The following is a 70,907-nucleotide window of genomic DNA, read 5'->3' as shown; positions in this document are numbered from 1 at the left end:
TATTTGAATAAATTAATCCATCCTAGTGGGTCGATAGCGATAAGCGCTGATTGAGGGAAGTCGTCGACCACGCCGGCGGGGTCGGTATCGGGGTCGTGAAGTGTTTGGAGTCGCGAGCTGATTGGCTGAGTAGGCTGAAGCAATACAATCGATCGATAGTCCTATCGATAAGGAGACTAATTGTCAGCCATTTTTGATATCAAAAATCTTGATGACAATGTTCCTCAATGTCAAGGATTTTACTAAAATCGGTTGAGTACTTTTTGTGTTTATGAGACTACATACATACATACATAAACTCACGCCTATTTCCCACCGGGGTAAGCAGAGACTATAGAATTCCATTTGCTTCGATCCTGAGACACTTCTCTTGCTTCCTCCACATTCATCAATCGCTTCATACACGCACGCCGGTTCAGAGTAGATCGTATTGAACCTTTTCTAAAGACATCTCCAATTTGATCATCGTAAGTCCTTCTCGGTCTTCCTCTGCCAGCCCTACCATCAACTTTCGCTTTATATACCGCTTTTGCAATTCTACTCGTATTATCCTTCATCCGCTCAACGTGGCCAAACCAACCAACGTGTTTATGAGACTAACGCTCGGAAATTGGTTTTATTAAAGATAAGACCCATACAGTTCAATGACAGTCATCCGCTGAATAATAGGTACCTAATAATTCAATGTTTATACAAAATATCTCCATATTAGTCATTGTTTATAACAAAACTTTATCAATGGTGACTTAAAATTCGCATTGTATATTACGACAAAACAGGATAGTTTGCTGTTAATATGTTTTCCTTATAATATTTTAGTCTATATACGTCTCACTGCTGGGCGTATGCCTTGCGACAATTAACCGGAGAGGTATGCATCACACTAATCCACTAGGGGTGTGTGGTGGTGTAAACGTATTATAATAATAATATTGTTGAAAATACTCTTTCACATCATAAACATGCTTCAAAAATGTTGCGGATTAATGTTTTTTGACATCTGTAGACGCGAAGACGCAGATTTTTTACCTGATCTATTTAGGCATAGGCTAGGGTTTCCCAAACTATTAAGTTGCAGCCCACTGGTGGGTCGTAAATAGTGACGCGCTAAACTTATTTATTAAGAGCTTTATTACCTAACCTTTAAGCAGATAAGACCAGGGGATTAAAAGTCCACATCGAAGCAATTCATCTAATAAAGCAATATTGCTATTTGACATTTGCATACATTGTGCATTTATATTTAAATGCGCAAATGTAAAATTGCAATATTGCTTTTTCAGATGGATTTATCCTCTGGTCTTATCTCCCTAAGGATTAGGTAATAAAGCTCTTTCTTAGGTAATAAATAAGTTTTGCGCGTCACTGTTTACGAACCACCAGTGGGCTGCAACTCATCGTTTGGGAAACCCTAGTCTATGCCGAAATAGGTCACGTAAAAAATTCGCATTTGCGTCTGCGCGAAAGAACATTTTGAAGAAGAAAATTGGCTACTGTTCTTAGTATAAAAGACTTTTTACAACGGGAACATTCCCAAGGACGACACATTACTGAGTCTCGAGCGAATATGGAGTGGGACCATATTACCTATATGGACCATATATGGAGTGGGGAATATGGAGGTTGTTATTTGAAAAGTTAATCATATTAGTAGGTAGTTTTTCCTACAGTTTGGTCCCTAAGTCCCGAGTTTGTAAACTTGGTGGGTTGTAGCCCAGACAACTTTGGGAACCACTGACCTAGGCTATTTATGTTTTTATAAAAACTTCGTCATTCCACAAAAATTATGCCAAATCTGTAAATGTGCAATTATGACTAGTCATTTAAGCTTGTATATAACGTAGCTTAATGTTTGTGAAACGAATTATGGCCTCTATGTAAGATTTAGTATCTAACTGTAATTTAATATTGTTATTGTTGTTAAACATACATACATATATAAACAGCCTATATACGTCCCACTGCTGGGCACAGGTCTCCCCTCAATCAACTGGAGGGGGTATGGAGCATACTCCACCACGCTGCTTCACTGCGGGTTGGTGGAGGTGTTTTTACGGCTAATAGCCGGGACCGGCGGGTTGGGATTGTTGTTAAAATAGGTACAAAAATCTCGTTTTAATCGTGTGCCGCCTTGCCCCCGTGCGTGCAAGCGAGACAAATATACAGCGCGCGCTCCCTTACTCCTTAACGGCTTATGGCTTCTTAAAGAGACTAAAGTGAATCATCCCCCTCAGTATTCGTTACGATATCACTAACACCTGTATATAATGGTACTAATTCCCGTAGGCACCGGCCCCGATTCCTGCAGACACCTCCTAATTTTACTTTAAGTTATACCTGTCATTTTCTTATCCACCGAAAAGGAAAGGTACGGATGATTGACTGCTCTTAATTTTAGGAAGAATGAGTAAATGAATGAATAACCCGGGAGAATCAAAAAGGTATCTCCCTGGTATGCAAACTTGTCGATTACCCGTCCCTTTCATTTTCGGTGGATAAGAAAATGACAGAAATAACTTAAAATAAAATTAGATTGTGTTTACAGAAATTAGCACCACCATCTTATTTATTTTAAGTTATACCTGTCATTTTCTTATCCGCGGAAAAGGAAAGGGACGAGTAATCGACAGGCATAAAATTCATGGAACGCATGTCATTATAAAACAACCCTCTAAAAATTTTACACTGGTCAGCAATCTTCTTCTATCGTGTGGGTTGTGAGGTGGATTACCAACCCCATCAACCCTGGTGTCAGGATTATTATTGAGCCGCCAAAGGCCCCTGACGTGGCTCATGTAACGACTACTTACATACATCGGTAAAAAGTAGACTGGCCAATAACCAGACGGAATTAAGTAGACAGCGCACGTCAACGGATTGCATACTGGCAATATGCCTATGTAATTCGGTCCGGTTATTCATTCATTCGCTCATTCATTTTAAAATTGACAGCTGTCAATCATCCGTACCTTTCCTTTGCGGCGGATATGACAATGACAGGTACCTATAATTTATAATTTTGATTGTGGTTACAAGAATTAACACCAATATGTACTTTCAATAAACTTATTACTTATTTAGGCCCTATAAATTATTGTAGACAGATAGAACTAGATACTTATGTATATTATAAATAGAATTGCTTTTATGAGCTCGCTTTAAAAGTAGGTAGGTAAGTAAGATGAAAAATTATAAGTTAATATTCAAATAAGCAACATCTTAATTTTGTTTTATTATGAAATCGTTATCTTACTTAATGTTAAGTATAAATTGTACCCATAAGAATTTATTTAATGTTCTGAAAACTGTAAATAGGTAGGAATTCGCTTGTAGACATAATTTTAACAAAGCAATTTATTTTAATTTTAATACCTATCACATTTAAACTAAGTACTAGTATGTATAAGATAACTGCCAAAAATGTAACCAACATAATGCCAAAAATATTACAATAAATGTGATGTCCTAAATAATGTGTATTTATTTTTTATTAGAGGCACGAAAGCCATCCTTAGGCCGGGTTTCCACTGACGCGGAGATGGGCGGAGAAGAGCGGAGATGTGCGGATTTGACCAATCAAAGCTTAATCTTCAGGTTTGACATGTCCGGTTTAGTAACCACGTAATGTCAATTATCTACGATCCAAACATGAATTCATTCATAAAGTCGAATTACCATTATTACATAAACAGCCTATAGAAATACTGAACGCGATATTCTATGTCTGCGTGAACAGAGTAAGAAGCGAAAAGTTAGTTCATAATTATATTATATCCATGGGTAGGTAGGACGTTTTGTTGTGAAAACCCAAATACTTGTAATCTTACATAGGTACCTACGTATGTTACGTCACACTCCGGACACATCATAAAAAAACCTTGTTTTTTTTTTCGGAGCGAAGAGTTGCCGTTCTATACCTCTTTATTGAAGTAAGTTACCCACTTACCGTACAGTACCTACGTATGGTTAGTGGTCCAGTAGAATGGATCCTTCCAGACGATTTATGATAGGTTTGTAATAGTTTGTAGTTAGTAAACTAAAACTATGTACAAAAATGTAATAAATATTCAGAACGCCTGATCAAAAGATTAAAGCAAACATCACATTGCAACCCTTGCGACGAGTATTATTGTATTGAACTTTTACACAGTAAATTATTCACACAGACTGTTTCCTCAACCGCTGATCACGTGGTAAAGGTGATAAGTGTATGTAAAAGTATATTTTACAGAAAGTACCTACTTAGTAGGTAGGTAGATTAATAACATTCCCTAATACAAGTTTTCCACTTGTCCAGACCGTTTCAAATTCCACATTATTTACGACGCAACCTTGTGGAAAACATTAGTCACAGACACAGACCATACCTAAGTAGGAACCGGCCCAATGACATTACCTACCTGATGTATTTTATTATGTACCTAGCTACCTAAGCTCTACTGTGGGCAAATATGAGTAAGCAGATGCGACAAAACTAGTCCATTGAAAAGGCTCAGACTACAGGAAATGTGACATGTATCTATTTATAAAATTAAATAAGCCGATTCCTACTAGTGCTGATTCCGGTACACACAATCTAAGTTTATTTTAAGTTTTACCTGTCATTTTCTTATCCGCCGAAAAGGAAAGGGACGGGTAATCGACAGGAATCAAATTTATGCAACACACGTCGATTTTAGGCAGCAATTTTATACTTGGTCCTTCCAGCAATTTAAAAACCCCTCCCAAAATTTATATTGGTCAATAACCTGACAGAATTAAGTTGACAGCAAATGTCAAACGAGTTATTCTTTCATTTGAAATTTAACAGTATCCCTTTTCCCTTTCTTTCTTTTTCGGCAATTTCGGCGAATAGCGCAGTATTATTCCTAATTCTATGGCCGATCAAGATCTGCCTGGTTGGATCAAGATGTACGGTCATGAGTAGGTACTAATATGTATGCACTTTAAAAGCATGTCACATTAACTTTTTTGACAAATTAAACCGTAAGTCTCATTAAATATTAAATAACGTAGTGCGACAGGGTTCTAAAGTAGGTACATAATATTGCTCATGACTGTACTGGCATTTAAAGTTGGGCCAATCGATGAAACGGCGGGTACATACTAAGTTACTATGATACGGTTTTATTTATGGGATTTTATGGAACCCTATAATTAAAACGAAGGTATACAAAAAAATCTTTTAATCAGATTGCTTTTGTGTTGGCTTCAGTTGTCTTAACTACCTATCACATGAAGTAAATTCTAAAACTTGATATTAATTTTGTCTTCAAAATCTGTATCTGAGTATAAACTTTAATTATTCTTTTATCAGTTAACTTACTAACAGTACAAAGTCATAAAAACTTATCAGTAAATACTGTTTTCTTAATCTCTTGAACTATTAAATACATTTAATACGGAATGTTAAATTTAAAATAATAATTTTACATTTTATAGAGAGAACAGGACATTGAATAATATCTATTTGTATATGTAAATCACTTTTTGTAATAAACACAATTTCTTGTTTGACATTCATTATAGCACCATAATAATTATCACATAGAAAAATACATATCTAATTATATTTCCTATAAAAGTATTATTACAAAATTCTGGAATATTAAATTGACTCCTATATTAACACTTTCAAGGACAGAACGTCTAATGACATTCCGATTCTAAGGTGTCATACTATCTATTATGAACCATCAATGACCCATGGTCTCCACCCGTGAAAGGGTTAATTCAAGTCATAATAAGTTGTTCTCTTCTCTTTATCTCTTACCATTGAAATGACAGAAAGAAATAACATTATTAATATGGAAATTAGTAAATACAGGTTGGTCTCATCCATTTTTTACAGTGTCTAGGTGGCAAATGAGATCCTCAGTTATCTATAGATGGACTATAATGGATATTCTTTTCTAAATAATACATTACATAAGTTTGAGGCACTCCAAAATAAGAGATATATTATATAGTGAACTGTAACCGACCTGATATTGCAAGCAAGGCTTATTATTAATATACATTACATAAGTACTAATAAGAATCTGTATTAATTAACAATATCCCATTATAAGTGATCCAGAATTTGATTTTACGGTAGGTATGTCTATTACATGACCATACATAATGTAACTTCCTGCATACAAGGATTGTAGTTTTTCCTGTTTACAAACATTTTGTCTCAATCGCACATAACAGTTAGCAAAAATATTGACATTTGAGTATATTTTCAGATCTTTTAGTTTAAAAACAGTATAAAAAAATGAGAGGAAATAATGTCTGTTTCCTTACAGATACGTCACAAATCGCAATTTTCATGGTAGGTAACACAGTAGATATTATTGAGTATCTAATACAATGACGGTGATTCATATAGTCCTCCGAAAACAATAGAATTGGTCACTTTTTCAATAATCAAGTAACAAAATGGTCTGTTGCCTACAAAAGATACAATGCCAATACGGTTTGAGAACTCTGCTGCAGTTACTCCTGAAGCCGTGGTGCCTTCTTCGGTTACTTCAATCTCTGCTTTGTGGATGACTTTAGACACGTGCATAGGAGTCCTAGCCAGGAAAGGTAGTCTTGCAGCGTTCTCATCAAAGAGATCAACAATACCCATAGTATTTCTCAATACATTTGTCAGGTCTAAGTTAGATTCAATCTTAAACCGTGGCAAGAAGCAATCTACTTCGTCTTCTGCATATTCCTCTTTGGACACTCTTAATTCTTTAAAAACTGTATCTAAAGGTACTTTTGCAAAGTTTAAGAACATGTTTTCAAGTAGCACACCAGGATGAGGTAACATTATGAGCATTGAAAGACGATCTTCTTTCCCATAAGGTAACTCTATGACCCTAGCTTGTAATTCTTTGATGTTAGCGAAAGGATATGTAAAACGGTTGTACATCATGTTGACTTCACCAACTTGTTGTCCTGTGCCATTGTAGAACGGCATTTTTACTGTTGATGACGCATTGAACGGTACTTTCCATTGTCCTTTGAAGTACAAAGCACTTGTCAGGATCATTGCGGTGTCACCAAAGTAATTGCTGTCAACTAACTTTGGAATTCGCCCATGTGTGACCTTTGAAACTGCTTGGTTTATAGTATCTGCGGTTTTTACCCCGTCAGTGAAGTCTAATGGTACAACTTTGGTCTTATAAACAGACTCAGCTAAACTCTGAAAGTCAGTTTGGAGTAGTTTACGTTGATCCATGAAGATTGCATTTACTTTTGCGAGCTCCACAGTTGTTGTGTTCACTTGAAGATACTCATATATGGTCTGGAAACCCGTTCTGACCGCGGTCCTATGTTTACTTGATATTCTGAGTGCATTATTTATCTGTGCTACTGTATTGCCAGAGGCACCTTCAGATATCACAGCAAGAACTGTCCACACTGTTATTGGGGACAGTATTAGGTTGACACCTTTGTTTTGCTGTTTCGATGTGTGAAACAGGAGTTCAATGGAAAAATTTCCGATTCTTTCCGTGAGTCCGTTGTGTAGATTGGTTGGAATTCCCAGTTCTGGGGCGCTTTCAGTTGTATTCTTTTGCCCGTAAACAAATGAAGCACAAAATAACACTAATAATAACTCACGCATCTTGCTTAGCACTAATTTCAACTTTATCACACTTAAAACTTATTCTAAAGTAACCACAGGCGACATAAATTCGCGTTAGTTTCGTTCACGGCCGCGCGACTGAGTGACGAATACACGGATACATGAGGAAAACATCGACCGGTTTACTGGATGCTGTCGTACAACTATTTGCCTTATCACAGCCAATGTATTTGTATTTACATAATTACTATATGCGGCGGCGGCGGCGGGCAAAAAACTCAAACCAAATCCAGTTTTTGTTCGTAACTTCGCTATTCGCTAGCTTAGCTAGCCGTTGGTTAGTCAACTCTCAAGTACCAGCTTTTAAAAAACAATAAATTACTTATAGTTTCAATTACATTGCTACTTTGTTTTGAATATACTATAGTATTTGCATACTCTCTACGCAATAATCGCTAAATTACCGTCTAACAATAAATATCGTCTTATGTAAACGGTCCCTGACTAATGTCAATTTGACAATTATGACATTTCTTTTTTTTATTATTAATTGCGGCACTGGCAAATATAACTATTCAGTTCGAGCAGGGTTTCAAACCCGTGACACTACACTACGATGTAAGTCACGCGTTTTCCGAACAGAGCTATCACAGAATTTTATATTACATGGTTCATAAATTCTATCAGTAGTCAATTCTATTCTTTTTGGGGACCATTTTAAATGTAAGGATGTAAATACTTACTTTTTTATTAAGAAGTAGGTTCGCTTTTGACCAAAAAGAGTATTTCTGTAAGTACCTTGAATCATATAACCTTCATGAACTACCATCAATCGTAATCATCCAGACGTAATTAATTATTGTCAAAATAACTATAAAAACATTGCTGAAGAGAGGACTTTTCCACCATGGGCATGTTAATGGGTTGTGGTGTTTGTTGTTCGTGTTTAAGCATTTGGGCTATTATACAATTGGTAGGTGAATTTGCAGTAAAAAATATTATGATATTCTGCCTCTGTTCTTCTCACTATCCGGCAAAAGCTTTCCCCTAGCGAAGGGTGGAAGGGACCGATCGCTACCTGTGAGCCTTCGCCCACATATAACCGCGGTGCAAACGCGATACTGTCGCTCTTCTGTTGCGATGCAAACGCGATTCGGTAAAGCGGTTCTCCACTCACGCGCCACCTTCCTCAGCTCCCTCCACGCTACTCAGCACGGAGCCGCGGAGGAGCACGAAACAAAGCCAATGCTGCTCCATTCCGTCTAAAGATTGTCTTTCAACAAACGTCATGCCAAACAGACTTCTTATTTATTCTTTATTAAGTATGTACCTAATTCATGTTGGAGGGTACCTAATGACCCCAAAGCGTAGAGGCACTCAAACATATCACCCCTAAAGAAATACTACACTATAAGATAGGGTAGGGTAGGATTTAGAGGAGGTGATCACAACATAGTCGCAGTTGTGGCGGACCTAACTAGTAACCAGCTAGTTTCGCCCACATGCAACGGATGGCGCCATTATTCTATAATGCAGTCCTGAAACGCGCTGTCGAATTTTACACGCAGTAGGTAGATACATGAAAAAAAGCCTGCATAACCCTCAGCTTCAAAAAAAAGAAAGGTTATTCATTTGTTACAGAGTTTAATGGGTTACTTCTACCATATAGAAACGGCCATTTTGATTGAAGATGTACACGCGCATAAAGAAGATTACAATACTTACGACGAGTATATAAAGGCGACAAGAAATAATTATTATGAGGTAAGTAGGTATTTAAAGCGGGATGCGGGCAGCTGAGGATCGGTCATTGTGGCGAGTTTTGGGGGAGGCCTGCTATGACCAGCAGTGGACGATTTCCGGCTAATGATGATGATGAAGTAAGTTAAAATGTAACTGAGCTGCGCCTTCAGTGTGAACTGAATATGAAAGCTGCGAAACGGTTGGGTAGATCATTAAACACGCAAAAACATCAAGAATCTGGTATTTTGGCAAATATAAATTTCCCCTCTTGCCTTCTGCCCCGCAGTATTCTGTCTCAAGCGAGTGGGATAGCGCCCAGAGTAGTCTATTTCAAAGCCGTACTAGGACTGCCCTCTGCCTCTGAATAGTACTGACTGTTACTGCTGCCCTCTGTCAGGTTCCAGGTTATAATCTCCTTCCGTCATGCATTGCCGTCTTGATAGCGCCCTGTAACCGTTGAGGTCTGGGTCCCTATCCAAACTCGACTACCATGTCATTCCGGCCTACTGAAGTAAGAGGCGCCCACCCCCTAGACAAGGACGCGCCGAACAGGAGTTGCCCCAGTGGAGGGCAGAGGAGATGTCTGTGTTCCCCCTGGGGCCGGGTTAATGGTCTTGTATGAATCTACGTAAATCAAAGACAAATTCTAATTATATTATTATAGATACTTACCTACCCAGTAATAAAATAAAAATATTTGATGACAGAACTCAATAAACTGCTGGATCGCTGCCGTTGCGTACGCCGTCACTTTGATCATATCTTGCGTATGTATAATGTCTGCCAGGAAGTCTGCTAAAAAGAGACAGAAGCTAGAGGAAGACGACGAATACGTGTGCACTCCGAAGCCGACGCAGTTCGAGAAAGAGATGGCTAAGAGACGCGCGAAGGCCGCGAAGAAGAAAGGCCAAAAACCACCAAAGTCCCCAAAAAAACCGAAATCCCCTAAAACGGTGAAAAGCGGGGAACTCACGAAAGGCTCGAAGATCACGAAAAGCTTGGAACATGTGAAAGCGGACATCAAGAAGAGCACGGAACATATAAAGGAGGAAGTCGCCAAAGGCATCGAGAAAGGCCTGGAGGTAAGGAAGAAGTAACACGGTAACACCTCTTCATGACTAAACATAGTTGGCAAGGAGTGGATGTACCTAATCCTCGAGGATACAAACGCGATGCTATATTATCTTGTTAATTTATAGAAGTTTTTAGGTGGTAAACCTAGTACCGATACTTAACTAATAAATAATGAATACATAATTATTTGAATATTATTATTTTTGTCATTCGAATAGAAAATGGTATAATAAATAATTTTTAATTGTCGCTTATTGATTTAATTTGCGTCTATAGCACACAGTTTAGAATGACCGATGCTGAATTTTCCATGCCACTTAGGTATTTAGAATAAGGAAGATAAGCAAGGCACTGTGATCCGGTGGTACATTGGCTTGTTTCTCAATCGGGGAGCGTCCGCGTCGCGTCGGTTCGAATCCCGTGCGCACCTAGTTCAACCGGTGGTGGGGAGCGGAGAGTTGTTCTATACGTAAGTAGTATTATTTCTTATTCTGGAAATGGTCCCTTTGTAAAAACTCTTTAATATTATTATTGTTATGTTTGTTTATGTACACTAGCAGCTCAGAGCTGATGCGTGTACTTCACTGCACTTGTTTTTAAGATTGTTATTTTCTATTATCAATGTTCATGTGGTAAATGTCTAGTCTGTGTTTAAAGGAGTTCACTGATGGTGCACTAATTATTGATTCTGGGAGCTTATTCCAAGAGCCCACAACGCGATTTGGCAGGAAATTATGTTTTGGGTTACTAGCACACAAAGGCTTGTACAGCTTTAATGAATGTTCTCTCAGATAATAGTACGGATACTGGTTGCTTTTATTTTTCAAATTGTTCTTTCTTGTACCCTGATGTTATTTACCTCATCATCATCGGCCCATTTCTTCAGGCTGCGTGCGTAGGCGTTTCTTTCAGGCTGTCCAAGGTTAGCTGGAAGAAATCCCAATTAGGGATAAGCTCGCCTATGCTTTATCTAACGATAAATTATATGTACATTTTCTTTGTATTCTAAAACAATAAAGAGTATACAAACAAACAAACAATCAAACTTCCCCACTGCTGGGGCACGGGCCTTCCCTATGGATGGATAGGGAGATCGGGCCTTAAACCATCACGCGGGCCCAGTGCGGATTGATGGTTATCAACGACTGCTAATGCAGCCGGGACCAACGGCTTAACGTGCCTTCCGAAGCACGGAGGAGCTCGAGATGAAAACTTTTTTTTGTGGTCACCCATCCTATGACCGGCCTTTGCGAAAGTTGCGTTACTTCAACAATCGCAGACCGAGCGCGTTAACCGCTGCGCCACCGAGCTCCTCATTTTTTACCTAATTTACCTAAAAGTTATTTACCTAAAGGTTAGGAAATAAAGATTTTTACATAACTTTTGCGCATTTTTACTGCCAGAAACATTACCAAAGTGGGAACATTCCTTGGCACGGCACATGACTGGTACACGAAACAAGCGTCATACGCCTTCTTTATCAGATTTAGGTATGGGGAAATCCCAACTACTTAAAACATAAATACCTACAACGCGATTCAAAACGATTTTGCGTGCGTAGGTACGTGCCTAACGAGCCGTGGCATACATACGCAAACTCACGCATATTTCCCACCGGGGTAAGCAGAGATTATGGAATTCCATTTGCTTCGATCCTGACACTTCTCTTGCTTCCGCCACGTTCATCAATCGCATCCTACACGCATGCCGGTTCAGAGATCGTACTAAACCTTTCCTAAGGACATCTCCAATTTGGTCAATGTACGTCCTTCTAGGTCTTCCTCTGCCGACCCTACCACCAACCTTCGCTTTCTTCTTCTATCGCGTGGGTTGTTGAGGTGGATTACCAACCCCATCAACCCTGGTGTTAGGGTTACTATTGAATCACCAAAGGCCCTTGACATGGCTCATGTAACGACTACTAACTTGCATCAGTATATAGTAACCGGGACCAATGGCTTAACGTGCCTTCCGAAGCACGGATCGCCTTACTTTCGCACAATCAGGTGATCAGCCTGTAATGTCCTAACCCTAGGGATCATAAAGTGATTTTCGTGATATGTACCCACCGGGATTTGAACCCGGGACTTCCGGATCGTGAGCCGAACGCTCAAACCACTGGACCACGGAGGCCGTTATTATCCTTTACGAGCCATGACGTTGAGAGAAAACTTGAAAATGTTTCATACTCTTGATTTTTATCAGACTGGTTGTTTACTATTTATATATGTTTAGCTACCTAAAATGTTTAATTATAAACACATACCTACTTGCTATTCTTCACGTAAGCCCGCCATAGAAAAGGCCTATCAGCTCGCGACTAAACACTTCAGAACCCCGATACCAACAGCGCCGGCGTGGTCGACAATTTCCCTCGTTCAAAGCTTTTCACTGTAGACCCACTAGGGTCGAGAGGGGATTAATTCTTTCGAATATCAAAAGTCTTCCGATTCATTTGTGCCTCTGCTCATCCCACTAGGGTTTACAGGCGTGAGTTTATACATGTACAATGGCAGAATGAGCAGTCAAAAAATTATTTTTTCTCATAAGAATGTTATAGGTAGGTACTTGCCACAATGAAGCACATATTATCATAAACAACATTTCTACGAAGCGTAGTCATGTAGGTACTTAACATATGGGAATCCCATGTTCACAGTACATATTATGAGGGTAAAAGTTAATCACCTACTTAGCTTTTCTACGTTACTCAAGAATATTGTTATAAAGAAGCTGCTCGTTGCTGTGCCATTGCAGGGCGTCACATGTACCTAATACTATGTATGTAACACCTAACTACTTGTGACTTTGCAATGAATAAATTAATATGAATATGAGCTCTTAGAGGTGTGTCAGCATCGAATCAAATAATGTTGTTGTACCATCTTAATCTCTGCGTATACGAATAAGCCGATGATATCGGCGAATACGAATATGCAGATTTTACATGTTGAAGCTTTATATGGGCAAATGTCAAATGGTAATATTGCTTTTTAGAAATAGAAATCATTTATTTTAGATACAAGAAGGTATACACAGTAAGAGTGAACATAAAAATTAAACCTTATCTCTAAAAAGGGACATCAGCTCAGCAATATGTTGTGTCACTCCCACATTGAGGGGGTGCCACAACATAACGCTGATTTTCAGCTGTGACCCAAATTTAGATGAATTGCTACTAAGTGCAAATAGTCACTGTGGTCGCAGGACCACAGTCCCGGTGTACCAGAGGGTACACCGGCTTATTTCTTAAACGGGGAGAGCCGGTTCGAACGCGGTACCGGACGAAAGACTCATCGGTGCAAACCAATGAGTTCTTAATTCGTCATAAATGCAGTTTTCACTAACACAGTTGGTTCGACCATTATAGACGGTGATACGGCTCACCACCTATCACGTTGGTGTAACAGAAAGCTCGGCAAGGTGTGGGTACGATTAGCGTTCCCTTTTGAGAATCAAGGCAGGGCCGCAGTGACTATAAAAAGTCCTGTAAAGTTTTAAAATAAAACAGTCGTAATATTTTTCTCATCACACCTTTATTGATCTGTCAATAAATTCCTCAACATTTTTTCCTTCTACATACTCTCTGTGGCCTTCAACTAACAACCTGCATATAGTTTTTATCAGTCTAACTTTGAACCTAGATATCCTAGTGTTTTCATCGAAATCCATCGTTTTTATATCTCTCTCTATGAAGTATTGTAAAGTCATCCACAGCATTTCTCTTGCCTTCACAATGTGATTTGCTTGGCTGTAAAAAAATGTTTTTTTTTTTAAGTCAAAACTTACCGTTATTATGATAAGTTATTATTATTGGTTATTTCGATGCGGCTGTCGTAAAAAACTAATGAAACTTGGCAAGTGTGTAAATAAATATGTTGGCGGGTTCTGTACTACTCATCTATATTATAAATTTTATGAACAATACATTACATATAAAATCACTGCACACAGTAAAAATTTAGGTATCATAAGGGCCGATGCTTTTATTTATTTATTTATGTCAAAATTGTTTCTTTTCTCGTGTTGGTATGGGTGCGATCAGTGACGGACCCTGGCGTCAAAAATTGCTTGTATAGAAAAAGAATAATTATATGTACCTAATCAATTTATGGGTCTACATTTTTTCTTTAATGTGACAGCTCTAAGATTATCTCTATTATTAGAGATGTCCAAATAAAATAACATTTTATAATTGACCTTCGACAGAACCCGAGGTCAAGGTGAAAGATAAAAATCTTTGATAATTCAAATTTAAAACTCAAAAATATCTTTGTTCAGTGAGTAACATAGTTACACTTTGAATCGTCAATTTTTGCATAACGAACGTATCATCCGCTTAAAACTACTGCAGTTCCTCACAACCGAGGAAAAGTAGCAAGGAGAACCTTGGTGTGAAATCGGATAAATCGTTCCGTTTTACACAGGGTCCGCTTATTAACCTAAAGATTTGACAGGTCCGGTTTTTTTAACAGAACCGACTGCCCGTCTGACCTTCCAACCAATTAAATAAATATGGCGAATAAATTAATTTGGATTCGCATACGGAACCCTAATATGCAAGAACAAGAACCTTACCTTGCCGGCATGTGGACGTAATATTTATGTCTGGGAAGATACAACACACTCGTATCGTCATTGCCATCGCTCTGTAAGGAAAAATAAACATAAAAATCAAAATAATATATATGTATATATAAATATCTTTTTTTTAAATAGAATCAATGGTTTATTACAAGTAGGTACATGACAAAAACAAATCTTACAGTTGATTATAATATGCGTGTTCGTTCAACATAAGTACAATAATTTTTTTCTTTCTTTTTTTCCTTGCTCTATCCCACTTTAGGTGGGGTCGGCTCTCCTAATTTTGCGGCGCCATGACATTCTGTCTAGGGTTGTCGGGTCGGGTAAATTTTAATTTTTCAATAATCGGGACATGCTGTTCCACCAAGTATAAGGGGCGTCCTCTGCCTCTTTTGTTCTCGGGCAGGCAAAGAGCTGTGTGGACTACATGCTGCTGGTCTCTCCGCATTACGTGGCCATACCACCTCAAACGACTTTCTTTCAGCTAGCTTTTAGGTATAAGTACAATAAATTATTTGTTTTTTTTTTATTTTTGATTTTAAGTTCACGACTACATCGCACTTGGCGTGGGCAGAGGTACATCCATAGAAAGACGAACTTGGGGTTAGAAAGGCCACATCGAAGCAATTAAAATTCATAAATAAATTAAATAGAAAAAAAGAAAACTTTTTGTCACCTTTAGATCTGTCTTTATTTAGTAATTAGAATTTCATAATTTATCTCTGACCTAGGAAACTAGCCTTATTTATGAATTTTAATAAAGAGAAACACTGTTGATAACACTGAGAACTGTATCTCCAGCGTCAAAGCCAGGGTCCTTCCGTATGGGATCACGGATAAGTTAAACAGAAAATAGAAAACGTTTTGTGTCACCTGTAGATCTGTCTTAATTTAATAATCCTACAATACTCCTATAATTGCCGTGCATTTCGAAATTGTACACGCAAAAAAAAAAAAACTTAATGTCATGTAAGAAATGTACTGTGTTGGAGTTCCATGAATAAATAAATAAATAAATAAATAATCAGAATTTTATAATTTATCTCCACCACGTTGCTCCACTGCAGATTGTAGAGGTGTTTTGGGCTTGTAGGTGGATGTATGGCTTATCGTGTCTTCCGAAGAACGGAATCATGTTACTTTTTTGAACAATTAGGAAATTCAGCCTGTTTATAAAAAAAAAATACTATTATTTTACTTCCTCTATCGTGCGGGTTGTGAGGTGAATTACCAACCCCATCAACCTTGGTGTCAGGGTTAATTGAGCCGCCAAAGGCCCCTGACATGGCTCATGTATCGACTACTAACTTACATCAGTAAGTAGTAAACGGGAACAACGGCTTAACGTGCCTTCCGAAGCACGGATCATCTTACATTCGGACAATCAGGTGATCAGCCTATAATGTCCTAACCAGACTAGGGATCACAAAGTGATTTTTGTGATATGACCCCACCGGGATTCGAACCCGGGACCTCCGGATCGTGAGCACAACGCTCAACCACTGGACCACGGAGGCCGCTGAGGTCAGTTTGTTATATATATTCATATATTACAACAGCCATCCCCTTAGTTCAAGTCCCATGTAATAGGGAGCAAATCTATTGCCATTAACCGGGCACAAATCCTGGAAACCACATGGTGTCAATTATCTATGACCTAAAGTCGAATTCAGTGGTTTAGACCTCCGGACAGGCCAGGAGACACGACACAACTTTATCTAAGGTAAAATGTACTCACATTGCCAACCGTGGTAATTTTGCCAACCGTAGTAACTTTGCCTACCATGGTAAATTTGGTAAACTAGGGTTGATTAGGTTGGTATTCCATCTCACAACCCAAAGAAGACTGACCTCGTAATCCACCCTAAGCGGCCCAGAGGCGGCCAGGACGGCGGCGTGCGGCGGTATGACGGAGCTGTCGTAGGCCAGCAGCGCGCGGCGCTCGCTGGAGTGCACGGCGCTCATGTAGCAGGCTGTGGTGCTCCCGGGGCGCCTCACGATGTCGTGGTTCACGCTCTCGCTGCCGATGTGGGCACGCTCACCGGTGCTGACGGTGAACAATACGATAAGAATCTTTTATGTGGAAGATACATGGAGATTGGAGTGGAATATGTTCAACGCCACGAATTCGAACCTTATTCGTGATCCCATACGGAAGGACCCTGGCTTTGACACTGGAGATACAGTTCTCAGTGTTATCAACGCTGTTTGTCTTTATGTCTTTATCAAAATTCATAAATAAGTTAAACAGAAAATAGAAAACGTTTTGTGTCACCTGTAGATCTGTCTTTATTTAGTAATCAGAATTTTATAATTTATCTTTGACCTAGGAAACCACCCAATTCTCCATCATCTTAGATTGGACAGTCATGAGCAATATAATGTACCCACTTTAGGGGTGGTATTAATAAACGAATCTCAGCTGAGACTGCCGTCAAAATCATGCTCAAGTCTCTGTTTTTATATGAGAACTGTCACATTGACATGATCTTGAGGGCAGTCTCGAAGCTGAGATTAGTTTAATACCACCCTAAGACTCTGTCGCACTAACATATTTGACATTTAGTGAGACTTACAATTCAATTTGTCAAAAAAGTTAATGTGACATGGTAGCAAAGTGTATACATATTAAAGCTCGTGACCGGACACAATCCCTCTCTACAACACGCCCGGGAAGATAAGCAGCTGAGGTTCTATGTTTTTAAACGTACGTAGTATTAATCTTCGTCCAGTTAAAGCCGGGTCGAGTCAACAGCCATAATGGAGCATTCAAACATTCAAGTTTTCTCACCTAGTAAACAGAGCATTAACAGTTTTGAGCTTCCCTTTGGCCTTGATGACTTTCTTGGTCCTCAAGAGGGCGTTGGACCCAGACAGAAGCAAGGCAACGGTCAATTCGTCTATGTCTGAGAACCTGTTCAGCTCCTCGGGGTCTATTGTCGGTTCTATCACCCCTGATTTGAAGAGTTGTTCCAGGTAGAGGCTTGACAGGGCTGTAAGGATAAAGAAGATATTATTAAGTCCTAAAATTAAGAATGAATGAATAAACACATTATTGACACTCAAACACAGAACAGGTCGAAGGAAAAACTAAAAACTAAAAGTGGGTAAAGGCGGACGCTTCGTTAAATGCGATCTCTTTAAGACGACCGATGGTCTTGGCCATATCATGAAGTAATCAGGTTTTAGTTTCTCATGTCGTTAAACGTTTTGTGTTCATTGATCTGGCCAGACTACATCATGATGTGGTCAACAAGTGATATTCTATACATTGTTTTAAGTTTACGCGGTTATTATCATAATTAAAGCAACAAATGTTGTAAAAAGCTTGAAACGGCCTAATGTGGTGAAAAAACGTGAGGACACAGTGAGTGCGGTTTGTCGTAGTGAGTTTGGTGCGAGTTCAGATGGTTCCGAACATTCCGATATCAAAAACATAAACAAGCGGCAAAGAAAGAGGGTAGACAGATATGTCTGCCCGTAGAAAATTATGGATCTACCTACTCCACTCCAATCTCATCAGTCATCCCGTGATTATGCCACTTGCAACAGTGTCGAAATATCGGGAGTCTCATATCCCCATTTAAACGCGGTAAGAACCCGTTATTATGTGCTTTAAGTGATGTTCTATTTCAAGAAAAATGATAATTACATGAAATGGTCGAACACATCATGAAATGATCAATTCTAAGATCTGGCCACGACATTACACAAGTTATTTGATGACGTTCTACGTCTGATTTTTAAACATACTCATAACATAAGCTCAAGACTATATCCCAATTGGGGTAGTCAGAGGTACATCCACTACAAGATCAACTAAGTACCTAGACCTAACAGAGCTTTCTGTTAGACCAGCGTGAGAGGTTGTGAGCCGTATCGCCGTCTATAATGGTCGAGTCAACTGTGCTAATGAAAACTGTACTTGTTAGTAATTGACCGTGTTCATCACCCTTATAAGACCATAGGTTAATAACATAGTTTTTTTATGTACACGGATTGTCTTTGCCCACTACTGTCATCCTTCCTTCTTCTTTTCTCAATGTCTGAACTCTCTAGTCGACTCTTACGCGAGTTTTGTTTATCAAAATATATCGTACAAATATTGTTGTAATCTCCAGTGCCATCAACGAATAATACATGCAAATCAACTTCATCAGCATATTTGTATTTTTATTTCATCGAACCAATCGCCGGTCCAAGATCTACCTCGCCACAGTATTTAAGATACATTAATAATTTATTGGTGCAAGTTCGGTGGCGGGGTTCAAACCGGCGCTCCCCGTTTGAGAAGCAATCCGGTGTACCACAGGATAACACTCACCTTTAACATAATTGAGTCTGTCCTTCCTTATGCCCAGCTTCCTGCACCACTCGTCGACTCTCTCGCGATTTCCTTCCTCCAACATCCTCTCATACTCCTCTTGAATCCAATGTAGAGCTGCGTGATCCGATGTGGTACTGTATCGACGTTTAATTTCGCGGATTTCTGGAGACAAAATTTATTCTTAGTAAGCAGCCTGTTGGCAACCCTAACATATTTTTTAAATGTTTTTTTCTCTGACAACATTTATATATTTATTTGGCACTCTTCATGTAGTAAAACGTGCTGAGGTGTTTCTTGCAGCTACGTTTCCATCGCTATACAGGTTGTGAGAAGCAAAAATTATGTAAATATTGTCGATTCAAAATGTAACTATGTTACCTAATGAATAAAGATATTTTTGCTATTGCAGTTTCTCCTCAGCTACAACACCTTGCGAAATGACGTAGATTCAAAAATGTTAAATTGACCTTCAACAAGTTTATCTAGTCTAAATAATATAAAAGGAGAAACTGACTGACTGACATATCAACGCACAGCCTAAACGGCTAAACGTAGGCACTTGAAATTTGGAAGGGACGTAGCTTAGGTACCGTAGAGGTGCACTAAGAAAGGAATTCCCGAAATTCCCACGGGAACGGGAATTAGCGGGAAAATCCTTTTGTATAAAAAATCTAAACCGCTTAAGTTAGACGCTTGAAATTTGCCATGCATTACCTTAGTAAACTTAAAGCTTAGTTGCAACAGGATATTGCAAAATTCCCACGGGAACGGGAGTTAGCGACAAAAAACATTTGTATGAAAAAATGTAAACCGCGTGATAAGATACACGCCACGCGGACAATGTCGCGGGCAAAAGCTAGTCTATGATAATTACGTTGAATAAACGATTCTGAGTTTGAATTATGTCACTGATAAATAAAGAGGTAAACTGACCTTCTCTCCTATTGGCAGCATCAACAAACAGCGCTGTGCTAGCAGTGACATGAGCCACCACGTCGGCCATTGCTACCGCTGCGCCGGCCGCTACAGCGTTTATTAAAGCTCGTCCCGCACGAGGGGGTAAAGTCATCGATGATAGGATGACGCCCAGACGAGTCAGTTGTTCAGATGGGGTCAGAGCACCTGAGAATGGAAACAATCAGTGGTGGCCTGTAATATTTGAGAATAAGCGGGTAGGGGTCGACCGATGGTCCCCCTTAACACATAAAGAAGAAGAAAGTAAATGAGTATGAAATAAAAGTAAGTAGTAGATTTTACTTGAATTTATTCACCAAAAAACCTTAAAAGCACGTAAATAGGTAATAAAGAAGTATAAATAAGTATTTGAACTTTATAAATCCTAAGGGGGCATTTCAGGGTTTTAAGGCCACCGCTCATTCGTTAAGCGTTTAAAATAAGTAAAGGTGTCATAAAAATCTCCCTAGCTCGGTGTATAGCGGCGGCAGGGAGGAAGCTGAGCCGACTAGGAGCAGGTACCAGTAAATAACCTGCATCAGAGCTGCAAGCTGGTACAGCATAAAGAAAGCAGTATAAAAGACGCCGTACAAAATAGCTGCAAAGAACAGCTTCACAAAACACCTCCTAGCATAATATTTAGGTGGTGCGAAACCTGAAAGTGGCGGCCCTCAGACCCTCAAAATACAAAACCCAGTCGCTCCCCTCTAGATACGGGGCTCCTAGCCAAGGTGGACCAGTCTTGTTGATTTTGGCGCCCCCTCCCTATTTTGGCAAAATTTGATATGCACTCTCTCACACAAAGATCTCTCTTTTATAACACGCCACGCGGACGAAGTCGCGGGCAAAAGCTAGTAGAATATATTGTATAATTAAAATACTTTGTTCTTTTTCAAAGAACCCTGAAAGAACCCCCAGAGCCCTGTGCCGAGGTTTTGCTTGCAGCATCTTTCCCCGGCAGTACAGGTTGTGACAAGCTGCAGTAGTTTTAGGCGGATGACACGTTCGTTATGTAGAAAATGACGATTCAAAGTGTAACTATGTTACCTACTGAATAAAGGTATTTTTGAATTTGAATAAAGAATAATGCTAGATCATCGCCTTACAGTGAAAACCGCGTAAGCGTCTTTTTTTGGTTGGTTTTTGTCAACTAAACCTCGCAATAGACAAGAAATTAAATTAATTTAATGAAAGAAATTGAGGTTTGTATTTTGATAGCTCTGCCTGAAGATCTTGGCTTCAATTTCTAGTGATGTCATTACCCTAGCTCGGTTTTATTGTTGTTATGTTACCTGGTTTTGCTTCTAATATTTACTACATGTTGTGTAAAATAATGTGCAAGCAAATGGCGGACTTACCTAATTCAATTAAATCATTGACGGCAAATCTAATAGCTTGTTGCGTAGGCGGCTCGGGCAGTTGTGACAGAAAGTTCTCGATCTTATCCTCTGGTGCATACGTCTTGCAATTCAATACTGTTTGGTCTAAAGGTATCCTGTATGGAAAAGTTATGAGTTAGATAGACGGAGACAAAATTGACACTCAGTTGGTAGATTCAGAAGCGACAATTTGGTAGATAAACTGGTCTATGAAGTGTTTTGCGATCTGAACTTCATAGTGATCAAGGGGGATAACTTTAAAAATTTTTAATCCCAGATTTTTCAGGAAGCATGCAAGATTTTGGGGATTCACAAGGACCCGAACGACGTCGTATAATCACACTGTCCGATGGAATGGTTGAAAGATTCAACCAGAGTTTGGAATTACACAGACAAGATTGGAGTAGCAAGGAGAATGCTACTATTCAATGCTAATGCTTTGCTATGCTATTCTCCATCGGGATATAGAAGTGAGTTTATATACGTGTTTACTCTTTCTCAAAACAAATGTGAAGCAACTTAGACTACGTCTTCACTTCCTAACAGGTGGAATTATGGTCAAATACAAATTTATTTTTTTAAAATATACCAGGATTTTTGGCTAACGTGTTCAAAATAACAATCAAAACGGTACCTTAATATTTCTGGCGTGGTGTGTGGGTTGAATTCTGCCTCTTTTTCCTTTGTATACAATCTGTAGCAATGACCTAAAAATGTGATTGCGATATTAAACACCTTCTCAATACTCTTATCAATAGCGATAGTATTTCACACAATGTGCATAGCGGAACTCGTCATCATCATAATCTCCATAGCATTATCCCGTTTTTCACAGGGTCCGCTTACCTAACTTGAAGATTTGATAGGTTTTTTACAGAAGCGACTGCCTGTCTGACCTTCCAACCAGCGAAGGGAAAACCAGCCCAATACAGGGTACTACTATAATCCACCAAGGAGTATTATTCTGATTGTCAATAATGATGAATGATTTAGACGGTATTGTTAATATTCTATCATTGTTGTCTTATATTTTAATTGATTTTAATTGTTTTATCTGATTCTATTTTATTTTATTTTATTTATTATTTTAAGTTATTTGAATGACTGTTTTATTATGTAGTTATACAACGTTGCATACAATACTTTTTCTACGACGACGTAATTTTAAATGAAACAAACGAAACACAAAAATTTTCCAATTTATTTTCCAACGCGCGGGAAAATGGCGGCAAATGTATACTTTTTTTTATAGTATATCTATGGCACCAAACAAAGTAAAGGTGCCAGTTTCCAGGTCAAAAAAAAAAAAAACAACAACAATGCTTTTTTGGCGACATTATAGTACAGTTACACTTTGTAAACAATGCTTTTATAGGCCATAGAGCGTACACTTTTTCAAAGAGTTTAATTATGTATGTACTTATATTAGACTTTTTGGTTATTTAAATGCCAGATTAAAGTAGAGGAGTAGAAAAAATACTATTATGTAATTCAAATACCTGGTTGCACTCTCCCCGCTCTTCCAGCTCTCTGCTTGGCTCCAGCGAGGGACACCCACACTGTCTCCAGACTTGCTGTGCCTGGAACCAACAGATAGTTGTGAGCAGTGGTGTGCCCTTCTCCGGAATATTCCTGCTTTTTTTAAAAGCACGTCTAGACGTGCTTTTAGAGCCCTAGGGCCCTGTGCCGTTTCTTGCAACTTCTTTTCCCCGGCTATACAGGTTGTGAGAAGCTGTAGTAGTTTTAGGCGGATGAGACGTTCGTTATATAGAAATTGACGATTCAAAGTGTAACTATGTTACATAAACTGCCTATATACGTCCCACTGCTGGGCACAGGCCTCCCCTCAATCAACCGGAGGGGGTATGGAGCATACTCCACCACGCTGCTCCACTGCGGGTTGGTGGAGGTGTTTTTACGGCTAATAGCCGGGACCAACGGCTTAACGTGCCCTCCGAAGCACGGAATCATCTTACTTTTTCGGACAATCAGGTGATTCAAGCCTGAAAAGTTCTTACCAAACAAAGGACAGTCTCACAAAGTGATTTCGACAATGTCCCCATCGGGAATCGAACCCGGACCTCCAGATCGTGAGCCTAACGCTCTAACCACTAGACCACGGAGGCTGTTATGTTACCTACTGAATAAAGATATTTTTTGAATTTGAATTTACCAGTCCCCTCAGCAAGCGTGTTCTCCTTGTGGGCGCCGCAGTCCACGACATACACCACGTCGGGAATCGTGATGGACGTCTCTGCTATGTTGGTGGCGAGGACTACCTTGCGTATGCCCGGTGGGGGACGAGCGAACATCCTGGTTTGGTCTGTCGTCGATAATCTGAAAATATTACACATACATACATAAACTCACGCCTACTTCCCACCGGGGTAAGCAGAGACTATGGAATTCGGCCGTGTACTAGGCTCAAGATAAATCATGAAATTCTGATTACTACCGAAAAATATTTTCGTTTTTATATTTAACTTCAATATAAAAACGAAAAAAAGTCCGACATTTTATCACGTTTTTCTATGACTCTGTGACGTGCTTTTTCATTTCCGTATAAAGCTAAAGCTGTGGCTAAGAGAGAAGGTCTTTTATTCTTTGAACGAGTTATTGCACCCTAATAATGTTATGTAAATTTGATGTAAATATAACTAGTTAATTTAGAGTAAGATTAGGTTAATAATATAATAATTACCTATTGTATGTCAGAATATGACTGAATGTGCTGAACCATAACATTTACTTCCATCACTATGTATGACCACATTTACTACAATAAATTTCATTTCATTTCATTTCATACAAATTTTAATTTTTTTCATAGTAATTTCGTATTTTGACAAAAATTTTCGTATTTAAAAAGTAAGTTGATTTGACTAGTTGGAAACTAACCTATTCCATTTGCTTCGATTCTGACACATTTCTCTTGCTTCCCTCAGTATTCGTTACGATGTCACTAACACCCGGTATACCGCTTTCGTAATCCTATTATCCATCATCCGCTCTACGTGTCCAAACCAACTTAACATTCCATTCTCAATCTTAAACTACTACCCAATTCACCAACCATTCTGATCCACACCAATAAAACGTGAGTTTTTTTTTTTTTTATTTATTTCAAAAATTTTGTACACACAGTGATTATGCTAACTAGCATCGTTAAACCATGGTTTGTGTCGATGCTAGGTATCTACGATGTCCGTCTTACATTATACATAGATAAGTAGGTAACAAAAACTTGTGGGTAAGCAATAGGTAAACAAACATTTTATGCAGTTTGTGTCTCGGCTACGTATCGCAGAGCGCAAGCAAGTGATATGATAACTACATAGTTACAATTGTACCTATAAAACTTATGCCTACTGGCCGATGTGCATAGCAACACGGTAATGGCGGTGGCTGCGCTCACTGCTAAGCCGGACCCTCCCGCCTTCACCTCAGCCGCCGCGTACTCGGAACCGATATACAGGGAGGCCCAGATAATGTTAACTAGATACGTACCTACTTATTTTTAAATTATGTGGATATTTTAATTTTATTATTAATTATTTATTATTATTTAACCTGAAAAACTACATTTATATTTATTCTAGTAATATTGTTACCTTGTAATTACCTTGAGTGCACAGGTTGAACAATGTGCGTGCTAACAGGCATGACAGCGTCCAACAACTGCTTGGCCAGGCTGATCTCTGCCCACCCTGGTAGGAACACTAGGATCGCGCCCTCTGGTTGAGTCTTATCCACTGCTTTTATAACTTCGACTACCTGCAAGATGAAATTAAAAGCTTAGTAGACATGTCTCTCCTCTCTTTCGTCCTAAGCTGTATACCGTTAGTGCGAAAGAGATAATATCTTTCGTCTTTTATAATACACAATTCTTTATTGGACAAAAACACACCCCGGACACTTCATACAAACCTCGTTTTACACAGACACTACACATTGACATTATCGTACACGCGCATCTGTGTGTGTGACGTCTGACACAATACGATTTAAGTCTAAACTATGTTCGAGGGGGTGAGGTAAACCTAGCTCAGACGCTGGTGGGGAGCGGAGAGATGCCGTTCTATACGTAGTATTATTGCTTACTCTATGGCAGTAGTTTAAGATTGCAGGAGTCTGTGATTATGGATTGCAGGAGTCAGCTTATGAGACTGTCGAGCCGCTGATGTAGAAACTATTTTCATTATTCAAAAAAGGGCAGCGGGTTCGCGCTATTTATAATCTGCGTTGTCGGGACTCTTTAAGGGAGCTGTTTAAAGAAATAAATATACTGACGGTCGCAAGTCAATATATTTATGAAAACATTATGTATGTGCGTAAAAATGTATCTCTCCTTCCGAGAAACTGTGAAAGGCATACTTACAATACAAGGAATAAAAATAAAATTGTTGTTCAAAATTCTAGATTAAGTAAAAAAAATTCATCTTTTTTGGGGTTATGTATACGTTTTTACAATAAAATACCAGATAATATTTTAAATTTGTCAGAGAACAAATTTAAAGCTCACGTGAAGCTTACTTTATGTAAAAAAGGCCTATTATAAGATTAATGATTACCTAAATGATAAAAATGTCTGGTATTGAATGTGTTCCTCTAGTTATTAAATAACTTGTAATGTACCCTCATTGATTTAAAAGATGTGTTGCTGTTGCAGTTTCTTGTCATTTCTTCTCAGCCATAACACCTTGCGAAATGACGTAAATTCAAAAATGTTACATTGACCTTCAACAAGTTTATCCATGATAATTACGTTGAATAAATGATTCTGATTCTGAGACCTAACCTCTTGACAATTAATCTGTGGCTTCGCGTCTTCCTTCCGACAGTTGTCCATAGTATTAGGCAGCCGGATGTTAAACGTCTTCTCGATGTCGTCCAAGTATGACACCTCCACAGGGAACGTCCTTCCTGGTACTTCTATCACAGGACACGAGTCGAAATATCTGGAAAAGAGAGACTGTTAAAGAAAGCATTCTTCTAACGTGTGGGTTGTGAGGTGGATTACCAACCTTTTCAACCCTGGTGTCTTATTATTGAGCCGCCAATGTGACTCATGTAACGATTATGTACTTACATCAGTAAGTAGTAACCAGGACCAATAGCTTAACGTGGCTTCCGAAATATGGATCATCTTATTTCGGACAATCGGGTGATCAGCACGTAATGTCCTAACCAAACTAGGGATCACAAAGTTATTTTTCGAACCCGGGACATCCGGGTCGTGGCCCCTGACATGGCTCATGTAACGACTACGTACTTACATCAGTAAGTAGTAACCGGGACGTAACGTGCCTTCCGAACATCTTACTTTCGGAAAATCGGGTTACTAAATAGAGACAGATCTAGAAGTAACGAAAAAAAAAATTCCTTTTTTCTATTTAACTTATTTATGATTTTTAATCAAGAAAAACGTAAAAATAAGTCCGACATTTTATTACGTTTTTCTATGAAATCACACTGCGCTATTTCATACAAATTCCATAGTGATTTTGTATTTTGACGTTTACTTAAAAGTAACTGATTTGACTAGTTGGAACCTAGCCTATTTCATAACTTATCTTTGACCTAGGAAGCTCCCCTATTACAGTACAGTACGCGTATCCAGCAGTGGGACGTTTCTAATCTATTTATATTATATTTAGTATACCAATTCGCAATTCGAGGAGCTCGGTGGCGCAGCGGTAAACGCGCTCGGTCTGCGATTGTTGAAGTAAAGCAACTTTCGCAGGGGCCGGTCATAGGATGGGTGACCACAAAAAAAAAGTTTTCATCTCGAGCTCCTCCGTGCTTCGGTAGGCACGTTAAGCCGTTGGTCCCGGCTGCATTAGCTAGTAGTAGTTAATAACCACCAATCCGTACTGGGCCCGCGTGGTGGTTTAAGGCCCGATCTCCCTATTCATCCATAGGGAAGGCCCGTGCCCCAGCAGTGGGGACGTTAATGGGCTGATGATGATGATGATGATGATACCAATTCAATCTTACCTGGTAAAAACTTCAGTGTCTAGGGTAGCACTCATAACAACGATCTTCAAATTGGCATTAATATCTAAAGCTTTCCTCAGAAGCAACAGGGTAATATCTGTGTTCACGTCACGCTCGTGTGCCTCGTCAATAAATACGTGCGTACATCCTTCTAGACCTGTAAAAGAAAACATCATATGCAATACGTAAGCGCTGTGCGTCTTTGATGCACCGTGCGCGCGCCAGCCCCAACACCATCATGAGCGCATTGGTGGACCGTACGACTCACCGCTGCTGAACCGCTGGGTGCGATTGCACGCTGTTACATAGCTGCCCGCAGCTTCGGTGACTCGGGCCGACCTCATGTAGCTTATATTTATGTTGTCGCCTTGCGAATCTGTTACTAATACTAGGTCATGCTTTCTGTTACTAACAAAATAAGGAGTAGTTTCCGAGATAAATATTTTGAATTTGAATACCTCCTCAGTGGCGGCCCTGAGGCGGTGCGAGATGTGCCACCGCACCGGGCGCCGAAATAAGGGACGGGACTTCAATCAACCAAGACTGGTTCACCCTGGGGCCTGTTTTATAAATCTTACAATTGTAAACTACAATGACAATTTGATGTACATTGCGGAGTGTGTGATCACGAATATTTTGCAGTTTCATATTAGCTACGCAATGAACAGCAAATTGTCATTGTAATTTACAATTGTAAGTTTTATTAAGCAAGCCCCTGGCCGCAAACTAACTTCAGCGGGTTAGATTGCTGCCACATTGAAACTCATTCCGGGTGGCCTAATCGAAACATTTTGTATTTTAAGGGGCTGAGGGGAGCCACTATGAAGTCTTGCACCACCTAAACATTTTGCTAGAGCCGCCACTGTCAATTACTCAATTATTTATTGCACCCCCCATTTTTTGTTCCCCTATAGAAAGCTAACTCCCCGCCGCGCACCAATTCATATTCTGACCTCACCCCTTTACATAAGCTCATAAGTACTTAATGACAACTTGCAGACTCTGTTGTTACTTAGTCCTAAGATGGATATGATGAACCTTGTGGTGACAACGGATGAGCCTATCGCCCATAACAATCACAACTTTTAATAATTATGTATAGTAGAGGCAATTCACTTCCGGTCTGTGGTCCAGTGGTTGAGCATTCCAGATTCGAATCTCTCTCTTCGAAATTCAAAAATCGCTTTGTGGTCCCCAGTTTGGTCAGGACATTGCAGGGTGATCACCTGCTTGTCTGAAAGTAAGATAATCCGTGTATCGGAACGCTAGTTAAGCAGGTCCTGGCTTATATTTACTTAAGCGAGTATGTAGTCGTTACATGAGCCATGTCAGTTGACTTTGGCGCCTTAATAGTAACCCTGACACCAGAGTTGATGAGGTTGGTAATCCAGCTCACAACCCACACGATAGAAGAAGACTTCCCAAAACATCTACTTCCCTAAACGTCCACTACCCATAACGTCCACTTCCCATAACTCACAATCCACACCAGAGAAGACTATTGTGTGGACCCGCCGGTTTCCTGTCTTGTGATAACTTGCTCACCCTATTAGGTATTATAGGCGTGAACTTATGTGTCTATGTTATGTATGCTTTAAACTTCAGCGGCGGCTTCTTCTTGCGGCAGAGACTTGGTTAGGGGAGCTTCAGCTGGATATATGATCCACACAGGATATTTTATTTTTGTCTGCCATACGCAATAATAATAATGCTTTAAACTGCAGCTGTTTGCTGTTTCTATGATTATTTTGTATTGTTACTGTGACGTTCTTTAATAATAAATTCTTTCTTTCTAACCTGGATTGCTTTGCAACCTCCTCAGCAAGACTCCAGAAGTACAGTACAGTACGGAGCCGGCAGGAGGACGCGGCAGTTTCGATTGCAGGCGCACTTGGTACCCTATTGAGTCGCCCACCTGTAAATATACTTTAGTTTTACCAGACCAGGTCCTTAGACCACATCCCAAAAACCGTATCCGCAGGACGCGGGTTCGATTTCTGTTGGGAAATTTTCTCAAAAATTACTTTGTGATCCCTAGTTTGGTTAGGACATTACAGGCTGATCACCTTATTGTCCGAAAGTAAGATGATCCGTGATTCGGGAGGCACGTTAAAAATAGAGTTTTGTATTGTATTGTAAGTCAGAGTTCTATAATTTTCTATTATTCTTAAATTTATCCAACAATACAAGCGTATTTGGAGATGTCCTTAGAATAAGTTCAGTCAATCAGTCGATTTACTCTGTACCGGCGTGCGTGTACGAAAAGATTCATGAATGTTGTTATTTTAATGTTGTAAGTGTACATATACACTTACGTATACGTGTCGTAGATTTTACCTAAATAAACTTTAATATTATTTTATTATTATTATTAATGTGGAGGAAGCAAGAGAAGTATGTCAGGATCGAAACAAATGGAATCCCATAGTCTCTGCTTACTGCCGGATATAGACGTGAGTTTATGTAGCGTGTTATCGCTGAGGAGAACAAGTGACGTAACTATCTTGACTTCAATCAGAATAGGGGACTAATGGCGAGATGATGAAGACAGTACCTCTTCCCCAAGTTCGTGAGCCACCCTCTCAGCAAGCCCGATGGCGGCGACTCTCCTGGGCTCGGCCACGAGGGCGGCGGTGGCGGCTCCGCAATGACTTAGGATAGCCGCTGGCGCTCGTGTCGACTTGCCGCACCCTGCTGCGCCCACTAGCAGCACCACACGACTCCTGTCCAGCGTTGATGTTATAACGTCTCTGGAAAGGATATCATCAACAAATAAATATATCTTTATATATAAAAATGAATTGGTGGCCTTTTATCTCACTAAAACTCGAGAACGACTGAACCGATTTGGCTGATTTTCGTTTTGCATGATATGTTGCCCCAGTAGAAGGCCGAGAAGGTGACTATGTCCCCTATGGGGCCGGGTTAACGGTCTTGTATGGAACCAAACCGAAGGCCAAGAGATAGTAAGAGTTACTAGAGCAAGTTACTAGAGTACCCAAAAGAGTTTGATATTTTTTTACAAAAGTCTCAAGATATCGTTTACATTTCAAACAGTTTTTCCCAATACAATCTATCCTATTGTTACTACGTTTAACCTCTCATCTGCCGAGATATCAGACACAACAGACTTTACATTGTGTCTGGTTGAGATCTGCGTTCCGCCGTTCAAAAAGCTAATAACCTACTTATCCACAGCGACAAACTCTTTTCTCCACTATTGAGACCAGAGCATACCTTAGCAATGCATTCTAAAAGAAATCCGATCATCCGACCTACTTTCCACCGCTAGGTATACCGCGAGCGTTTGGCGCGAAAACGAAAGCGCGCGAAAGTAGCGCGCGTCATTCGCTCCCAGCTGACCGAATGACGCGAATGACGTCATAAAGACGTCAGAAGGGTACGTCATGTCTCAAAGCGAAAGCGAAAGTGCAACTCTCGATTTCTAAATGCACTCTCGGTTTCGTTTCGCGCAGTTTCGCGTCTTACGTAGAGCGAACGTCGTCTGGTGACGTAAAAGAGAATGCGTTAGCCTGTTCTGAGGTTAGTGTTGAATAGTGTGGGTGCGTTAGGTAATGATTGGGTAATAGATTTTTGCCTCGTCATGTTTTATGTTAGTATTTTCGTTTAATTTTTGGTAAAAAGTATGTGATTAAAATTTTATCACTTATGTTATTTTGTTCCGAGTGACTAGACTCTACCCGATTTGGTCTTTGACCTTAATTGTTGCTTGATATTTGGATCACATTATGTATAGAATTATGTTGCTGCTTATATTGGTTCTCTTTATTTGGATCAGAATAATAATGGGTGAAAGATGTAATTGCTTTTGTAATTGATTTATGCCCAAAAACAGGGGTAGTTTGCATTATGGTGAAAAAGAATTTGCATTTATTCCCAAAATATTCCAGACCCAGACACTTAAGGCCACAAACTTGTTTAGCGCTCCCCACAACAACCATGGAAATGGTAGGTTCTGGTCCATTTGCCATGGCAGTTAAAATTTACAATAAGATTCCAAAGGTACTACAGGAAGATTTAAACATAAAAAAGTTTAAAATTAACTTAAAAAAATTCCTAATTGAGAAAAGTTTTTACACACTGCAAGAGTTTTTCTTACATGACAAATAGACAGTGATGTAGTTTTTGTTGATATTAATAGTTTTTAAGATTTTCATAGTTATTTTTAGATTAAGTTTGTTTAATGTTAAGTACTTATTATTATTATTATTTTTTTTTTATTTTATTTCTGTCCTAATGTAATTTCTTAATATTTTTGTTTGTTTTTGCTATACCCTCCCGGGTCCATATGTGATACTATAATATCTTTAATAACTGTTTACCATATGGTGTGCAATAAATACTTTGACTTTGACTTTTTAGTATAACATTTATGAAACAAATAAAAGAGAAGGTGCAGGTCGTGTCGTATCGGGAGGTGAAGGTTTTGGCGGGAAGAAGAGAGGAATGGCGATTACTCCACCGACAAGAGCGCAGCTCTTAAATAGAGAGAGAATCATCAAAAAAATTAAGTATGATAAAAATTTAATAAGAATAAAAGAGTCACCAAATAGTCACGCTAAAATGTGTTACCACATTCATTACTCATCACTTCAATAATAACATATACTTAACAGGAAGGCTTTCAGCTGTGATTTACATATAGTTTTATTTGTACTTTTTTTTACAGTATAGTCGGATGTTACAGAAATTAAAATCCGAAAGTGCCAGATAAAACTTCAAGCCAAAGATGCTTTCAAAACCGTTATTATACAAGATTTGCAGAGGAAAGCGAGCGGTGTGTTTTCGACAATAGTTTCACGCCAGTAACGCGGTCACATCATTCCGTCGTCGATGAATTGAGGTCGTCCCAGCGCTCTCCACTGAGTTTCTGTGGCCTTGCAGTAGTACCTACAACTTTTTGAAGGCCATTGGACACAGGGACTTTCCACGCGACGTTCCCCAAAGAAAATAGATGGCTATGTACAGAGTTGCCTTCGTTTTACCTTCTAATTTCATGGATAACAGACATAATAGTGCTAAGAAATACACACTACGTACAAGTAAAAAAAAAAAAATCCTGTAAATACCATCTAATTTTATTTTAGGTTATATCTGTCATTTTCTTATCCGCCGAAAAGGAAAGGAACGGGTAATCGACAAGGATAAAATTTATGAAACACACGTAAATTTTAAGCACAAATCTTACATTGGCCAATACCCGACGGAATTAAGTTGACAGCACACGTCAAACGGTTTGCATACCAGCGAGATACCTTTTTGATTCGCCCGGGTTATTCATTAATTTACTCATTCTTCCTAAAATTAAGAGCTGTCAATCATCCGTCCCTTTCCTTTTCGGCGGATAAGAAAATGACAGGTATAACAAAGTGAAATTAGGACCCAAACTTACACCAAAAAAATGACACAATTGCCTCCTAAACAAAACGCTCCAAGATTAGGCGAGGCAACCCTATTTTCTTCGAAAGCCTATTCAAACAGTGACTACTATAAACTGGACCCAACGTGGTAGTCGATAACGTAGGATACGTCACGGTCCGCTCTCGTACTATTTATCAAAGTATAGGAGTACCTAGTCTTCAGATTACTTGTGACTCTGCCTACCCCATTAGCGATTACGGCCTATATATTTTTTTAAGCTCAGGGCTATGCAGGCCTTATTTAAGATCTATTGTGATCGCCGCCTTACACGATACCACACGATGGACAAAGAATGCAAGGGGAATCCTACTAAAAAGTTAACACACAAATACACCGCACACACAATCACGCGATCTTCAAACCAATACCTCAATCCAGAGCGCGTTCCGAAACCCAAAAACCCTGTTTCTGCGTCCCACTTTCCTAATATCTCGTGGAACGCGACCTACATTGTGCGAGTGTCCTTAATTCGCGACCTTCAGCCGTGTTGCGACCTCAAAACGACCCCGATATGAAATGACCTTGAACGTTGCAGCGATGGACGACTTTTTACGTAACAAATCCACGAGTATACGAATGGGGTAGTCAGAGGTACACCCATTGCAAAATGAACTACATATAAATAGGTTTATTTACCTAAATAAACTTTTTTTTATTATTAGGTATTTTTTCCAATTTTTTGTTAGTTTCCTACTTCGATCATAATATACATTATATCGAAGGTTATCTACGTATAACTGTAAACTAAGTGGTACCTACACGTTTCATATGTAACCCGGGATAATTTATAATTGGCTTTCTTGTTACTTAAAATATTATGTATACTATATAAGCTGTTGATTACCTAAACAATAAATAAATTATTAACTAAGCACCCACACCTCACCGAGCTTTCTGTTCTAACACGATAGATGAGTCCTATAATTTATTTTTGTGGGAAACACAGATAGATACCTAGGTTTTTTATTAGAATAGAATAAACTTTATTCCCAAAACAGTGAACGCTACAAAGCTATTTACATAAATTAAGATCAAAGATCAAAAATATTATTATGTGTGTGTATGTACCTATGTATGTATCAAAGATAATATGTGTCATAATCTATGATTATGCTGGTTTAAAAAACCGGGAGTGAAAAAACTGGTGTAAAAAACCGGACCTGTCAAATATTCAGATTAGATAAAGGGAACCGGTCATAAAAGGCTATAAACATGAGATGTAGAGTCGCAAGTGCAGATGAGTGCCCTCTGCACCGGTACCCAGGTGGCATAGCCGAGCTGCATTGTATGACGGATGAGGCAGAGACTTGGCTAGGGGATCTTAAGCTGGATATATATTATATTCAGCACAGCCTCCGTGGTCTAGTGGTTAGAGCGTTAGGCTTACGATCTGGAGGTCCGGGTTCGATTCCCGATGGGGACATTGTCGAAATCACTTTGTGAGACTGTCCTTTGTTTGGTAAGGACTTTTCAGGCTTGAATCACCTGATTGTCTGAAAAAGTAAGATGATTCCGTGCTTCGGAGGGCACGTTAAGCCGTTGGTCCCGGCTATTAGCCGTAAAAACACCTCCACCAACCCGCATTGGAGCAGCGTGGTGGAGTATGCTCCGTACCCCCTCCGGTTGATTGAGGGGAGGCCTGTGCCCAGCAGTGGGACGTACATAGGCCGTTATATGTATATATATATAGGATATTTTATTTTTGTCTGCCATACGCAATAATAATAATAAACATGAGGTAAGCTTACCACTATATCTTAATTAGGGTAGTCAGGACATCCATCCCAAGAATAGACGTAATACTTTATCTTAAGAAAATGTACGAAAATGATTTTGATTTTTTTTCCTGGTTTAATTACGATCAGTCGACAGACTATAAGCAGTTTTATTGACGTACGACAGGTGGCGTGACTGTAGCAATGACCAGTGTCGTAGCTTATCTCTTTTGAAAACATATTTACATTCATAAACCCACGCCTGTGATCCCTAACGGTGTGAGCAGAGCGACAAGTAATCAGAACACAACATCCACTCTAGAGTTCGGCCATTTTTCATGATTATATTTTTTTACATACACAAGATCACGCCTATTTCCCGTTGGGGTAGGCAGAGACTACGGAATTTCACATACTACGATCCTGACACACCACTTTCGTTTCTTCTACTCTCATCGAAGACTTTATGCATTCCTCATATTTTATTTTAAATTGAACCACATAAATGGATCCGATATTAAACAACTTATTATTTTACAAAATAAATCATCATCATCAGCCCATTAACGTCCCCACTGCTGGGGCACGGGCCTTCCCTATGGATGGATAGGGAGATCGGGCCTTAAACCATCACGCGGGCCCAGTGCGGATTGATGGTTATTAACGACTGCTAATGCAGCCGGGACCAACGGCTTAACGGGCCTTCCGAAGCACGGAGGAGCTCGAGATGAAAACTTGTTTTTGTGGTCACCCATCCTATGACCGGCCTTTGCGAAAGTTGCTTAACTTCAACAATCGCAGAACGAGCGCGTTTACCGCTGCGCCACCGAGCTCCTCAAAACAAAATAAACAAAACAAAACTCCTCAAACAAAATAAATACTTACGTGTAATGATCAATAGGTAACGGAGTTCTTTCTTCATAATTCTCGAATCTTTGCCTTAACACTCTGTCTCTTCTCTGGAGAGTCCCTTCGGATGGTGGCGTGATGGTCCGCCCGTACACCGGGTGGACGCGAACTTTCAGTTCTGGTGACAAATTGTACTTATTTGATTTTCAAAAATGTAAATCGACCTCGAAAAGGAAAGTGAATATTATGGTTGGCATTATCAATGTTTCTTAATTTTTTTTATTAGAGATTATCCAAAAAGGAGACTTGTTATCGTGTCGATGGCAAACTAAATGCAACTTTAATTCAAAGATACAATACATTACATAGAAATTAAAAAATATGTAATTTTGCGTACTCAAGAGATCTGTTTAATTTAAATGTTTTTTTTTTGTGGGTCCTGGGTTTATGCAATAGACTTACTATTCCCCCTAATACTTGGGACTTAAACATAACTGGCGTGGAGTGGGTGTAACAGGGTGTTAGTGACATCGTAACAAATACTAAAGGGGATGATTCAGACCATGATTCTGAGTTAATATCAAGTGGAATTTCACGTCTCAAAATTCATGTTTCTTTTGTTTTTATAAATTATTTTCATTTCTATACTTTTGCGGTGGAAAATTCCACTTCATATTAACTCAGAATAAAGAGCTGGATCATCCTCTGTTCGGTCTAATGCTACCGAACACGTGATCAAATAGCTAGCGCATTAGATTTATAATGCGCTGATTTAATTATATTAATTTTTAATCGCCAGTGCATTACGCGGAGCTGTCGACGTCGGGTGCACTCCGAACATTTTAACATTTTACTAACATTTTTTATGAACTTTAACATTTGTAACTGTAAACATTAGTGGAATTCAGATTATAATTATCTCCTACAAACCACAAACTCTTTCTCTTAAACAACACCGTTCCGTACCGAATTCAACATCCTCCTTAAAATTCGTTAAATGTCACTTACACCGCGTATAAGTACGTATGGATGTTAGTGACATTGTAACGATTACTGAGGGGCATGATTCAGAGCATGATTCTGATTTGATATTAAGTGGAATTTTCTGTCGGAAATTCATGAGAATTTTAGTGCTTTTTTAAATTATTTTCAGATTCATACTGTCGGAAAATTCTACTTGATATCAACTAAGAATCATGGCCTGCATTATCCCTCAAAGCTTTCGTTACGATGTCACTAACACCCTGTATACTACATTTTTTAGGTTGAATGTGTTAGACAGTAAACTAATACGATTTTACTTTCATGAGGTTTTATATTAGATTTGACAGGATTAATATTAAAAACAACTGAAAACAACCCGGTGAACACAAACACGGACTAACAAGAGAAAGAAAATATGGCGACACAGGAAAAGGTAGTAGGTAGTGCCAACCAAAGAAACATTTAATCATAAAGGCGGGCGGGCGCTCGGATTGGCCGTCCGCTGCGTGTTTGTAAATGTGCGTTATTAAAAAGTACAGGTGTCACAATCTCTGCATATATCATCGGGAAACAGACGTGATGCTAAGTTATGTTATGTATTATTCAAGAATAGGGAATTAATAATATACACATCCATAAACTCACGCCTATTTCCCACCGAGGTAAGCAGAGACTATGGATTTCCATTTGCTTCGATCCGACACTTCTTTTGCTTCCTCCACATTCATCAATCGTTTCATACACGCACGCCGAATTAATAAAACATAAAAAATACTTTATTGCACACACATGAAAAACAAAACAAAAGAGAAATAGAAAAATGACAATAGGTAGCCATCCAATTATTGCTTATTAGTTTATCTAAAAAGGTGGGATTCTAAACGTACCTGAAGTATCTTCCAATTCTTCCAAAGCTAATTCACTTTCCGCCAGCACGTCTGTAAAAAAAATATAAATCAATTCAATCATGAAGTACTAACATAAACTAACTATAACTATGCTACATACGAAAAACAGAGCAATGCAATGGAGTACTCATAATGATACAACACGCCATCACTAGATGGCTCTTATTTTGAAAGAAGAAATAAAGCTTAACACGGGCCGCGGCCCTGGTATTAAGGGAGACCTATCGTGAACCGTGAAGAGAGGAATGGCAATTACTCCACCGACAAGAGCGCAGCTCTTAAATAGAGAGAGAGATCGTGAACCACGGACATTTTCATGTAAGCTTAAACTGTTAGCGACATCTAGTTACTCCATGGCGAAATAGAGTACGGAACCTTCCCATACTATGAAAAAAGAGCGCGGTGGTGAGCATTGATACTAAATCTGAAATGTATGGAAGGGACCATACATGAATAAAGCAGGCCTCTCTTCTCTATTTTCTCTTACGAGCTTTAACACGTTATTGAACATTAAATCGAACGTCACGTGTAATGTAATTTTTCGATAAACACATTGCAATTTTATGTACATAGACACACTATGGCAAGAAAAGACAATCTGAAAAGCCTCCCGTCGGATTTTCCCATTTTCCCTAGTGCCCCACATACTATGGGACATGCAAGTATGAGTTTCAAATTTAGTGCCTCATAATGTGGTTCATACATAGTGAACGTGTTAATATTAACTTTAGTACCATGTCACATTAACTTTTCTAGAAACTGTACTGTATTAATCGCACTAAATGTGAAATATGTTAAAGTGACAGGGTTCGAAAGTGAGCATGGTTTTGCTAACTCCTGAAGCACGGAATGATTTTACATGCCTTTACCACTACAGTCAGCGATACGGCTCACCACCTATCACGTTGCTCTAACAGAAAGCTCGGTGAAACGTGGGTAACCAGTTTATCTTGCGATGGATGTACTTCTGACTACCCGAATAGGGAATATAGCCGTGAGCTTCGAATACGTTGTTGTTAATACCAACCTTCTTGATCGATAGTAGAATCTTTCGTCATCACAGGTCGATGCGATTTGACTTTTTGTGCCGCCACCTTAAATGTCTCCTCGTATATATCCTCTGAAAAAGAAAACTACATTATTTCAGACAGAATATCAACATAACAACAGCTTCAACAACAACATCATCAGCCGTACGACGCCCACTGCTGGGCATAGGCCTCCCCCAAGGATCTCCACAACGATCGGTCCCGCGCTGCCCGCATCCAGCGGCTTCCCTCGACCTTCACCAGATCGTCGGTCCACCTTGTAGCGGGCCTACCCACCGAGCGTCGTCCGACACGTGGTCGCCATTCCAGAACCCTCAACAACAGCTTGTTTTAAATAAATGTATTTTAAGATATCAACTCAGAAACATGGTCTGAATCATCCCTTAAAGTTTTCGTTACAATGTCACATACACCCTGTATATACAAAAACTCACGCCTATTTCTCATCGGGGTAAGTATGGAATTCCATTTGCTTCGATCCTGACACACTTCTCTTGCATCCTCCACATTCATCAATCGCTTCAATCACGCACGCCGATTCAGAGTAGATCGTACTAAACCTTTTCTAAGGACATTTTTAATTTAGTCAATATACGGCCTTCTAAAGTACGGTCTTCTTCAGAGTTAAGAGCTATTAATAAAATTATATAACATACTTATCCCATCTTCATATTCAGCCCAAATCTTGTCAATTCTTTCCATAGACTTGTCACTTATACTAATTCTAACAGGCTCTTGTAAAGTAGATTTAATTTCTTTTATTTTCTCCTTGTCGTAAATAGGAAGCCCTTTCGAATCTATTCGTTTATTTTTGTAAAGATAGTGCAAGGCTTGAGTGGCAGCTTTTTCAGCCGCTTGGCGTTTTGCTATTGCTGTTCTGAAAAAAAAAAGTTAAATAATATATAATCACATGGTTTTTAGGATGGATGGCGTGGGGTGGATAGTGGAGGGATGGTGGTGGGGATGGCACGGTCTTCTAAACCACTGAATTCGATTTTATGAGATTAAATTCATCTTCTATCGTGTGGGTTGTGAGGTGAATTACCAACCTCATCAACCCTGGTGTCAGGGTTACTATTGAGCCGCGAAAGACCCCTGACATGGCTCATGTAACGACTACTAACTTACATTATTAAGTAGTGACCGGGACCAACGGCTTATCGTGCCTTCCGAAGCACGGATCATCTTACTTTTTAGACAATCAGGTGATTAGCCTGTAATATCCTAACCATGCTATCACAAAGTGATTTTTGTGATATCTCCCCACCGGGATTCGAACCCGGGACCTCCGGATCATGCAAAAATAAATTAATAAATTCATGTTTGGATCACGTGGTTTCCAGGATTTATGTCCTGTTAATGGCTATAGGCTCGCCCCCAATTACATAGGACGTACTCAGTTCATCTTGCGAGGGATACACCCGTGCTTGGGTGCAAATGCGAATTTAAATAGTTTATATCACGAAAATCCGACAAAACGCCGAAAAAACCGACAGAGGGATTGTGTCCTCTAACATGATGGACTAATGTTATGGGCGATAGGCTGATCCCTTATCACCATAAGGTTCATCATATCCAGCTTACGACATCGTATCAACAGTGGCTGCAAGTTGTCTTTGATTACTTGTGGCTCTGCCCACCCCATTAGGGATTACGGGCGTGAGTTTATGTATGTATGTATGTATTTCACGAAAATCAATCTATTTTCGCGAGAATAAGGAATTATAACTGATTTTACTTATACAGAAGATTTACTTCTTTTCGCTAAAATAGCGTGGGCATGGCGTCTGCTCCGTGACCCCTCCAGTTGGCTAAGGAGAACAGCACTGAACAGCAGTGGGTTGAGGAGCTAGGTGGCGCAGCGGTAAACGCGCTCGGTCTGCGATTGTTGAAGTTAAGCAACTTTCGCAAAGGCCGGTCATAGGATGGGTGACCACAAAAAAAAAAGTTTTCATCTCGAGCTCCTCCATGCTTCGGAAGGCACGTTAAGCCGTTGGTCCCGGCTGCATTAGCAGTCGTTAAAAACCACCAATACGCACTGGGCCCGCGTGGTGGTTTAAGGCCCGATCTCCCTATCCATCCATAGGGAAGGCCAGTACCCCAACAGTGGGGACGTTAATGGGCTGGTGATGATGATGATGATGTATATAGGCTGTATAGATTTGCTTACCCCTCAAACTTAATCTTATCTGGCCAAATAAACGCATAAGTGCATGTCCAGTCATTCTGTACCACTTTGCTTTTCTTCCTGCTGCCTTTGGGAGCGGCAACGGATTGTTTATAGTGTATTTCAAATATTCTCTGTGGTGTTCTCGATAGTAACTCGTTGAGGGTCACTCGGGGCATGGGAAATAACTCGGTTATTTTTTGAAGCTCTGTGAAGAGAAAAAAATCCTTCGTCAATACTAATAAATAAGGTGCAAATTCTGGCAGACATTAGTTTTATTGAAGTTTGACATTTGTAATACAATCTCTCTCTTTCTTGCATTTATCGGAAGCAAAGGACGGCACTATTTTCATAGTTCGACTAAATTAAAATTAGTTTGTCTGTCAGACTGCACCATCTTGTGAGTCTGCTATAAAGTGTATATGAACTGGGTGTATAAAGTGTATATAATATTAACCACCTTTGCCTACCCTATAGGGATATAGGCGTGATGCTAAGATGCATGTGTTATGTTGTAAGAATCCCCATTGCATATGTTTGAAGTTACTAAAACAAGAGTTCCAATTGCAAGCCTGATAATAGTTTAAAAGCAATAATACTAAGCTGCATCATTGCTATGAGATGCACATCAGGCTCAGACTGGCTGAATACAAATACAAATCATTTATTTGTTAGAATATGGCAGGTATTACATTGTATGGAGATGTTTTATACATTTGAGATCGACATATTTGGCCGTTATTATCAGCATACAAATGTTAATTATAATATAAACTGAATATTTCTTTGTTATTTTCGTTTTAGTTAGTTTACTTAAAATTAAAGGCATGAATTACAATTATTATGTAGATAATTCTAACTGACAGGGTGTTAGAAACTATTACACCTGTCAAAAAATATTACAATTTCTTACCTTTCTCTTGTTGATTTTTCTGTATTTCTGATACATCTCCATCTATTAATCCTTTTGAATAGCATTTTCTATGTAATGCTATGTAATTTGAGGCCGGGTAAAATAAGGGATACGGTTTATAGTTCTTGAAATAATTTCCGATTCTATTTTCAATGGTACATGGGACACCTGAAAATATTTTTTAATGTTTCATTAGGTTATATAAATGTAGGTTAGGTAATTAGCCTACTTGATCCCACTGCTGGGCAAAGACCTCTGCTTAATTCCTCCACTCTTCTCGATGAGTGTTCAGGTCACATGTTTTATGGTGTTTCTGTAACCATCTTAAAGTAGCACCCAGTTAGTATCGACTCCAGCAAACGTGTCCCACCTAGTCACAGATCAATTTCTGTTTTTTCCCAACATCAATTATACCTGTTTTGGAGTGCCGTGTGGTAGATATTTAGAATACAGTTTATTCTTAAATATTATACTGGGTATATGTGTTTTGTCAATCACTGATTGTAAGTAAACTTGACTTCAAAAGAGAATCTATTTTAAATTTAGCTTTTTCAAATTGAGATTGCTCTATTTTAAATTAATTTTAAAAAGAAATGCTATTTACTTTGTTCAGGGGATTCCCCTTCGGGAAGTCTCGAATTAATTTTGTCTTATTGGATCAGACACGACAAAAGTGAATAAAATATAATGTAATGTTCTAAGAAATGACGTGTTGAGGTTATGTTTACATGTTACTTACCGCTATAATGTCTAAAAATAACATAATCTGATTCCTGTTTTTTCTCTAATATGCATTTTCTATAGATATTTGTACGTCCGGCAAATAATCTTCTCAAAAACATGATGGTTTTGTAAGTTGCACCACTTTAAAAATACCCTAACCTAAAATTTTTACTTTCTTTTATGTCCAATATTATAAAATGAGACTTTTATTTATTATTGCACATACGTATCACAAATTTTATTTTTGTATATATTATTACATAAATAGAGGTAAAATTAAAGAAGACTGGACATAATTGCTCTCAGATCTCGCTCTACAGAGCTGTCATAACAAAGTTATGTCATTTCGTTAAACTTTTTAAAGTGTTCTTTCATGGCAATGGACACTTGGGTATTTATCCGCTGAATTCATTTTTAAGTTTGGCTTGATTTAGAATAAACTTATGGATGCATTAGATTATAGCTCCGGCTTCGGCTGAAGCCTGTAATAGGCCAGGCTAGTTTTAATGGACACAATGGGCAGTCGATGATGATGTCGATTGCTCTATGGCAGTCAGTGATGGTGGGATCGTAGAGCAAAAGTGGGACATTCCAAGGACCATTCCTATTTTACAATAGGCTGTTCATTTTTTGTCCCGCCGCTGCCGTCCGTCCGCATTTCTTTATAATAACAGATTGTAACTAAGTAGGTAGGTAGGTACGTAAACACCAAATAGGTTTTGGTGTTCTGATGACTAAATAGGTATGTGTACGTAGGTACCTATATTAATTGCAGTCAATTACGACTATTTGTAGCACAATAACTTAATTCATTTAAAAATTACCGTTACTTACTTAATTGCCTAAAATGAAAAACAAAATAGGTACTTATTTTTGTGTTATAAGGCTAGGGCCTTATAAGTTGAATCTCATTTGAATCTTGATACGAATAAGGAAGAGTGTAAGTAGGTAGGTATGTTTTTCAGGTAGGTATTTAATGAGAGTCTTTCCAGGTTACGTTCCTCAAAAAAATATAGGTGGCGCTGTACAAATTTTTCTTCGCTAACCCTAATTACATGGATAAAAGACATAAGTAGTAAGCCATCTTTGTTGTTGGGTATAAATATTTTAAATAAAAACCCTTTTTATTACACCCAGGCACAATTACATCTTCCAGCCGTTATTATTCTGATCAAAATAAAGAGAACCAACATAATTTAAGCAACAATAAGGTAGGTATTTTTATATGTACCTACATAACTATGATTTTGCCATTACATTGTATTTTGGAATAATTATGTCCAGTAGTGAGAAAATAGGTAAGTAATTATCACGTTAAAGTGTACAACTTCATCCCACAACGCCATCTATATTGTTTTTGGTGAACTGGAAAGTCCCTCAATATAGTCACAAATGTAGGTACCTACCTACGTAGTTGAAATACACAATACAGGGTGTTAGTGATATCGTAACGAAAACTTTGAGGGGTGGTTCAGGCCATGATTCTGAGTTGATATCAAGTAGAAATTTCCGTCGCAAAAGTATGGATTGGAAAATAATTAAAAAGAAAAGAAAAATTTTCATGAATTTTTTGACACGAAATTCCACTTGATATCAACTCAGAATCATGGTCTGAACCATCCCCCTCAGTATTCGTTACGGTGTCACTAACACCCATACCTACTTATATGGCTACCGTATGTACTTGTACGGGGTGTAAGTGTCATCGTAACGAATACTGAGAGGGATGATTCATCTGATTATTCTGAGTTAATATCAAGTGGAATTTTCCATCGCAAAAGTATAGAATTGAAAATAATTTAAAAAAACAAAAAGAAAAACATGAATTTTGCGACGGAAAATTCCACTTGATTTTAACGCAGAATCATGGTCTGAATCAACCTCCTCAGTATTTGTTACGATGTCACTAACACCCTGTATAAGTAATATGATTAGTTGCATATTTATGTATGTATGACACATAAGTATCTGACTCTTAATCTTGCTGCAAGGTCACATTTAAAGTGTTTTCAAAATGTTTTTCGATCGTAAAAACTCGTGGCGTCGTGTAAGTAGGTAGGTAAGTATGCATAATATGTTATGCGTAGACAGCAAAGGTTAATAAAAGAACTAACAAAAACTATGTCTTTGGACATTTAAAAAAATATTATTATGTATATTTTAAAACTGTGTAACTGAAAATAAAATATCAACCCCTCACGTGCAATGTTATTTTTCGATAAACATATTAAAATTTATGGACAGACACACTATGGCAGGAAAAAAAGTGCCCCACATATGGGTCATGCACGTATGAGTTTTAAGTTTATCGCGTCATATATGTGGTTCATACACAGTGAACGTTTTAAAGGAGACCAGAATGAGAAGGAGAGAAGTATGTCAGGATCGTAGCAAATGGAATTCCATAGTCTACTAGTAGAGATGGATTACCAACCTCATCAACGCTGGACTCAGGGTTACTATTGAGCCGCCATAGGCCCTGCTTACCCCGGTGGGAAATCGGCGTGAGTTTATGTGTGTGTTTTTGTGTTAAAGGAGTGTTTCGTGAGAAAACGTGACCTCATCTAAAACATACGTAGGTATTGTGAAGGAAAGCCAAGTTTGTAACAAAAAAAAGCCTTTTGGAAGTTTCTTTGAATCATAGTTTCAGTCATATTTGGTGTTTGTTACTCAAAAGTGCTACTTGACAAGAAAGTTCTCATTTAATCAAAGTGAGAGCGCTCAGCGCTCCCCATTTGTCCGGCCAAGTAGTTAATGCCATTTACGCCAAATCTACAATCATCATCATCAATTTAAGAGCTACGCTCTTGTCGGTGTAGCATTTTCCATTCCAGTCTATCAAAGACAAATTCCTTGACTTCCCTATAAGACACGACGTTAACCTTTTCTTTAATCTATTCCATGTAAGCTCTTCTTGGTCTTCCCTTTCCTCTCATTCCTTCTATGAAGTCAAATCTACAATAAACAGCGTCAAAAAATAAAACATTTCATCATTTGCTTAAATATGGTTTGACGATAAGAATGACTTGACTCGAAATGGTTCGTATAATATTTAATTCACTGCTAATGCGTTACCCGTTTACTGCGGGAACATAGTTGTCACACTGTCGTGCGTTTATATTTTATAAACAAGATAATATAACAAACCACACATTTTCAATTCTTAAGTTACTTAAAAAACTTTAATAGCAAGTTTGGTATTAGCATTTTCTGCTAAAAGTTTGCGCTTCTTAAAATGACAGGCGTTTGTATCGATAATATTTTAATTACAATTTAATCTTCTTTTACGGTGTAAATTATGAGGTCGACATGACACATGTAACGACTACAAACTTACATTATGATGTAGTAGTAAGAGCCAGCGGGACCAACGGCTTAACGCGCCTTCCGAAGCACGGATCATCTTACATTCGGATAATCGAACATTAATTACTTCATGTTATGTTGTTAGTCTCCATAATAGGTAAGTACTGTGGGTGCGTACAGGGTGTTAGTGACATCGTAACGAAAACTTTAATGGGTGATTCAGAAAAAAAACACAAAAACAATCGTGAATTTTCCGAGAGGAAATTACAATTGTTATCAACTCAGAATTACTCGTATGGTTTGAATCATCTTCCTCAGTATTCGTTAGGGTGTCACTAACACTCAAATGTACCCGTATGGCTACCTGTAAGTACTTGTAAGGGGTGTAAGTGACATCGTAACGAATACTGAGGGGGATGATTCAGCTCATTATTCTGAGGGTTTTTTCATCGTAAAAGTTTATAATTGAAAATAATTTAAAATCTAAAAAAAAATCTTGAATTTTGCGACGGAAAATTTATTTAATACAAGTACTTAATTTACTTACTACTTACGTAATGTGATTTTAATTGACTCCTATTATAAAATGTCCGGAATGATAAGCTTGGAAGATTGTTAAGTATGTCACAAGATATAGTCAAGAATGGAAAGTGGGAATGTGGAATGTCGGGAAATTAGCAGTCTAATGCTTGCTGGAAAGATGGCGTGAAGTTACGTACACGACAACGATGAACTGAATATTAATACTGTTACGAATCACAGGTAACTTGCATCCGTTTGTAAACGTATTAGTTTTTACATCGAAACTGCTTGTTGATGTCAATAAAAAGTGAAACTGCATTGTAAAAAATAGGTATAAATAGTTTTAATTAATACACGGTAGGTTTAGAATAAATGCCTCCGAAGATCACAGTGTTGGTTGTCATTTCCATGATGAAGTAAACAAACGGCTTGTTAGCGTCGAAGCGAGGGGTTGACATCCTGTCAGCAAAGATGGCGGAGGTTGCCGCCGAAGCCACAGTCCCAGATTCAGTCACTTCTATATCAGCCTTATGCACAATAGCTGACACGAAGATCTGCTCCTGGCTCACCCTTTCAAACTTGGCTAAATCTGGTTCGAAGATGTCATAAACTCCCATCGAATTCAAGGGCTTATTCAAAACGACATTCGTGCTAATCTTGAATCTTGGTATCTGTACGTCCACGTCGGTTACACCAAATTTTTCCTCATCGTCTTTTAGTCTTTGCACAATGTCTACTAAGCTCACTTTAGCGAAATTCTGGTACATGTCCACTAGTTTTACTTTATTGTGTGGTAGGATTATGATCATTGAGTACTTATTGTCGTTCCCGTACGGCAGCTCCAGGACAAAAGCTTGCAAGTCTTTGATACTTGAGAAACGGTACGGGCCCCTGTTATACATCATGTTAACTTCACCTACGATCTGTTTATTCTCGTCAAAGAAAGGTTTCCTTGTCGTCTCAGTTTTATTGAACGGCAGTGTCCACAGTCCTTTAAAGGATATCACGTTGGTCAAAATCATTCTTGATTCGGCGAAATCTTCAGATCTCAATACATTAGACACTCTCCCGCCTCCGGAGTTCTGTATGTAGTTGTTAGCGATTCTTGCTGCCGAATTTGGGTCGTTAAAATCAATTACTTTAACAGACGCATCGAAGTCATTCTGCACGCTTCTCCTAAACTCAGGATACACAGCAAAATCGTCATCGAGGAACACGTAATTCTTGCTTGTCAACGTAACTCCGTTTGTAGTTGGGTCTAACACAGCCTTGGTCAGATCTCTGTAGCCCTTGACGACACTTGCAGGATTTTTGGGCAGTATGAACGCTCTTCTTACTTGTTTATAACTCTCCCCTGTCGCGCCAAGGGCCACTCCTGTCATGAGAGTCCAGATTCCGAAGGGCGATATGACGACGTGGCCGTCAGCTTCGGCTTGTGTGAAGTATAAGAGTTCGATGCTGAAATTTCTCGATCGCGCACTGAACTCGACATCGCATAAACACGATGATGCGGCAAGTAGGAAGGTGATTATGTGTAACATTGCGACGTGTGTCCTCGACCGTGGTCGGGTGCTGACTAACTATGTCATTATACGTGCGAGGCAAGATGATCAAGAAGCAAGACCAGTTCAACAGCTTTGTAATTGTTACTCTTTGGACTAATTCCAAACGATTTTCAGACCTATTATGTCTGTTATAAGGAAGTTTCCGCGTCGTTTCCCAATGCTTATTTACGTAGTGGAATATGTAACCGGTTGGACGTGAGGACATTTCATTTATTTATTATTGTACAGTTAGGTAGTGATTCCCAAACTATGGTATGACAATTGGTTGATTGTTTTGGATACATTATAGTAGGTAGGTATAGTAAGTAGGTAGGACAAAAGAGAGTAAATGATACATTAGAAGCGAATGTTGACGAATGTGAACGAAGCCGCCCAGCAGTTGCACGTAAGTAAGCTGTTTATGACATAACATAGCGTTACGCCTGTATCCCCAAAAGGGTAGGCAGATGTGTTTCGTATATACAATACATTCACTTGCCAGTTATGTTTAAGTCCAATGGAATAGGGGCGAGCCTAATGCCATCCTGGCTAAATGTTGCTATTTCTGTTTATGTTGTTTGTTATTTTTCAGTGTTTTAGAGGTAATAAGGTAGTTTCCAACTAGCCAAATCAGTTACTTTTTTAAACGTTAAAACACGAAATTACTATGGTATTTGTATGAAAAAGTGACCAGTGATTTCATAGAAAAAGGTGACTAAATGTCGCACCTATTATAACATTTTTCTATATTCAAATTCATAAATAAGTTAAAATGAATGTCTTTATTTAGGAATCAGAATTTAATAATTTATATTTTACCTGGGAACTTACCCAATTTGATAACCGAATTAGTACATTCGGACATTTTTTTTTTGGACATGACAGATAGTCTTGTGTATAAAATTAAGTGATAAAATAAGTAAGTATAAAAATACTTTAAACCAACTCGAAAACGTGTGCTAACTTTCTTCTTTGGAAATCTTTGTACGTTCCGAATACATAAAGTGTTTCCTTATTGGCTTTATTTTATACAGTTGAAATAAGTAGACTGACTGCTTTCTCTTTGTTCAGTTTTATCCTTTATGAGTCGGCTGGATTACGCCATTGCGTGTCTTTTGGTGACCAAAGTCGTCGTTGAAGGAGTATAGAGGTGAACGCGCCCCGAATAAGGAATATTACTACGTACGTATATACGTATATATACTAACAGCACCTGTGGTCTAGTGGTTAGAGTGTTAGGCTCACGATCTGAAGGTCCGGGTTCGATTCTCGGGACATCGTCGAAATCACTTTGTGAGACTGTCCTTTGTTTGGTAAGGACTTTTCAGGCTTGAATCGCCTGATTATCCGAAAAAGTAAGATGATTCCGTACTTCGGAGGGCACGTTCAGCCGTTCGTCCCGGCTATTAGCTGTAAAAACACCTCCACCAACCCGCAGTGGAGCAGCGTGGTGGAGTATGCTCCATACCCCCTCCGGTTGATTGAGGGGAGGCCTGTGCCCAGCAGTGGGACGTATGTAGGCTGTTTATGTATATATACGTATAGTATCTTCGCTCCCCACCAGCGGCTGTGCTAGGTATGGGTACCGCCGGGCACGGATCTAATTAGAATACGAAAATTATTGGTTCAGGTTGTAGCAGAGTACACTGGCCTTTCTTTCTGATCCTCGATCATTTCACGAAATTCTCGTTGTGAGGTGAATTACCAACTTCATCAACCCTGGTGTCAGGGTTTTTATTGATCCCCCAAAGGCCCCTGACATGGTTCATGTAACGACTACTTACTTACATCATTTAGTGGTAACGGCTTAACATGCCTTCCGAAGCACGGATCATCTTACTTTTGGACAATCAGGTTATCAGCCTGTAAAGTCCTAACCAAACTAGGGAGCACAAAGTAATTTTTGTGTCCCCACCGGAATCCGAACCCGGGACCTCCGGATCGTGAGCCCAACGCTCAACCACTGGACCACGGAGGCCGTATTTCCCGATTATAAATATATTTCCTAATTAATGCATAGTTTTCCTGTAACGTTAATAGGAATCGTGATTTGTCTAGAACTTTGCCTAGTAGTGGTCATCCGTCTATGACCCTATGAGTCTAAACACGTTACTAGGAAATATTATTACTAGGTACCTATTATAATCGCATATGCAATGTTGAATAGCCTCCATGGTCTAGTGCTTAGAGCGTTGTGCTCACGATGTGGAGGTCCCGGTTCGATTGCCGATGGGGACATGGTCAAAATCACTTTGCAGCTAATCCTATCACAGGTTTCGGTCTTTTTGGGTTGTTACTGAAACACTGCATTCATAATCATAATCATTTATTTGCTTAAAACATGGTATTTTAACATGCTAAAAAGTGTAAATAAGTACACCATGTTTAAAAACAATTTAAAGACAATTTATCGTGTTAACGCTTTCTTGGATCTGTTTTGGATAGTGGTGTATAATAGCTGTAAGTAAGAACGTATAATAATAAATAAATAAATAAGTATAATAGAGTTACGAAAGCACAATATAAAGCGAAGGATGGTGGTAGGGCTGGCAGAGGAAGACCTAGAAGGACATACATTGACCAAATTGGAAATGTCCTTAGAAAAGTTTCAGTACGATCGGATCTACTCTGAACCGGCGTGCGTGTATGAAACGATTGATGAACGTGGAGGAAGCAAGAGAAAGGTGTCAGGATCGAAGCAAATGGAATTCCATAGTCTCTGTTTACTCCTGTGGGAAATAGACGTAAGTTAATGTATGTATGTACCTAGTAAGAAACTTTTAGTTTTAGTAATTATGTCAGCTCAGTAATTATGTCAAGGTCTGCCAAAGAGCGATTGAACGTAGTGTGTTAGGTGTCAAATGAATTGATCGAGTCCGAAACACAACACTGCGTTCAAAAACAGGAATTGCTGATGATGGACGATTGGGCCAGACATGTTTGTCGCATGCACCCTGAGCGGTGGGCACAGATCGTCGCGCATTGGGTGCCTCGTGACGGGTACAGGCGTCGTGGTAGACCTCGAAAGAGATGGCGTGACGACTTGGACGCTTATCGGAGGGACTGGCCGGAGTACGCACAGGACCGCGAAAAATGGAAGAGGAAGGGGAGGCCTTTGCCCAGCAGTGGGATCTTGTAGGCTAGATTAGATTAGAATTATGTCAGCTAGTACCAACTACAGCTCTACCAACTGGGCTACTATGTCTCAAATGCCAGTCCCAGTCCACTATAGAATACAATAAAACGCAGATAACATTAGTAAATCAGAAATCAGAATCATTTATTCAACGTAATTATCATGGATAAACTTGTTGAAGGTCAATGTAACATTTTTGAATTTACGTCATTTCGCAAGGTGTTATGGCTGAGGAGAAGAAATGACAAGAAACTGCAATAGCAGCTCATCTTTTAAAAACCAATGGTACATATTACAAGTTATTCTAAAGGAACACATATTGGTATTAAGTATTAAGTACATCACTAACCCGAATATAGCGACGAGTATTGTGTTTGGGAATTCCTTCACACGGTTAGCATTCAAGGTCCGGACACAATGTGTGTACGAATTTTTTTGCTGCCACTTCCCAATGGGGCACTATGACCTCAAATTGATCTTATTTGTGTTTTTCTTTGTTTCTTTTGAGTTGGGCTTTGTTTCGGTGTCTGTGTGGTGACGTCATAATACAATTGGGTCGTGTACTAGCTTCAAGATAAATTATGGAATTCTGATTGCTAAATAAAGGAACTAATGAAAACTATTTTCTTTTTTCGATTTAACAACAACAACAACAAACACTATTGCACTTTAATCATATTAAAAATACATTAGGTATTATAATTAAGTACATAGGTGGTACAACAGACGGCCTTATTGCTAAGGTGGCAATCTCTTCCAGGCAACCTTTAGGTATTAACTTATTTATGAATAAAAAAGTCAAGAAAATAGTAATTATTTTGTCATTTTATTACGTTTTTCTATCACGTCACAGTGTGCTTTTTCATACGAATTCCATAGTAATTTCGCATTTTGACGTTTAGAAAAAAGTAACTGTTTGACTAGATAGACACTGGAGATATTAATGCCCATATAGCCTATGGACAAATATCATTTACAATCAGCAGTAGTAAGCCCAGCCCAGGGCTAAAGCAATGATTTTCGAATTTGTTTTCGAATTCATGTTTGGATCGTTTATAAATGATTACCACGTGCTCAGCGGTGAAGAAAAACGTCGTGAGGAAACCCACACTTACGAGAAATGCGTTTCGGTTATGTTACCTAACCTGTGTAGGTATTGGGCTGGTTTTCCCTTCGCGGATTGGACGGTCAGACAGGCAGTATAGTCGCTGCTGTAAAAAACCGGACTTTTGACTAGTCATTTATTTTAAAGGTTCCGAACCAAAAGGAAAAACGGAACCCATATAGGATCACTTTTTTGTCCGTCCGTCTGTCTGTCAAGACCTTTTTCTCGGAAACGCGCGGAGGTATCAAGTTGAAATTAACATGTAATACTTATATAGGTATGCGGTCTTATGAAGCTGTATAAAAACCAAGCTTCTAAATCAATGCAAGCCAAAGATATGTCTGTTTTTGCATGTATTTTAACTTAACGCGCCAGCGCCGCGCAAGCTCGGTGTTCGGCAGCCGGCCAGCGCGGGCGTCGCGTCGCCGCGGCGGCGTAGACGTCGCGCAGTCGCTGGCATGACGACGACGCTCGAAAGACGCTAGTGTGGGGGGGTCTCTTAGATACTTCTCCTAGATACGGATGTGTATTTACATTTGGGCTGAAACCAACTGAGGAAGGTTGAGGTTCTCACCCAGTTAAAACACAAGCCTGAGGGTATTCAGGGCATGAACATTGGCTCAGGGCGTTCTCTGAGAGTATAACGTCGTAGGAAGGAAAACAAAACGAGGCATACGTTTACGTATCACATACATTTTCTACACACGTGGGTAACCTTAATGATAGCGGTAATTCCAAATTGAGAAATACGTCAGCGGAACTTGTTTGATGGCAACCTAATTAGTATAACGTCACAGATGATGGAAACAGGGAAGATATGCCCTCAGCACAAATTAGACACACACACACACACGCGAGTCCACACAAGACGTATTTTCTGCCTGGACCGCTACATAGATTTACCCGCCTCCTTTGCGTAGTACCTAACACAAGGAGCTCACTAGGGAGTGTTTTCGCGATACCAAAGAAGCAATGAACGATGTGGAAAGTAATAAAATGCGATCGTTGCCTCCTGTAATATGATCGTTTTGTGCATATCTTGGTCCCATCGGCTATGCTCCCGAGGCATATTTTTATAATAAGAAACCTGTAGTATAGGTACGGTCACGAGCATTAGTATGTACACTTTGGTACCATGTCACATTAACTTTTTTGACAAGTTGAACTGTAAGTCTCACTAAATGTCAAATATGTTAGTGCGACAGTCCTAAAGTGGGTATATTATATTGCCCATGACTGTACTTACATAATTGGCCAGTATCCTAGGTCAAAGATAAATTATAAAATTCTGATTAAAAAAGTACTAAATAACAGGACAGATCTAAAAAAAATACAAAACACGTTTTCTTTTTTGTATTTAACTTATTTATGAATTTTAAAAAAGAAAAATGTAATAATAATTGCGGCAATTTGTCAGGTTTTTCTATGACGTAACAGGTTCCTTTTTCACACAAATTCCATAGTAGTTTCGTGTTTTGACGTTTAGTAAAAAGTAACTGATATGACTAGTTGGAAACTACTCTGTTATGACTTTTTTTAATTACCACTCTATGTGACAGACTACGGAAGGCCCGTCACTCCTTCGGCGTAAAAATTTGCAAAGTCAAGGGGGTCTAAATAGGTCACATTGAAGCAATGATGGAGTTTCGAGGCTACGTTCCCCAAAATGAATAAACGAATGTAATAGAATATAGCCTTCGCTTTGAAAACTAGCCAAGTTAGAATTTAGGCTACAATATATTATTATCTTAAGTTATAAGAATAAATTATATTTTATATTGTTATAAATAAATTTCAGGACTGACCATTGAACTTGGCACCTATTTAGTACTCACTTCTTTTGTCGTTGAAGTCAACAATCAAGGCATCGGTATATAATATTGCACTTAAAGGTTGCCTGGAAGAGATTGCTACTTAGCAATAAGGCCGCCTATTGTACTCATTCTATTTCTCTTTTGTTTTGTAATTTGTTTTTTCCTGTTTGTGCAATAAAGTATTTGTTATGTTATGAACTTGGCTGTCATTTAACATTTATGTTTTTGTTGAGATTTTTATTACACCACATAGTATGAACACCGCCTACATTAATGATATGGCCAAACGTCGATTGAAATATCATTAAACGTTGACGTTTCGACGACATGAAATACGACCATTTTATGAAATGGTCGAACACGTCATGAAATTATCAACTCTAAGATCTGGCTACGACATCTACATAAACAGCTTTAAGTATAAGCATGTAGTAAGTAAATTAGCAGTGTATTCAATGACCACAAACAATTAGCACGCTCCTTTGTTGTAACATTCCACCTGTATGCTGAGATAATAACAGTCTTTATTATACACATCCAAGCGTATTTTTTTGCATGTACTTTGACCATTTGATAATCAAGTTTTACAATTTGTTTACAGACTATTCTTTGCTTGTTACATGCTTAGAGTAATAATTGTTCTTTTTTGTTACGAGTATCTATAGGCATAGGATAACGGAATGTTTCTGTAGTCATAGCATGCTGGGCGCGACAGGCAAGCATTTTTGAATAATCGCTTAGTAATACTTAATGAATATTTATTCGTATATATATATAAAAATTTAAAAAATATTTAAAAATATCGTGAATTTTGCGTCGGAAAATTCCACTTGATATTAACTCAGAATCATGGTCTGGATCATCCCCCTTAGTATTCGTTACGATGTCATTAACACCCTGTATACCACTTCTCACCAGCTATGTTTGAGTCCCAAGCCTTGGGTATACATGAGATTTGATAACTCATTGACATTGCGATTGACAATACATGATCGCGTCGTGGCAACATTTTACATGAAGATGTTTAAATGTTGGGATAATAATTACTTGGGCGGAAGGCAAGAGGGAAACCAAGAAAGAAAGAAAGAAACATTTATTATTTAGGACACCACAGACACGGATTACATTATATATACGCTGTAATGACATCACATCAGAAGTCAACGCACACACGAAATATTTTCTATATAGAAACATGGAAAACGAACACAGAAACTTATACCTAAATTAAAATGTGACGTCATGTCGGCTTACCCATGTGTAGTGGATGGTGTCCCGTATAAAAGGTCCTCACTCAGCTTATGCCGCGGCGTGAGCCGCGACGCTGGTATTCTGTGAGACCTACTGCCCTATTTTTCCCTAAAAAGTAGCATGGGAAATGCTGCACCGACAAAAGCGTGCCTCTGAAATTGATGATGATGAATAATTACTTAATTTGCGACCATGGCCGTGACCGCGAGACCTGAAATTATCTCGTGACATAATAGTTAAAAAAATATGTTATGTTGTTATTGTTGTCAACCGCAGAATGCGGCAGTGTGTAGTATACGTAAATGTGTAGACTTTTAACAGAAGACAAGTAAGTACAAAAATGTTTTTGTTACACTAAACAACAACAGACAATACCGGTTTCATACCGCGTTATTATCACGGATATGAGACTCCCGATATTTCAACACTGTTGCAAGTGCCATGATCATAGGACGACAAAAATCGGGAAATATATCATTATACTTAGAATATCATTAAACTCAGAATCATGGTCTGAATCATCCCCCTGAGTATTCGTTACGACGTCACTAACAACCTGTATTATCGGGGTGAATATCGGAAGTCTCATATAACCCTGGTAACAACGCGGTAAAAATCGGGTATTATGTGTTTTAATTACGTAATAACCGCGTAAACTTCAAACATTTTTTTTGACGTAACTTATGGTACATTTGCCGCAAATGGCATTAACTACTTAGCCGGAGATATGTAAGCAATAGTTTTTCCATGACAAAAGTATATTTTATGTGATTACAAACGTATTTGCGAACATAGTAAGGAAGGGACACTCCCCGTCCCGCGCCAAAACCAGCTTGGAGCGAGCTTGTTTGCCTCACCCCCTATGGGGTTCACTGTTAGTCCTGCTGATGGTAGGTTTCTATGTAAATAACGAATAAATAACTGAATTATCCAAAATTCATCTTCATAAAAAACGCATCCGTCTGAGTTATTTAATAAGAAATGAAAAGAAAAAAACAAGGATTTAATTTAAGTGTCTATTGTATAATTTCGGCAAAATACTCACATCTTCGTGGACGAGTCACGAATTATAAGTTTTTATCTTTAAGAATAATTATTTAACCATGGACAAGTGATAACTTACGTGCGAATACTAAAACTTGATATTCTTTAGGGTTCAACACGCGAATGTTCGAAACCCCTAAACATTTATTTCTGTTTCACGCGGAAAATAGTTTGGTACCTGGTACGAAAAAGAGGTATGGCAACTGACTGTGTGTTATCTTTTCCAATGTCAAGGCTTTTCCCAAACGAGTAGGTAAGTAAAGTGTCAACATGTTGTCTTTGATTACTTGTGGCTCTGCCCACCTCTTAGGGAATACAGGCGTGATTTTTTTGTATGTATGCAGCACACTAATAACACGACCAAACGAACTTGATGAATTAACTTGATAGCACCAACGGGATACAAACAGCGAGATGCCTATTTGATTCGCCCGGGTTATAATTCGTCGCTGACGTAGCTAACTGCCGTATCTCAAATTTTTGGCGGATCTGATTTGCATCGTATACTGTTGTAATAAGACACAAATTATTTTAGCAGAAAATTTCAGGTACGTCTGTTTGCAAAATCAGCCACGAATTCGTTCATTCACTTTAAAATTAACAACTGTCAATCATCCATCCCTTTCGTTTTCGGTGGATAAGTGGATAAAAAGACAGGCATAATTTAAAATAAAATAAGAAAATGCCTGCAGGAATCAGGGTCAGTGCTTTTTATTTCTTTTGTAAGATAATAATTATACGGAACCCTAATTGAGCGAGATTCACACTTCGCTTTCTTTTTTACAACACGGAACTATCGTACCTTTAAATAATTGTTGTATTATAGCGAAATATAAAAGAAAAAAATATTGGGCGGTTTTATTGCAAATAATTATAAAGGTCCATGGGACATATCAATCTACCATAAAAATAATTATGTTTTTATAGTTTTTTGAAAACCATTGTCGGAGATGAATGAACTTTGTTATAAAAAAACAGAACTTGACACCTTTTCCTTATAAATGTTTTTTTTTGTACTCATCGACGTCTCAAAATAAATAACCGCAACGGTAAGCACATTAGAAGCTGACACAGAGGAAACAAATATATTTATAAGTAAGTATAATCCTTTAAAAAAATCGGAATGTGTTGAATTGCAAGTAGGTAGCTACACTTATAGCAAAATAAATTATTTATAATTAATGCAATTAAAACAGCACCAGCAAAAACTTAGAAAAAAGTTAAATAAAATTAAAGTTTATTTTTAATTAGGTATAACTTACAAACTTATTTATAAAATGAACACTTTGTACGTACTTACGAATAAACTTAAATCTACACGATGGCGGGATCACTATAAATACCTTCAAACAAAATGACGTTCGTTTTTCTATCTAAGATGAGGAACACGAATTCTTTGTTCGCTTCGAATCTTTGGCCGAGGATCCTGTCTTCTAAACCGACAACAGTCGCGGCCGCAGCCACTGTTCCCTCTTCTGTCACTTCAATCTCCACATTCTGTATTGTCTTTGACACATACAATGGACTGTCTGAAACTCCTGGTAATTGCGCTGACTTAATGTCGAATATCGAATGAATTCCTGTGTACTGCAGAGGCGGTATCAAATCCGTTTGGGACGATATTTTGAAGCGTGGAATGTAGCAATCGATCTGCGGCAAATTCCCTCCAATTTTAAACTCAGACATCCAATCCAGGTTTTGGTTTGCCAAATTGTTCAGCAGCTTCTTCAAAGGCATTCCATCAAACGGTAACAATATTAGCATAGAAAATCGCTCGTCCTTCCCGTAAGTCATTTCTAAAATCTGTGCTCCGATTTGTACTGAATCTCCAAGACTATGGGGTGCTTTATGGTACATCATGTTCACTGATCCTATAGTTTTACCCTGGGAGTTGTAGAATGACTCCTCTTTGGTCTGTGTGGGATCAAAAGGGTAAGTCCAACTGGCTTTGAAATACAAAGCATCAATAAGAATCATCCTTAGATCATCAAGTAAACTTGGTTGCACAGCATTTGTGATTCTGCCGTCTGTTGCCAGGCAGATGTAGTAGTTGATATCCTTGGCAAGCTTTGTGGTGTCAGTGGCATTGACAATGTAAACATCTGTGTTGTACGACAAGGCAGATTGGCAAAATTCCGGATGTATATCAAGAGAACAGTCACTGAACATTGCAGTCTGTCCTTTCAAGGTCACATCAGGGTTGTTGCTCTTAAGAATATTCTTCAAGGCCATATGCATCGCCTGTGTCGACCTTAAATCCGTCGGCAGACGAAGTTCTGTCATCAATTCCTGGAACGTATCTCCAGCTGATCCTTCAGCTAGTAAGGAAAAAACACTCCATACTGATAGAGGTGATATGGCGATGTTTTTGTTTCCAAAATTCTCTTGGAATGCGTAGGTGTTGTCTAGTAGCTTTAGGGCGAACTTGTTTATCCCCGAGAAATCCAAGTCGGTCGGCGCGGTGCCCGCTAGGCTCACAAACGTTGCGGCAATTAGAGCCTTTAACATTTTCTCGATCGCGTCTCACTATTGTGGATAAAAACAGATAATCGCCTTCTCACGTGTTCGTGTTACAATGGTTGGGAGGTGACTGGTTGACTATCGTTAGACGCGGTGATTTAAGAGGTGTATTCGAGGCTGTTTATGTGAAGCATTTATATGGGAACGTTGCGGATTCTGTAGTACAATTGATGGGTAAAGCGTTTGCCGTTTTGCGACAAGTTACATGGAAGAATTATGGTTTTCTTTGTGAAATTCATATTGATTGGATCTGAACTGAAGATAACCGTTATTAATTATTGTGTGCATAGATGAGAGTATCTTATTACAATTCAGTTTTTTCCAATGAGTAAGTTATTTGTCTAATTTGTTTAAATGTAGTAGCTTCGAAAAGAAATAATATTGGCTTGGTGACCTCGTATGCTCCCGTATTAAAAGTAACATATTATTCATCAATTAATGTGGCCATCACACTTGCCTGCCTCTGTTCCCCAGCTTTGTTATTTATTATTATGGTGCGTAGCAATAGGTGATAAGTACAGTTTTTATACTATTTTGGCCGCGGCTTCGCTCTCCTTTCGTTCGTTGTGTCGTTTCGTTTCTTCGAATCCTTTAGCCAACTCCCTCCTATACTCTTGGGACATTAAAAGACTGAAACATGCGAATGTACTTACGGACTAATGGACAATGCAGCGCTGGCTGTATAGTTGAAAACAGTGAAAATAACAGAACAAATCTGATAATAGTCTAGCGACTGATGACAAGGCCAAAAAAAATCAAATCTAGCCTACAAGCTCCTACTGCTGAGCAAAGGCCTCTTTCTCTTTCCATTTTTCGCGGTCCTGTGCTCCGGTCAGTCTCTCCGGCAAGCATCCAAGTTGTCACGCCATCTCTTTCGAGGTCCACCACGACGCCTGTACGCCTGTGTGTGTAGTGATTATTATTTTCTTTTAAATAATAATAGACTCGCGTTTGACCATAATCTCACCTGATAGTAAGTGACGATGTGGTCTAAGGTGGACCACGATTACCTAGGAAATGCCTATTCACTCTAGCCTTGAAGCCTTGATTAACGAGTAGGAAAAACAGACAACGGCAGAAGGTTCCAATCGTGCGCTGTTCGCATCAAAAAGGAAGAGGCGAAACCCCACCAACAAGAGCGCAGCTCTTAAATAATGAAAGAGAGAAATAAATATTTTTATATCGAAGGGTTTTAACAGTAGTTAAAACACAGTACAGTACAGTAGTTAGTGTAGTTACATGAGTCATGTCAGGGGCCTTTGGCGGCTCAATAACAACCCTGATACCAGGATTGATGGTAGTGGTAATCCAAGTCACAATCCACACGATAAGAAGAACAGTAAGTAACACTTTTAAGACAGAAAGACTGGAGGAGATCCGACAAAAAGTGTTACGTTTCGTTACGTTATTATCAATGACCTCATGCAGGATTGAAGATAACGAAATACGAGTAACTAAGTATATTCTTTACTGAGATGACATTATTTTAATTTGCACGCAAACGTATCTATGACCTCAGATTCATAGATAAAACAACATGCCTACACTCACAAAACCACTTTTTGTGTCACCACATAACTTAATAAAGTAATTACAGGAACATTGTGTATTTTTCCCACATTGTACTTTTTCATTGTTAGAATTCAAACGACTACACGATACAGAATTTAGTTTTGAAGTCGACGATTTCGATTGAAGTCATTTTGAAGTGCAATAAACCGTTTTATAATAACACCAGCGACTGCACCGGCTTCGCTCGGGTGCAATGCTGAGGAAAAAATGAAATTATTTACGACATCACATTAAAAACCTCAAAATAACAGTATATCTCCACTATTTAATGGATGTTATTATACATATAAACCTTCCTCTTGAGTCACTCTATTTATTAAAAGAAACCGCATCAAAATCCGTTGCGTAGTTTTAAAGATTTAAGCGTACATAGAGATATAGGGACAGAAAAAGCGACTTTGTTTTATACTATGTAAGTGATAATAAAGGGTTAGTGTGTGTAGTCAATTAAATTAAATTATAAAATATTTATTGAAAATTGTTATTTATTTGTATTATATTGCGTGCAATCATCATATTGTTTGCCTTGTGTAGGTAATATAATTAATTAGTTATTTTATTAATAGCTATCAATATGTTTATAGAGGAATTATCCTTTATGTGATTTCTCGGTAGGTAACTTTGATGTAATTTGCAAATTGAAGAGCTGGTTAGTTGTATTATTGCTTCATGTGTTTTGTTTTATTAGGGTTCCGTAGCTAAATGGAAAAAAACGGAACCCTTATAGCTTCGTCATGTCTGTCTGTTTGTCCGTCAGTTTTTTAGTTAAATATAAATTTATTTATGTAGGTATATTTTATGATCTAGTGTCCCACCTTTTAGGAACTTGATAAACAGATATTATAAGAAATATAAATTATTTATTATAAAAGGACGCCACACACAAAGACAATAACATCTCATCTCATGATCATAAAGTGGTGGTGGACGTCCTGAGCTAAAAGGGCCTCACTCAGTACAAGTCGCGGCGTGAACCACGACGCTGGTATTATGTGGACCCAGGACACGAACGTCCTGTTTCATAAATATGCTTTAATACTTGTACATAGATTATATATTACCAAATTACTTAAAATAGAATTATAAATATAAACACAGCATCATGGCACGGATCGTAAGGGTAGGCAGAGGTGTAAAGCATATACTCCTTGCCAGTTATGTATTTTTTTTTGACGTGACTTATTGTAGATTTGCCGCGGATGGCATTAACTACTTGGCCGGACAAATGGGGAACGCTGAAGGCTCTCACCCGGTACAAAATTTAAGACAACAGGCCTGAGGGTGCCCAGTTGGGCGCGAAGCTCGGCTCAGGGCGTCGTCTGAGAGGAAGAATATTTGAGAGAATTAATTACATACGCGGCGCGATCACGCACACGTTTGATATGGGCCGTGAAAGTTAGACGTCTATCTAAGTTATGTAAAAATCCCAAAAAGATATATAAAACCCGTACATTTTTGTTAAGTACATTTATTTGATATTATTATCATGTAGGACACAACGGAGGAGCTCGGTGGCGCAGCGGTAAACGCGCTCGGTCTGCGATTGTTGAATGTAAGCAACTTTCGCAAAGGCCGGTCATAGGATGAGCGACCACAAAAAAAAAGTTTCCTTCTCGAGCTCCTCCGTGCTTCGGGACGCACGTTAAGCCGTTGGTCCCGGCTGCATTAGCAGTCGTTAATAACCATCAATCCGCACTGGGCCCGCGTGGTGGTTTAAGGCCCGATCTCCCTATCCATCCATAGGGAAGGCCCGTGCCCCAGCAGTGGGGACGTTTATGGGCTGATGATGATGTAGGACAAAAGTTTAGTAGTCACTGTGGTCCTGTGACAGGGCTTGCTTCTCAAACGGGGAGCGCCGGTTCGAATTCCGATACCGTATTTGCCCCAATGAGCTATTAATTTATCTTAAGTGAAGTTTTCCTTAACACAGTTGGCTCGATCATTATAGACGACGATCGCGTTGGTCTAACACAAAACTCGGTGATGTGTGGGTACTTAGTATGATATCTGACTCCTCCAACTACTCCTTAACATCTTATTACAACATACCTAGTATTATATGATCTGTGATACCTACACACCTGAACACCTGAACATTGAAATAAAATTCACTGAATAATAATACTATCAAATAATACCGTTGCGGATCATAGTCACTTCGTTTATAGTCTTTTTTCTACTCCTCTACTTTAATCTGGCATTTAAATAACCAAAAAGTCTAATATAAGTACATACATAATTAAACTCTTTGAAAAAGTGTACGCTCTATGGCCTATAAAAGCATTGTTTACAAAGTGTAACTGTACTATAATGTCGCCAAAAAAGCATTGTTGTTGTTTTTTTTTTGACCTGGAAACTGGCACCTTTACTTTGTTTGGTGCCATAGATATACTATAAAAAAAAGTATACATTTGCCGCCATTTTCCCGCGCGTTGGAAAATAAATTGGAAAATTTTTGTGTTTCGTTTCAAAACACTAAAAAGTATAGAATAAAAAGGAAAAATGACGTCGTCGTAGAAAAAGTATTGTATGCAACGTTGTATAACTAGGTCAAAAAATGCTCGTGGCGTCTCTTATTGCGATGTTCGCCAAGGCTCACATCGCAACTCACGCCACTCGCATTTTTTGACCCTTCTTATACAACTGTTGCATAAAATACTATTTCGTACCAACCAGGTCTCCTTCTTCAAACTTCCGTATTTTCTTTCTCTTTCTGTTACATGCCCTTTCATTTTCTTCTTGTACCTTTCGTAGTCCCCTTATGTAGTTCTGTCTTTTCTTCCTGTTAAACATCTTATTGTCTTCCTCTTGTACTTAGTTCACCTTGCGATGGATATACCTCTGACTACCCCAATTGGGATATAGTCGTGAGCTTATGTTACGTTATGTTTTTGTGTTAAGTTTATCAATGTACAATAGTGTGTGAAAGATCCTGTCGATGACGCAACGATGTGCGTTGCATGTTGTTACTGATATGTTCGCATAATTAGTTACATGTGGAGTTCCGTAAGGAAAATAATGAATCCCTGGTACCTGTGAGCAAAAGAAGGAAGGAAATGGAGGAAGCAAGAGAAGTATATTAGGATCGAAGCAGATTCAAATTCAAATTCAAAAATATCTTTATTCAGTAGGTAACATAGTTACACTTTGAATCGTCAATTTTACATAACGAACGTCTCATCCGCCTAAAACTACTGCAGCTTCTCACAACCTGTATAGCTGGGGAAAAGAAGCTGCAAGAAAAACCTCGGCACAGGGCCCTAGACGTTCATTAAAAAAATAAAAATAAACATAAAACATAAAATATAAAATATTGGTATACAATTGAGTAATTTAGCTGCCTAATGGAGAGGGGTTGCCTGGAAGAAACTTCTCTAGCAAGCTAAACTCTAGTAAAGTTGCTCAATTGTACTGCATCTATGTATTGTGTCTGTGTTAGTGCAATAAAGGGTATTTGATTGGTTTGATGTAATTCCAGTCTCTGCTTACTCCAGTGGGAAATAGGCATGTGGTCTACACATATATAGACATTGTGTATGTGTAGGCATAGTTAACATGGCCCTGGCAGATATCAAATGAAGTAAGAAAAGTAAATTTTAGTTTGCAGTAGTAGTGTGTTTTCCCTAAAAAGTAGCAAGGAGAATGCTACACCGACAAGAGCGTGGCTCTTAAATTTAAGTATGTTAATGTGGCGACCAATATGAAAATAAATGTTTTTTTTTCTTTCTATCAAGATGACTACAGTATATGCATTCTACGTTATGTTCATAGGTCAATCTAGGATTATCTCTAAACGATTGTCGCAATTCCAAAGGTTATGTGAAAGGAACTAAGTCGCGTCCAATGGACATCTTGATTGATAACCGAGGACGTGGGTTCGAAAAACAAACTTACTTTTAGCCGACTGCAGCAAAGCAAAAAGGAGGGTTATATGTTTGGAGGCATATATGTTTTGAATGTTAAGGAGCTCTGTGGCGCAGCGGTTAACGCGCTCGGTCTGCGATTGTTGAAGTAAAGCAACTTTCGCAAAGGCCGGTCATAGGATGGGTGACCACAAAAAAAAAGTTTTCATCTCGAGCTCCTCCGTGCTTCGGAAGGCACGTTAAGCCGTTGGTCCCGGCTGCATTAGCAGTCGTTAATAACCATCAATCCGCACTGGGCCCGCGTGATGGTTAAGGCCCGATCTCCCTATCCATCTATAGGGAAGGCCCGTGCCCCAGCAGTGGGGACGTTAATGGGCTGATGATGATTATGTTTTGTATGTATGTATATAGAGTGTTAGTGACATCGTAACGAATACGAAGGGGGATGATTCAAGACCATGATTCTGAGTTAATATCAAGTGGAATTTTTCGTCGCAAAATTAATATTTTTTTTAGTTTTTCTTTTAATATTTTCAATTCTATCCTTTTGCGATCAAAATTCCACTTATGGACGGAATTTCGTGTTGGAAAATTTATGAAAATTTTTGTGTTTATATTAATTGATTTGACAAGAAATTCCACTTGATATCAACTGAGAATCATGGTTTGAATCAACCCTCAAAGTTTTCGTTACGATGTCACTAACTGTATATGTATGTATGTGTGTATGCTCGTCTGTTCCAACCTAACTTCTAAACCACCTGTCAGAATTTAACAAGTGTAGTGTCACTAGAAGCGTCTTGATTTTCCGGTGGTTATAAGCTATGTGACGTCACGCTAAATTCAATATGGCGCCCTCTAGACGACCTAAAGTCAGAGCGAAAAAAAATTTTCTTTGTCGAATTGTGGTGTGTTGGGTAACAAATGTAAAGGCTTCATTTGGACATTTTAAATATGTACATATTTACTAGCCTTTACTTGTGGGTTTTCTTTACTTATTTATTTACTCGGTTATTACGTTGAATTGATAACATCACTGCTCAGACATGTTTAGGTTTTATCTCCAAATCTTGCATGAAACATGTATTAGAAACACGTTATCTTAATAAATAATAAATAAGACCCACAAAATAATATAAACAAAAATATAAGTTTAAAAACTAGAGACCTAGAATATATCTATCTCTTGTTTCATACCTTTTACAGAGTCATTGTGGATAGACGTCGTATGACTATCGGTCAAAGTTCAGGATGTAATAAGCGACGCGCGCGACGAGGTAGCCGTGCCGCGAGGTCTGAAGGTAGTAATAGAATTTTATTTAGGATAGGACTCAAATGAAATGAATAAACAAAGTGGCAAAGTATGTTTGAAACTTCTACAGTATTAGTAGTAGGGTTACCAAATTACTTTGGTATTGAATTAAATTATACGGAACCGTTATTTTTAGTCCCTGCACACACTTAGTGCATTTAATCGAACACTCAATATTGTACGTTTTGTATGACGCTACGCGCTATTTGGGTTTGTATAGCAACAGCGAAAATATGTCAAATACCTACATTTTAATTTAAATAAATGCCGTAAACATACGGGTTTGCGCTTGTTTCTGCAATCTACGTTATTTACGTACCTACAGGCTGGTATTTTTATACGTCTGTAGGAAAAGGTAGGTTGAATGAGGGGAGGCCTGTGCCCAGAAGTGGGACGTATATAGGCTGTTTATGTTATGTTTTGTTATAGGATGTTGTCGCGTCAGCGTGAGTTTCCGCGTAGCGGCGACGCGACTATTTTATATGAGGCATGCCAAAACAAACCTAGGAAGGATGGTTTTTATGGTGTGCATTTAATATTTTGTAAAATATTTCTTTTTTCTTAATGAATAAAAAAAGTTCAGTTCAGTCTTAACGTTTGGTAGTGAAGAGTGGGCAGTAACGCAGCGTCAACTCCAGACCATTCAAGTCCCTGAAATGAATATGCTTCGGTGGATGTGCGGAGTGATGAGGTTCGACAAAATCCGTAACGAATACGTGCGCGACAGTCTCGGCGTACGCGACATCTCCGTAAAGCTACTTAAGAGAGCAGGCTCCGTTGGTTTGGGCACGTAACAAGAAGACCTCCAGATTATGTGGGTAACGTTACAGCCAATCTAAACATACCAGGGCTTAGACCAAGAGGACGACCAAAAACAAGATGGGCGGATGTGGTCAAAAAGGACCTGTGTATGTGCAATATCTCCGAGAACGACACGTCCGATAGAGCAAAGTGGTGTGCGTTACCCCAACAAGAAAGTATCTCCTAGAGTTATATGAGTAGAACGTATAGTTGGTGCCTTATCTGCTGTAAATGTGCCCCCACATAAAAAATGTGTGCCCCCTGTCGTTTCGAAAAAAAATCGAAAAAACGATTCTTGCTGGGGTAACGTTTTTCTAGCAGGAAAATTCTAAACGAATGATCGGAGAGAGAAAAACTGTGCATGGCCAGATAGCTTATATGTGTGCCAAAATGTGCCCCCCAAAAATAAAATCTGTGCCCCTTCAGATTTTCGAGATATTGCATTTCCTGCTGGAGTAACGTTTTGATGAATAGTATATCTCTAAAACCATTGCATGTGCCCCTGTAGAATAAACATACGCGAGTAGCTCTTAATGTGTGCCCCTTTGTGCCCCAATTAGATTTTAGAAAATATTTATAGTTTTCAAGTTATCGCGGTTTTATGAAAACCCGAAAAAACATCGCAGCGCCTAAATGAGACAAGGCATAACTTCGCTGAAAACTGTATTCGGTCTTTCTTGACGCTAATAATAACCATACAAAGTTTCAAAAATGTTCATGCATGCGTTTTTGAATAATCTTGCTAAAAGTAAAAACGATGGTGTCATAACTTTGACGGCAAAATACAAGGAACTGGCACAATCCCAGATGTGTAGGTGTAAACCAAAATCTTGTGCCTTTAGTCAAAAATATATGGTGAAAATATTGAGCTTCAAATGTTACGCATTAAGTAAATATAAACAAAAAACCAAAATATGTAAACAACGGCTGGTTATCCGACCAAATCTGAATGACTACTAAAAAGCGACGGATTCATACATATCGATGACCTTCTTTATTGGACGTATTATACCTAAGCTGTTGTCCTTACAGTCGCGTTCAAAAGTTTTGAGGGCTAATTAAAAAATAGTACACTGAAGTAGAAAAGTAATAACTAATAAAATAAAGTTGTTTTCACCATATATTTTTGACTAAAGGCACAAGATTTTGGTTTACATCTACACATCTGGGATTGTGCCAGTTCCTTGTATTTTGCCGTCAAAGTTATGACACCATCGTTTTTACTTTTAGCAAGATTATTCAAAAACGCATGCATGAACATTTTTGAAACTTTGTATGGTTATTATTAGCGTCAAGAAAGACCGAATACAGTTTTCAGCGAAGTTATGCCTTGTCTCATTTAGGCGCTGAGATGTTTTTTCGGGTTTTCATAAAACCGCGATAACTTGAAAACTATAAATATTTTCTAAAATCTAATTGGGGCACAAAGGGCACACATTAAGAGCTACTCGCGTATGTTTATTCTACAGGGGCACATGCAATGGTTTTAGAGATATACTATTCATCAAAACGTTACTCCAGCAGGAAATGCAATATCTCGAAAATCTGAAGGGGCACAGATTTTATTTTTGGGGGCACATTTTGGCACACATATAAGCTATCTGGCCATGCACAGTTTTTCTCTCTCCGATCATTCGTTTAGAATTTTCCTGCTAGAAAAACGTTACCCCAGCAAGAATCGTTTTTTCGATTTTTTTTCGAAACGACAGGGGGCACACATTTTTTATGTGGGGGCACATTTACAGCAGATAAGGCACCAACTATACGTTCTACTCATATAACTCTAGGAGATACTTTCTTGTTGGGGTAACGCACACCATTTACAGCAGATAAGGCACCAACTATACGTTCTACTCATATAACTCTAGGAGATACTTTCTTGTTGGGGTAACGCACACAGCAAAGTGGAAGAGAAGTACGGAACCGTTATTTGCGTTGATAAGTGGAAGAGAAGTACGGAACCGTTATACAGGAAGAAGGCAGACCCCACCATCAGATGGGAATAATAAATGCAAAGGAGAGAGAGAGAGGTAGAGCGATTCGATAATTAGGAACACTGCTCATTAGACGTTTTACTCGGTTAGACGTTTTTCTACTTAGTTTAGATTGGGAGGAAGTGATAATCATCAATTTAAGACCCACGCTCTTGTCTGTGCAGCATTTCCATGCTACTTTTTTGGGGAAAAATAGGGCAGTGGTTTCCCTCTTGCCTTCCGCCTCGCAGTATTCTGTCTGACGCAAGTGGGATGGCGCCCAGAGTAGTCTATTACAAAGCCATACTAGGACTCCTGTCCTCCGCCTCTAAATAGTACTGACAGATTGTGATGGATGTACTACTTCAATTGGGATATAAGTCGTGACTTCGTGAGCTTATGTTATACATATATATATCGCAGCGTCTCTTTTTTTAAATTGCTATTGAAAAGCTCCATCTATTACTCACGTTATGAACTATTGTCACAACTTGTCGTCCGGCAAGTTCGGATGGCAAGTTAAACCGCCAAAAGTATTGGCAGTTCTCAACAGATGTCACTATTTAATGTTCTAGCGATCCAAAAAATAGTTTCATCCAAAAAAGACTTTATTCAAAATAAGCTCACACAAAAGCGACGGGAGCGTTCTGGATCGGGTTTTTTTGTGATGTTCTAGATTTTAAGCGTGTATTCATACGAGTACAGAAATCCCGTTTCTGGTTTAATGACGGATCCGTTTTTTTTTAAAGAACGTCGAACGAACGGGCCCTGTGCCAAGGTTTTTCTTGCAGCTTCTTTTCCCCGGCTATACAGGTTGTGAGCAGTCGTTTTAGGATGAGACGTTCGTTATGTAAAAAACGACGCGACGGTTCAAAGATATTTTCGTATTTAAATTTGAATCGTACCGGGTGAGAGCCTTCAGCGCTCCCCATTTGTCCGGCCAAGTAGATAATGCTACCTGCGGCAAATCTACATTAAGTCACTTCAAAAAAAAGGCTACTGTAAAATGTTATCTACTTATATTGAAAGATATTCATTCACTAATGGTACCTACTGTACTGGTTATAGCAACCCTGTACCGACCTCATGGTTTTCCAACACCCAGCGCTTGTCGGTGACTTTATTTTATAATAGAGCTCTGTGTTATTGTACCTAATGTAATCAATGATGCAGCACTACAACAATAACTCTGGTTAATTAACTCGACGTGCTTCTGACAGCCGTGGGACACACGGCCATGCGGGACCATTGATAAAATTAAATGACAGTATAATCGAAATCTCAGAAACTACGTCCTCCGTGGTCCAGTGGTTGAGCGTTGAGCTCGCGATCCGGAGGTTCCTGGGACATATCACAAAAATTACTTTGCGGTCTCTAGTTTGGTTAGGACATTACAGGCTGATACTTGTTGCCAAGTTTTGGGCCGATACTATTTAGTCTGCCATCGACACGACAAGAAGGAGACCAGCGGTGGATTACCAACCTCAGCAACACTGGTGTCAGAGTTACTATTGAGCAGTCAAAGGCCCCTGACATGGCTCATTTAATGACCACTTAGTTACACCAGTAAGTAGTAACCGGGACCAACGGCTAAACGTGCCTTCCGAAGCACTTTCGGACAATCAGGTAATCAGCCTGTCACTAGACACTTCCTTCCAACGTATTCTACTTCGGAAGATGTCAGGATGGCTGGTCACAATGGCTATAGAGACCAAGGTGCGTGTAGTACCTAAAATACTTATAAGCCAAGAATTGCTTCTCCATTACTTCCTTCAAACTCATAACACGTACAGACTTTAAATGATTTGGTAAAAAATATAATCGTCAAAATATTAGTTTTATATCGTCTAGCGCCTGACAAAATAATACGAGCAAAAACACTTATGATTAAAATTGCCTTAATTTAAAAAAAATGTTTCTGCCTAGCTTCCGTATGTCGCTTACCCACTTTAGAACTCTGTCGCACTATCATATTTGACATTTAATGAGACTTACGGTTTGATTTGTCAAAAAACTTAATGTGACATGATTTCAAAGTGTATACATATTAGTACTCATGACCGTACTCACTCATTAGTTTCCTACATGGTTAATTTGTATGTCATCTCTCTATTCTGGTAATTAAAGCTTAGCATTCAAACATAGCCGGACAATTGAGGAGCGCGGGGAACTTAATAATAATGCAGCTGGTTGTATAGTCCGTTCAAGAATGATCTTCATAAAAGGTAAACAAATATGGCTGCCGATATTTTTTATCTGTGTCAAACTGCAAACTAGTGAAGTGCTGAATTGATTTTAGCTCAAGTTATTTTATCAAAGTGAACTGACTCTCTTGGGTTGTTTGAATATTTTGTATGATAATATTAAAATATATATTGTATGTTTCTTTGTGGTTACACTAACTCACTTTGAAAGTATTTTTTTCTGCGCATTTCGGCTTATTAAGTACTGACTCGTTTTCCTGACCTGAATGAAATGTCTCATCACTAATCGTCAAATTGACAGCTAGCCACAGATTAACAAGAATTTATGATGTCAACTTTTTTGTGTGAGGTTTTGTTTGATTTTTGTTTTTACATGAAAAAATGTGTTTTTAATAATTATTTTACGTTAATTTCACATTGAGCTAAGAAATCATACATCTATTGAGTGCTACGGATGTTATTAGAAGAATACTTTGCGTAGTTTAGGTGAAATTCGAACATTCTTTGTAGTAACAGGTTTGTTTACCTTTTATGAAGATCATTTTTGAACGGACTATATATTCGCCAT

General features: G+C 38.7%; 5 protein-coding genes across 6 annotated transcripts; 1 reads left to right on the top strand and 4 right to left on the bottom strand.

The window, feature by feature from the left end:
* Window positions 1-5,171: 5,171 nt before the first annotated feature.
* Window positions 5,172-7,878, bottom strand: LOC126377367 (serine protease inhibitor 77Ba-like). The gene has a single exon (XM_050025093.1). The coding sequence runs from the start codon at window positions 7,598-7,600 to the stop codon at window positions 6,347-6,349; it is 1,254 nt and encodes a 417-aa protein (XP_049881050.1). The 5' UTR covers window positions 7,601-7,878; the 3' UTR covers window positions 5,172-6,346.
* Window positions 7,879-8,398: 520 nt separating this feature from the next.
* Window positions 8,399-10,735, top strand: LOC126377457 (uncharacterized). The gene is made up of 4 exons (XM_050025192.1): window positions 8,399-8,534; window positions 9,203-9,325; window positions 10,012-10,386; window positions 10,700-10,735. The coding sequence occupies exons 1-4, from the start codon at window positions 8,469-8,471 to the stop codon at window positions 10,733-10,735; spliced, it is 600 nt and encodes a 199-aa protein (XP_049881149.1). The 5' UTR covers window positions 8,399-8,468.
* Window positions 10,736-13,895: 3,160 nt separating this feature from the next.
* LOC126377327 (ATP-dependent RNA helicase DHX30-like) lies at window positions 13,896-42,702 on the bottom strand. Of its 2 annotated transcripts, none has more exons than XM_050025011.1 (22): window positions 42,389-42,702; window positions 41,650-41,817; window positions 40,740-40,944; window positions 39,226-39,446; window positions 38,548-38,640; window positions 37,500-37,550; window positions 35,665-35,806; window positions 30,177-30,372; window positions 29,420-29,537; window positions 27,623-27,779; window positions 26,424-26,583; window positions 25,248-25,399; window positions 23,799-23,962; window positions 23,125-23,205; window positions 22,260-22,332; window positions 21,605-21,741; window positions 20,226-20,414; window positions 19,290-19,454; window positions 17,757-17,958; window positions 16,817-17,012; window positions 14,957-15,027; window positions 13,896-14,129 (listed from the first exon to the last, which is right to left on the bottom strand). In XM_050025011.1, the coding sequence occupies exons 1-22, from the start codon at window positions 42,489-42,491 to the stop codon at window positions 13,907-13,909; spliced, it is 3,267 nt and encodes a 1,088-aa protein (XP_049880968.1). In that variant the 5' UTR covers window positions 42,492-42,702; the 3' UTR covers window positions 13,896-13,906. The 2 variants fall into 2 exon arrangements, with proteins under 2 accessions (XP_049880968.1, XP_049880969.1); XM_050025012.1 differs by lacking the exon at window positions 42,389-42,702 and adding an exon at window positions 42,064-42,129.
* Window positions 42,703-46,518: 3,816 nt separating this feature from the next.
* Window positions 46,519-47,793, bottom strand: LOC126377369 (serine protease inhibitor 77Ba-like). Its single transcript, XM_050025096.1, has one exon. The coding sequence runs from the start codon at window positions 47,739-47,741 to the stop codon at window positions 46,548-46,550; it is 1,194 nt and encodes a 397-aa protein (XP_049881053.1). The 5' UTR covers window positions 47,742-47,793; the 3' UTR covers window positions 46,519-46,547.
* A 9,521-nt stretch (window positions 47,794-57,314) lies between these two features.
* LOC126377370 (serine protease inhibitor 77Ba-like) lies at window positions 57,315-58,770 on the bottom strand. Its single transcript, XM_050025097.1, has one exon. The coding sequence runs from the start codon at window positions 58,600-58,602 to the stop codon at window positions 57,409-57,411; it is 1,194 nt and encodes a 397-aa protein (XP_049881054.1). The 5' UTR covers window positions 58,603-58,770; the 3' UTR covers window positions 57,315-57,408.
* Between the last annotated feature and the right edge of the window lie 12,137 nt (window positions 58,771-70,907).

The sequence above is a fragment of the Pectinophora gossypiella genome, chromosome 23 (assembly GCF_024362695.1).
Source record: "Pectinophora gossypiella chromosome 23, ilPecGoss1.1, whole genome shotgun sequence".
NCBI classification, from domain to species: Eukaryota; Metazoa; Arthropoda; class Insecta; order Lepidoptera; family Gelechiidae; genus Pectinophora; species Pectinophora gossypiella.
The sequence above is the reverse complement of the archived record's forward strand: the minus strand, read 5'-3'. Positions and strand labels throughout refer to the sequence as shown.

Excerpts from the sequence above, each read along its gene's own strand:
- LOC126377369 (XM_050025096.1), bottom strand. The coding sequence starts at position 47,741 with ATGTTACACATAATCACCTTCCTACTTGCCGCATCATCGTGTTTATGC.
- LOC126377367 (XM_050025093.1), bottom strand. The coding sequence starts at position 7,600 with ATGCGTGAGTTATTATTAGTGTTATTTTGTGCTTCATTTGTTTACGGG.
- LOC126377370 (XM_050025097.1), bottom strand. The coding sequence starts at position 58,602 with ATGTTAAAGGCTCTAATTGCCGCAACGTTTGTGAGCCTAGCGGGCACC.
- LOC126377327 (XM_050025011.1), bottom strand. The coding sequence starts at position 42,491 with ATGTTTTTGAGAAGATTATTTGCCGGACGTACAAATATCTATAGAAAA. Across the intron at positions 29,538-30,176 it reads CTCACGAACTTGGGGAAGAG|GTGGGCGACTCAATAGGGTA; the intron begins GTACTGTCTTCA and ends GTATATTTACAG. Across the intron at positions 17,959-19,289 it reads CAGACTCAATTATGTTAAAG|CCCTGTCAAGCCTCTACCTG; the intron begins GTGAGTGTTATC and ends TTATCCTTACAG.
- LOC126377457 (XM_050025192.1), top strand. The coding sequence starts at position 8,469 with ATGGGCATGTTAATGGGTTGTGGTGTTTGTTGTTCGTGTTTAAGCATT. Across the intron at positions 9,326-10,011 it reads CAAGAAATAATTATTATGAG|AACTCAATAAACTGCTGGAT; the intron begins GTAAGTAGGTAT and ends ATTTGATGACAG. Across the intron at positions 10,387-10,699 it reads GCATCGAGAAAGGCCTGGAG|GTATTTAGAATAAGGAAGAT; the intron begins GTAAGGAAGAAG and ends CATGCCACTTAG.